The sequence below is a fragment of the Oncorhynchus mykiss genome, chromosome 15 (assembly GCF_013265735.2).
Source record: "Oncorhynchus mykiss isolate Arlee chromosome 15, USDA_OmykA_1.1, whole genome shotgun sequence".
Lineage (NCBI taxonomy): Eukaryota > Metazoa > Chordata > Actinopteri > Salmoniformes > Salmonidae > Oncorhynchus > Oncorhynchus mykiss.
In genome coordinates, this window is record NC_048579.1 from 20,130,379 (window position 1) to 20,202,467 (window position 72,089).

Below are 72,089 nucleotides of genomic sequence, written 5' to 3' on the forward strand. Positions count from 1 at the left end.
TTATAATAAAAAGGCAGACACTCCATCTCCAACCACTAGTCAAATAAAGGATGAAACTTCAATCAGTAGAGTGCTGCTGGTAGTCAGCTGGTGCTTCTTACTCAGAGAGCTCAGTCCATGCTAAAATCACTTAGAGGATGGGGATGTTAAAAAATCCATTTCCCTGTGCCTTTCCTCCTTGTCCCTTTTGACTGGTCTGTCTGAAGTGTTACTTTGGACACTGAGTGCCTCAGCCTGAGACAATTGGGTCTCTTGCTGCCACTGTCAGAGCCGTGTTACTCTGTTTTGCTATGATAGGTGAAATAAACAATGGAATAGTGGACAAACTGATAAATATAATGTGACTGAAAATGAATGCTTTTCTAGAGGTACGTTTTGAAAATAATTATAGGAGAGTCAATATTTTCTTTGTTAGATTAGCCATTTTAAATGATTTATATTGGGTCGGGAAACTGGCTCCTGTATTCCTTGTATTGGAAAACGTTACTGTGAATTTCAATTTGTGTATCACAAACCCTTGTGGATTGAGAAACAAACAACCGGTATACATTATCTCAGTACAGTTCCACTTCATGCCAAGGACGGTATAATTATTTGGATGACCAATGATGTGATTTTTACAAAATAGTGGTTTAAAGCTAGAGCCCTTAATTGAAACAAAAACAAAGTCGTCACCTCACCTTCGTTTCGGGTAAAAGCTGAGGAATGGGCCTGGAGAAATGTAACCACTTTCAAATTCATAGACAATCTATGATATCAAAATTAAGTGTTTGTTTACATTTGCATTGTTTAAAAACAAACGTAGGTTGGGTTTTGATGGGGTACGACATTTGAACTAAGCACATGAGGCATTTATAAGTTATATTCTTCAAGAATCCATGGGTAGGCCTACCTATCATTAATTTAGAAGCCAAAAAATTATGTAGCAACTAAAGATTCTAAGGACTCAGCTATTGCGATGAGCGAGGTGCAATACCTCGCTTTCACATAGTATCTGCGCATGTGCATGGATTCGCTTTAAGCTGTAGGGCGTGGTGGGTACTGCACCAAAACAGCTGAGAAGTTTTGCCTTGCGCGTCAACGTTCTTTAGTTGTTGGTGCATTGCCGCGTTGAAAACAACTGGGAACTCGGAAATCTCTGACTTCCGACTTCAGTGTGTTCAAGACACATGGAACTCAGAAAAAAACGAGCACCAACTGGGAAACATCGTTTTCAGCGTTTACTACAATTAGGAAGCTGTGTTTTAAAATTTAGAAAAGTAAATCATCATTGCTTTCAAAACGGTTTTCGAAAAACATATGAAAAATAAGGTGCATGTCTGCATATCAGAGAAATAATATTTCAAATAAAAAATATACACTTACTGTAGCAGTTTTGCACAGATCCACAAGCGGCATGCCTTCAGTTGATGCACTACACTTCCTCCCCAGTTACACTTACACACAGGTGTTCGGAGAATGTTAGATCGCTAATTAACACAGGTGGCCGCCACTGAGGAGGTCTACATGCCCACTAATAATTAGATATCGAACTGACTATGGCAGTAGACAGATGATGCAATAGTCATGTAAATGCCTTTCTCTTTCTGAGCAATCTTTAGAATCATTAAAACAGTAAACACCTTAATCGGTGTTCCAGAAGTGTATTTGATCTGCGCATGTGCTAGCTAGCACCAGCCGAGCTAGCCTCCCTCTTTAGCTGTGTTCGGAACAGCTGAATGTATGCGTTTTATAAGTCATTTTCACACACAAACTTTATATGTCCGAACTCCGAAACAAATATACTTCAAAAAAATAAAATTTTCGCTGTGGTAGAATGTTTATTTTGATTGGTGATTTTCTGCATTTATCAGGTTGCCTGATTTCAGAGGTGTCCGTGTAAACAGGATTATTGGGGAAATTGTTATTCTTGCAAAGCATTTAAACGTTTTAAATGGAACTATTATATTAATCTGACAATCATCACATTATTGTGTGGAGGAAACCGCACTCTGTCTTCCATCTGTATTCAGTAAACAAGCCATGTAACATGGAGATATGACCCTGTGGGAAGACTAACATTATAAAAGGTGTGTAGTAGTTTAACCTTTTGTTGAAAAAAAATATTTATTGCTGATCTGAAATATGTTCCTTATGTTTCCAAAAACGTACAGAAAATGATGTTAATGTTTAGAGCCAGTGTTAGGGCTTTTAACAAAACTCCCCAGGTCAGGAGATAATTTCATCAATATGCACTAAAGAAGTTAGCCTCTAATGCAGTAGCATCTTTCTAAAGCTCCAAAGATCACTGACGTCATGATTTGACCTCGTTTTTCCCTCGTTCCCAGTTGTCTTGAAAGCACCAATTGACCCTCCGGAAACTCGGAAGAAAAGGAGCTCCGAAGGGGAAAAAATAGTTTTGAGCTGTCATCCAACTCGGAATTCCAATTCGGATATTCGGGCATCTTTCTAAAGGTCTGACCTGAAGATCACTGGCGCCATGATTTTACCCCGTTTTTTTCTCCATAGTTCCAAGTTGTCTTGAAAATGCCAATATAAATTTTAAAATTATTATTAAAAATCATTCAAACGTCGGGAACGAACTACACTTTTGTGCGAAATGGCTGGCAAACACTTACCTGAGGGAACCGAAGGCGCAGAGATAAGCCTGAAAGGTTGCCTAGGTATGCTGCTCTGTGGGTGACAAAATATGTAAAGAATAATAGCGCCATCTGGTGGCAGCGGGGCTATGATGAGGACTATTTTACTGGTATTTGGTTGACTACTTGTGTACTGTGTGCCATGCTAACGCAAATATAGAAGCCTGTGGTTTCGTCGGCCCCTGGTTAGCCTTGGTGGTAGGCCTCGACTCTGAAGACACACTCAGGCACGCGACAATAAGTCCCACAAACCATTGCGTTTCCACCCGACATCGTTGGTCTGTGTACGTTGCCAAGGAGAAGCGCCACACACCTTATCGGAACACTAAGGACGCCACTTGCATTTTATCTCAAGAAACTTCAGCGCTATCTACAAGCTCAGAAAACAGTGGGAGGAACAACACCCTAAAATGGTGAGTTCCGATAAAATATTTTTTAAAGACAGGCAGCCAAGAAGAAACGTTTTGGCCAAGAAAGAGGGACAGTTGAGAGGACTGTTATTATGGGCATATGTCAACACATGTCCACACATGACAGAACATATAACGTAACTGTTGTGTAGGTTAATTCTAAGCCAAAAATAGGCCTGTATAATAGGCTATAATAATTAAGAGACAGAAGTTTGTCAAATATAATATTATTCAAGGCATGAATATTCTTTATTTTTTAGAAATGTGAAACACTTGGTATCAGCATAGCTTCAATTTAAGGTTAGGTTCTAATATAATTTGAGTTTTATTCATTTGAAATGCAAGGCATCTTGACATATTGTGCCTGTGTCCAATTTTATCATGTCAGTGACAGTAGTTTTTTACCCAGAAAATACTGTCTCTCAATTCAAATCTCTAATTCCCTTGTGGTTGTTAGGTTATCCTAGCACTTTTGGTATCATAAAACGTGTGCATATTTCAGCTTCATCATCGACCTTCAGGAGCTTCTTAATGTCATGTGCCTTTAATACATCTTTGTAATTCCTCCTAAACCCCTCTCTAACAGATTACAATACTGCGAAAGCTTAGTGGACTCCAGCAATCTGTTACAGAGGCCCTTCCTTGCTCACCATTCCCTGCCTATTTTAGAGGCATATGGAAAGGGAGTTTTGCTATAGACTGGAGCAAGCAATTAAAATCATAGAGAAGATAGAACATAATACTTTTATGCAGTTTTCTCTGTTTTCAGTTATTTTATAAAGTGATTTAGGGCAGACTTTTGTCTACTACAAGAAGAGTGCAAAGTATTTTCAAAATATTATTTTCATATTTGATGGAGAGCAGTCTCTTTCCTGTCTTGAAATTCAATTGAGTAGACCAGTCTTATTTAATCCTAGAGAATAATCTAATTCCGTGGCTTTGAATCGACTAGCCTAAATACAGACAGTATACACATATAGTGGTATTATTATTTACCCTAGATGTGCCCATTTTTTTGTTCAAATATGGCTGTTTAGAAAGCTGTTGGCGATATGACTATTCAAATTTCCACTCAACAATGATCACCTATAACTGCATCTGAAATCAGAATTAGCCAAAGAGACCAAATGGCTTTGTCAATCCTACAGTGTCTAATTCAGATAAGAAATCTGGTTTGAGATGTCCATTTTAGTCTCCTTTATTGAACAAACTCTAGATTGAGGTAGACTTATATAGCCTCTCTGTCATTTTAGTCTTTTGATAATGGTTTGCTATATTTAGACTATATTGTATCGTCCCCTCAGAATATAACACAAAGCAACTGGGGTCATAGCCTACATGGGCAATGCTGTGTCTCTGTCGTAAGCATGACATGACATGTTTACCTTAAACAAACCTCTGTACTATAGCAGCCAACACTCTGATTACTGTTGCTGTGCCCCTTGAAATCCAATTGCCAGTCATGCAGGGTTGGGAGTTGGGAGCTTGGGATAGAGTGAGTGCTGGTAAGTGAGCATGGTGGTGATGTAATGCCCTATTTATATCCCAGTGGACCTAATCACCGGCAGGCCACGCCTGGCCACGGATGTGTCATGTCCCTGGGTAGTGTGACGACGGCGTCAGCTCAGGCTCAAGCCCTGCTGTCACACACTTAATCCACCTCCTCAACCTCTTTCTCAATGAGGAGGAAGAGAGGACGTTCTCTACTTCTTTACTTTCATTTAACAGCCCTTTCATTGAGATATTTAGGACTATAATTTGGGAGCTTCCACTACTGAAAGTCCTGTTTTGTTGTTGTCTTATGATTTCCTGTAGGCGACTGGTTACCTTAAAGTTGACAGTATTGTATTTTTTCCTGTGTTGTTGAAGATATGCCAGCATCAGGAAGGAGTGTAACATTTGGCTGACCTCCAGTGTGGCGATCAGGAGAGAGCAATGGCACCGTTCCTGTGTGACCTGTTGTGAATCCCACCAATGAAGAACATCACATATTGACATAGTGAGCGAGAAAGAGAGGACTGGTAGAACTATCATTTAGGAGAGAGAAGCACCCTGCAACTCCCCCAAGCCGATGATTCTGAGACAATGAATCGCTACACGCAGCTGAAGCAGTTGGGAGATGGCACCTATGGCAGCGTGCTGATGGGGAAAAGCAACGAGTCGGGAGAACTGGTGGCCATCAAGAGGTACGTATAGTCCTACACTGGTGGCCATCAACAGGTACGTATAGTCCTACACTGGTGGCCATCAACAGGTACGTGCGTATAGTACTAATAAACTAGTCAAGGGTCTGGGTGGTTTGTTTACTCACATGGCTTTGTTCTGAGAGGCTAAAGGTGTCAGTATGCTTCAGTTTGGCTTCAGCTAGGCGAAACCGAACGAGTGTGCTCACATACTCCCTTAAAAGACTTTTGCTTGAAAAACAAGAAAAAAGCAGCAATAGTACTGTTTGTCAATTTTGAAACGCCATAGCCAGTATACACTTCCTCAAAATAGTCAGAATTCATCTAATATAACTCAAGAAATCTGTCATTAATTTTGACGTTTTTGCAGAGGAGATCTTAGTCATGTAATTTTACATTAAATGTATGGTGCAGTATTTCTCAATTAAAAAATGTGCATGAAAACGAGTTGTCTCTTGTTGAAAGACTTAATTGAAGAATCCTTACTGTTGACCTATCATTGACGAAGGGGTGTCGACTTTGGCTACCGACTTCGGCTTGCCTCGAGAAAAAATGTTGTGTGCCCAAACAGCTGAAAAAACCCTTACCGAAGTCTAAAACTAACAAAAACATCACAAAATGTCACAAACTCTTCCGTACTGTTTCGGGAGGGAGGCATGCAGACTCCTTAAGTGTTCTCACAAGCGGCCATTTTGAAGCACATAAGTGCACTACCATCCTAAAATACACCTTCATGAGTCATGATGACTTAAACACCATGCCTGGCACAACGTAGTAACAAGGAAGTATATATTCAGCTGACAGAAAGGGAAGGGTTAAGCATAGGGATCAATATTGGTTAAGTTCAGGATTAATGTTAGGCTTAAGGTTAGGTTTAAGGTAACCACACTCCGGAACCATACACATTCTCTGGTTGTATAATGCCTAACTACAAACAAATCCGGCTGAAGTCTCACTTTAGGTTTCCCCATGACTAAGGCAAGCCAGCTTACAACTCTGCCTTTCATCATGGAGGGTAGGTTGAATAATGGATACGGGGAGGGGGGGGGGGGTTGAACGCTTCGTTACCATGCAAAGTGATAGCCATGGTGACGGTGAAAGGAGTGAAAGTAGTCTGCAGTGTTGTGTTGCTGCGGAGAGAGGCATTGACGGATGCACGGGAGGAGGAGGAGTGTGATATCTGCAGGTCCCAGTGTCCAGTTACATAATATCAGGTGGGAGTGTCAGAATAAAGGTCCTCGACGGATTAGGTTGTACTAGAGTGTCAGTTATACCAGGTGGTGGACCTACTATCTACCAAGCATAGCAACATGTATTAGCTGACACGTAATGGACACCTCCAATGTTAATTGGGAATAAGGTTTAATTTCATGTACAGTACATCTGTAAATGACGCCCCGACGATGCACTAACGCCTTGTTTTACAGTCCTTTTTCAGTTAGTGTTTACCTAGCATTTATTGAAAAGATGTGGTCACTATATAGATAGATACATTTTTGGCACTTTAACTGAAATAATTAGGCCTAATAATAATTAATATCTTAGCATTACAAATTTAGTAGGTGTGCTTGTATAGATTACAGAGAAACTGAAATGTAACGATTAGGATATTCTTATGCTATATATTAGTGTGGGATTTCTATGTAAATACTGGGCTGCAGAGTAAATAATAAATATAGTATGTTCCTGTAGAGTGAGAAAATGGTATTGAAACTGTAAACACCATGTTGTTTGTCTCGTTTTACAGAATGAAGAGGAAGTTTTATTCGTGGGAAGAGTGCATGAATCTGAGAGAAGTAAAGGTAAAGATTGGTACACAACACATGATTAACAGAATGTTTTAGGTACATTTCATGTTTCATACAGGATGGTATCAGCACCAACTGGAAGTGCTTACAATTATCACTAACAACAATGACATCCGTGTCTTGCTTATGGAATTTAATGATTCAATTTCAGTTGATATTTTATGATGATTATATTCTAGAGAATGTTTGTCACTATATTTCATTTAAAGACATAATCATACTTCATCATCTTGGTCCATCCCATGATGTATTTCCACAGTCCCTGAAGAAGCTGAATCATGCCAACGTGGTGAAGTTAAAGGAAGTCATCAGAGAAAACGACCACCTGTACTTTGTCTTTGAATACATGAAAGAAAATCTCTATCAGCTCATGAAGGACAGGTAAGGGCGTTTCATTTCAAACGACGAAACCCTGAAAATGGTTTAATAGATAATGCTTGTTGGGGAAGTAATTTATTTAAGAGTGGGAATCAACAGGATTGTGTTCATTTGGCACCAAACTGAAGAAATGTGAAAAAAGCTGTATTTTCGTTTTCCGTTACAAAACGTTTAAAAATGTTTTTCGTTCTGTGCCCTTATGAACACAACCCAACATTTACTTGAAGTTTCATATAGAGTCTTATCAGTTGACAATTCTATCAATTCTTCATTTGCAGAAATAAATTGTTCCCTGAATCAGCGATCAGAAACATAAGCTTTCAGATATTACAAGGCCTATCATTTATCCATAAACATGGTAGGTCTCCCGCATAAGAACCACTTGACTCTGTCCTCTGACACACCAAGGACAACTGGGGCTACAGAGGTCTCTGCTGTCACGGGCACTCCCATCATTCATAGAGTTGGCTATTGTCTGTAAACACTGACAAATATTTAGCCTTTCACACGCTAGCTAGCTAGCACCTGGCTGGCTGTCACCCTTGGTTAGACCTCCGTTGTCTTGCTGTTTCGGTGAACGGACATGTGGATACCTCACTTGTGCAACCCAGCGTTGAAAAGCACTTTAAACTTTGAGGTAAACAGGTTTCTAGTCCATCTGGCCTGTTAGAGCGTGAGTGACTTAGCAAGAGTTGTTCTTTTCTCACACCACGCTAACTCAGTCTGTGTTTGTCCAACACGGCCACGGTTTCCACTAGTCCTATGGGCTGCATGCATCCTGGGGGCTGTTTCCCTATCTCATCTCTCTCTCTTCTTATTTTGTCTCTTTTCTCCTCCCTCCTTTCTTTTTTTCCTCTTGTGTGCCTTTCCTTTGCGCTGCCAGGGAAAATAAGATGTTCACTGAGAATGAAATTAGGAACATCATGTTCCAAGTGCTGTCTGGTATGGCATTTGTGCACAAGCATGGTAAGATGCTTTGTCCTCCTGCTGCTCTTTTGTCTATTGTTTGCGTGACATTGCTTTTTGTAAATTAGCATACTACTCCATGTCGCAAAACCCCATATGATGCATATTAAAGGGATGGTTCACTCCATTGTCTTGGGATTAAAGGGATGGTTGGTTCAAAGTTAGTCTGATATTTTCCTCAAAAGTGGTCTCAAGTCAAGCAAAATCCTTATTGTATGCTTGTTGTGTGTAGATCCCAGTATATTAGAATCCATCTATAGATGTCAATCCCAAATAAATGTACTGAACTATCAATTTAAAGCCATTTGAATCTATTTTGACTGAATGATTCATGTACAACTAAAATCCATTACAGTAATCAAGTATGAAATGTGGTCTTCACCTAAACACTCCATGGTCAATATAAATATTTAAAACGTCCTTCTGGATGACCTGTGAAGAGGTTGAGCTGAGTGTTCTCCATGACCCCTTGTGTAGGATTCTTCCACCGGGATATGAAACCTGAAAACCTGCTCTGCATGGGCCCAGAGCTAGTCAAGATAGCCGACTTTGGATTGGCCAGAGAGATCCGCTCCCGCCCCCCATACACGGACTACGTGTCCACAAGATGGTGAGGTACCCTCCATAGTCTAGTGGGGACTTTTGGTCCCCTCTTATTTTAACAATGCATAACGAAGTTGAAAAAAACGCTGCGCTGTCGTCGTGTCCAGGTATCGCGCCCCAGAGGTGCTGCTCAGGTCGTCCATCTACAGCTCTCCCATAGACATGTGGGCAGTGGGCTGCATCATGGCTGAGCTCTACACACTTAGGCCTCTATTCCCCGGGAACAGCGAGGTGGACGAGATCTTCAAGATCTGCCAGGTTCTGGGGACAGTCAAGAAGGTAAGAGAGGGAAGAGCAACCAATCCTCTGTCTACAGAGAGATATAGTACTAGTGTGTTATAGTTTAAATGATGGCCTGGTGAAAATGTGTGTGTTGGAAGTAATCCAGTAAACCAGCTATTCATGCTCATTTAAACTGATTAGAATAATACTGTTTTCTATTGACATTTGTGTAATGGGATCTGTTTATATTCCAAATCTATTACAATTAGCTCTAATGGGTTTGAATAGTTGACATACTGTATTGCTTCCAATATACACAGATATTGTGAAGCATTGAGAGAGTTAATGAAACGTCATGCAGTATTATTTCTCTAAAATAACTTTCCTCTCCTGTTCTACCAGTCTGACTGGCCGGAGGGATACCAGCTGGCCTCGGCCATGAACTTCCGCTTCCCTCAGTGTGTGCCCACCCACCTGAAGACCCTCATCCCCAACGCCAGCACAGAGGCCATCACCCTGATGAAGGACCTGCTCATGTGGGACCCTAAGAAAAGACCCACGGCCGTGCAGGTATTCAGTCATCACAGTGCTGTAGCCTGCTCCCAGATCTGTTTCAACTCCTATATGTAACTGATGGGGTATGATAAAAACTCATTCCTCAGCTTGAAATGTCTCTCCACGCCACCAAATTTCTAGCTATTTGGTGGCATAGCTGGCTAAGATGTTGTCAAAAGACTGAGGTTCTGAGTTCCAGTGTCTGTGTTAGCTGGTGAGGGAGGAAGAGGTACGGTTAAGCAGCACTGTAATGCCTGTTACATAGTCGTTGGCTAGGTGTGCAGTGAGTCATGCCCACTAAGACTGATTACCCCAAGAGCCTCATGGGGCTCTTCTGTGTGCTGCTTACGCAATGCCTGTTTATGGCTGGTCAACATATGTCCTTTATGTTCTGGAGTCATTAATGATAAGTAATTCATCCTATTCATATCCCCATTCTGTGTTCTAGGCTCTGCGGTACCCTTACTTCCAGGTGGGTCAGGTGTTGGGGCCTCGGCCCGGGAGTGAGATACGCAAGGCCACGGTGAGGACTCAATCCCGAGGCTCATCAGAGCCCAAAGGTGAGCTGCAGTCCTCTTCAGGAGACTCCTCTGCCCGGACGTCTCAGGGCAACCACCCCAAAGCTTCAAGCAGACACCACCAGGCCCCCCAACAGCCCCTCCAGCAGACAGACCATCAGATTGACCAGACATCTCCACATGGCCAAGTCATTAACTCCAATACGGTGGGTGGCAGGACTGTGTCCATGCAAAGAGATGTGAGGAAACATGGAATAGCTGCTAAACATGTTAAAAACAGTAGCAGTTATATAACAATTGTAACATTATTACACAGTCCCCCCTTGAAATCAAACTCAGAGACATCTGGGTATCTATTTGGACTTGGACATGTACAGTTGAAGTCGGAAGTTTGCATACACTTAGGTTGGAGTCATTAAAACTCGTTTTTCAACCACTCCACAAATGTATTGTTAACAAACTATAGTTTTGGCAAGTCGGTTAGGACATCTACTTTGTGCATGACACAAGTCATTTTTCCAACAATTGTTTACAGACAGATTATTTAATTTACAATTCACTGTATCACAATTCCAGTTTAAATACACTAAATTGACTGTGCCTTTAAACAGCTTGGAAAATTCCCGAAATGATGTCATGGCTTTAGAAGCTTCTGATAGGCTAATTGACATAATTTGAGTCAATTGGAGGTGTACCTGTGGATATATTTCATGGTCTACCTTCAAACTCAGTGCCTTTTTGCTTGACATCATAGGAAAATCGAAAGAAATCAGCCAAGACCTCAGAAAAACAAATGTAGACCTCCACAAGTCTGGTTCATCCTTGGGAGCAATTTCCAAATGCTGGAGGAAACAGGTACAAAAGTATCACTTCACAAAATAGATGGCTTCATGGGGGAGGAAAATTATGTGGATATATTGAAGCAACATCTCAAGACATCAGTCAGGATGTTAAAGCTTGATTGCAAATGAGTCTTCCAAATGGACAATGACCCCAAGCATACTTCCAAAGTTGTGGCAAAATGGCTGAAGGACAACAAAGTCAAGGTATTGGAGTGGCCATCACAAAGCCCTGACCTCAATCCCATAGAAAATGTGTGGGCAGAACTGAAAAAGCAGGTGCGAGCAAGGAGGCCTAGAAACCTGACTCAGTTACACCAGCTCTGTCAGGAGGAATGGGCCAAAATTCACCCAACTTATCATGGGAGGCTTGTGGAAGGCTTCCCAAAATGTTTGACCCAAGTTAAACAATTTAAAGGCAATGCTATCAAATACTAATTGAGTGCATGTAAACTTCTGACCCACTGGGAATGTGATGAAAGAAATAAAAGCTGAAATAAATCATTCTCTCTACTCTTATTCTGACATTTCACATTCTTAAAATAAAGTGGTGTTTCTAACTGACCTAAGACAGGGAATTTTTACTATGATTAAATGTCAGTAATTGTGAAAAACTGAGTTTAAATATATTTGGCTAAGGTGTATGTAAACTTCTGACTTCAACTGTAACTGAATTACTTATGTCCTATGAAATGTATTGCGTTTGGCAGAAGCCATCTGTCGTGGTGGGGACTGGGAGTGAGAACAGTGCAGCGGTGGGTGTGAAGAGCGGGCGGAGGCGCTGGGGCCAGACAGTGGTAAAGACAACAGAGAGCTGGGATGAGTCAGAACCTTCTGAGACCTCTGTGTCCCACTCCAAGAAACCCAGCCTTGGATCAGAGGAGGAGAAGGGCCCTAAGGACCATAGTAATGCGCAGTAAGATCAATGATTATATTACAGCAGGGGACCATTCTCCCCTTCCTCCCTGCATAGATGTCTCCTTGTATTGATTTACCTGTAACCTTATGTTTACATTTCATGTATTATGGCACAAACCAATTCCATTTCTGTGACAACCGTTATACTATTTGTGCAAACGATGAGAAAGAAAAGTGGCCTTTACAGTTAGCTACCCTGTTATAGGTTGATTTACCTGTAGGAGGTTCATATTCAATCTAACTGAAATATTTCATTGGCTGAGATTAATCGTCTTGAGTTGTTCCTACTGTTTGATTTTCTGCCTTTCTTATCTATCAGATCCAAAGAGCAAAAACCGATATACTCCTTCAGCACTGTTACTAAGTTACCAAGCAATATTAAGAAGGGCCAAATGGACTCCAGTCTCCCGGGCTCCTCAGCAAGACAACATTACCTTAGTCAATCAAGATATCTGCCTGGTAAGACCAATTGAAAATTAGCTTATTTGTTTGTTTGTTTTAAACAAGAAGAATGTGAGATAAGCAAGTCATTTGTAGGAAGTATATTTTCTCATGTATCAACTGGTCCTCTTATGTCCGTTTCAGCCATCCACATTTTCAGACCCAGATCTTCTTTCCTTTCAGGGTTGATCGGCAAGAACTCTGTAGACAAGGAGCCCAGTGGGCCGACACTCCGAGATCTGTGGGACAACTCCACCAATGTCAACAGTAAACCCCTCGGCCCCATTGGAGCTGGTTTGTCCGTCACCAGAGTCAACGCAGGTAACCCTTTGTCGCTTTATATTACACGCTTGCCCTCCTACTCTTATGCCCCGATATCACAAAGGGCCTACACGTCATATGCTTTAGTTCTACAATGCTCATTTTCTGATTCGCCCTGATCTTTTAGTGTTGGCTCGGCACAAAAAAGGCAACTGTTTGGAGTATGCTACTGTGCTTAAGCGTCTGGGCCACTTTGGAGACGGGAGCCTCCATTATTCATTTGTCATGTAGACAGACACACAATATGTGCCTCTGTGCTCTCTCTCTGCCCCCCACTTTCCTTATTCATGAGATTAGAGGACTATTAAGACAGTTGCTTAGGATCAAGTGTCTCCAAGCCCACCCTCCCACCCTGCATCTTGAGTTTATGGACTAGATGGCCCAATTTCTCGCAGAAATCTACAGTAGCCTTCCTCATCTTCATCTCTATTTCTGACTTATATTTCACTGTGCTTCTCTAATGGCTCGATAAATTGTTGCATCATTTCACCAATTTCTCTCCTTTCCGCTCTCTCTTTTCCCTCTGCTTTCATGTGTGTATTGTCTTATCCCCCTGTCATTAACTGTGGGAGCAGAAGACACTGATAACCCTTCTGATAAATCTACAGATAAATCTGTTCTAAAAGAAAGAATACCTGATTCAGCTAAAGGTACTTTAATTGTAAAGGCTTTTAGAATTGAATGTTCATGTCTTTGTATGTTCATGGATTCCTGCTGTTGACCTCTAAGATCTATAGTAAAAATGAATTGAAGTGGTTTATTATTAAGTATAATCATTAGCAATAATGCCCAATTTTCATAAACATTTAGTAACATGTTATTATGTATTTGTTTTATGCTGGATATACTAAAGTGAAATAAGTGTTTCTGCTTATGCAACCATTTTCCTAATACTGTGGGTGTGGGTTAACATGTTGATGAGCCCAGCCAATTATGACACAGCAGGAGAGGGAGCCCAAACACACAGTGCTACACGAGAACCACGCTCCAGATTACTAAATAGATTAAGGTTGCTGGAACCATGGTCATTTTTATGACCAAACTCTAAATAACAAATGAACTGCTGCTAAAGATGTACAAGTGAAGCGTTATTTGTTATGAATAAAGTTTGTCTGTATTAAATCATTCTTATGAATAACATTTGTCAACATTTAAATCAATTCGTTTTTTTGTCTTTCAGGAAACTTTGTCAGTACAAAGTACAATCTGTCTGGAGGTTATGTTCCCTCCTTTCAGAAGAAAGAGGTTGGCTCTGTGGGTCAAAGGATCCAGCTTGCTCCTCTTGCCGGCCAGCACACAAGTAAGATCCTATAGTTACCATTTTAATTGGCATAAAAATGCTCTGGTCTTTGGACTAGATGGCACAGCAGACACAGATAAGGCCACTTGGAAGGGATTTATACCATTACATGCTCTCTTTTTCTGACATTTCGTCATTTTTTACTCATTTTCTATTATTTATTTTTTTGCATTAAACTCATCTCTTGCTGTCCCTCTCAGTTGATCTTGCTACTCCTGATAACAAAAATGTCAAACCAAAACCTTCAAAGACAAAGTCCACTTCCACCACGCCCATGAGTGAAAACACTGAAGGTAATGCAGATGGTCTCCCAGGGATATCTGTCTCAAGCAGACAAGGGAGACAGTTACATTGAGGCTGGGCTAGACACGCTATATCCCTGTCCAGAAACAACCCCGTCATACCAGTAGACACTATATCCCTGTCCAGAAACAACCCCTTCATACCAGTAGACACACTATATCCCTGTCCAGAAACAACTCCCTCATACCAGTAGACACTATATCCCTGTCCAGAAACAACTCCCTCATACCAGTAGACACTATATCTCTGTTCAGAAACAACCTCCTCATGCCAGGGCACTTGCCTAGATCTGAAAGGATTGGACAGGTATAAAAATATCTGTTGCTCCACCCTGCCAACTGATAAATTGCGTAGAATATTGCATATACCTGCACAACACTCTGATCTACACACGTGCCTATATGGGTGGTAGGGGTGTTGTTTCAGGATTGTACCTGGGTGTCTGTTAATAGAGGGAGTCCTGTAAATATGGAATAGTAAATTCAGCACATGGAGGTGTCACTCACATAGATCTTTTTTCTTTTCAGATTACGACGGCTGGAAAAGGAGGGCGGACAAGCCTCAAATGAAAGGCCAGGACTATTCTGCCCTGGGGAAAACCTCTGGCAACCTTCTGACTAGAGGTCCACCTGTACAGCCAGTCCATGGGAGGGTAGACTGGGCATCCAAGTATGGAGGCAATCGGTAGTGCATCAAGAGATGCTATTAAACCAACTCACAGGTTTAGCCAGTCTTTGCGCTAAGGAAAACCTTTTGTTGCTCTGCTCTGAATTTAACTACCCTCAGTGTATGTACTTCTGAAAGACCTCCAATACATTATTACAACTAAGTAGCACATGTACTGGGATGTTCAAGGAGATATATACATGTTTGTTTTATACTGGCATCATTGGGTGATGTATGAAGGAAAGACATACGCCAGGAGGCCTGATCCCTGTAACTTCAACAGAAGACCCGGAGTCATCTATCGCAGTGTTTTCCAACTCCAGTCCTTCAGTAACCTCAACAGTACATACTGTTGTTGTAGCCCCGGACAAAAATACCTGATTCAACTTGAATCAGGTGTGCTAGTCTTGGGCCACAACAAATATGTACTTGAGGACCAGAGTTGGGAAACACTGATCTACTGTATGGTAATTGATGATAGACTGGCTGATAGGGCTGCTCTAAAGTATCCCTCAAAGATAACCATGTCCTGAAGCCCATTGGGTGTTGTCTGGATTGAGTCTGATGCCGAAAAATGACATTAGTCTTACAATCGGTTTTATGATACGATTAGAACCAATAATGGTGGATTTTGTATTTTAGATTTTTATAATGTTATATTCTGTTTCTATTTTTTAACTTTTGTTTACATTACTCAACTCCAATGAAATTATAAGGAAATGTTTCCTATCACTCATTGTAATCTCTTGAATAGGCACTTACTGTATCAGTGGCTAAAGAAGTGTTGACTTCAGTTATGTATTATGACAATCCACGCTTAAGATGCAGCTATTAAACACTGGCCATTTTTTTAAACCTTTTACACAACTTAACGGTTCATTCATGTAATGACAATCTGTGTAACAATATGAACAAAAACACATGCCATCCTTGTCATTTTATAAAGAAGATAAAATCCGTGTTCAATTATACATTTTTACAAAATAACATCCACATATGACTGATGACCGGTTGTGCCTGAATAATATAAGACAATGGAAAAGAAAGAGGATAATGATTTTTACATCAGTGTATTATGACTCCTGGGGCTTCTGCAGCAGCATTCCAACACTGAGCTTTCCCACCATAAGGATACTACAGAAAGTAGAGAAAATAAACACGTTAAGTACTGTAAGATCATGTACTGTATCATCTACATGCATACCTATGACCTATTCCTGAAATGCAGGAGTTGGTCATCTCAGCTACCTTGCTGCTGCCATCATTCCAGCAGGCATAATCTTCCTGGAGCCGTAGAATCTCTTTCCCATCACACCTGCCAGGGCTCCTGATGTGACTGATACAGGGGGAAATGACTCTCAGTACAGTATAGTAGGCCTATTGTAGACCTAATCAATAGGGGACCATCATGCTTGGCTGGTGCGTAAAACCCACAAATTCTGACAAACCTAATGGGTCCACACTCAAAGATGTTGCACGTCTGTGTATGCTATCCCCGACGCAGTGAAAATTACAATTGAAAAGGGAAGTAAGCTTTATGTAACATCTTTGAGTGCGGACCCATTACATCTTTTGTCTATTGTAAACCTAATCATCATGAGTATCTAGTTAGCGGTGATCAAAAGAGGTCTGGGCGATGGGAGGCCTGTTGCAAGTGTAACCGATGTGAAATGGCTAGCTAGTTAGCGGTGGTGCGCGCTAATAGTGTTTCAGTCGGTGACGTCACTCGCTCTGAGACCTGAAGTAGTTGTTCCTTGCTCTGCAAGGGCCGCAGCTTTTGTGGCGCGATGGGTAACGATGCTTCATGGGTGTCAGTTGTCGATGTGTGCAGAGGGTCCCTGGTTCGAACCCAGGTAGGGGAGAGGGAAGGAAGCTCAAAATACTGTTACATTGGTGCCGTGACTCTGATCACTGGTTGCTGCGGAAAAGGAGGTCAAAGGGTGGTGAGCGCTAATAGCATTTCAATTGGGTGACATCACTCGTTCTGGGACCTGAAGTAGTGTTCCCTTTGCTCTGCAAGGGTCGTGGCTTTTGTGGCGCGATGGGTAACGATGCTTCGTGAGTGACTGTTGTCGGTGTGTGCAGAGGGTCCCTGGTTCGGGGCGAGGAGAGGGAAGGAAGCTATACTATTACACAAGCATGCTTTCACATTCATAAAACAGTAAGGGCCAACACCTAAGTTCACCAACCTAGTGACACCCAAATATTTTTGGGATCTTGTGATATCTGGTAGGCACCAACCCCAGCTAGGCCTCCAAATAGAAGACCTGCTGCCAAAGAGGGGACACTGCCTGGGGACATAAAAATAAGTACAGGGTGAGTGGTAACTTGGTTACCAGTTCATTATCAAGTATGGGCAAGCACAAGAGTAGAAATATGATAGAATAAATTAAACTCACCTGTAAATGGCTGCATAACTATATAATTGAGTAAACCTGGATGGCACAATAATAAACTTACCTGCTTTGACATAGCCCATCGCTCCCCCGGATGCAATTAGGGCTGCATACCCATATCCAGCCCAATCAGTCATCTAGATTAGAACACATAACGAAGTAAATTAGGGAGAACGTTACTATCGCCATTCCCCACACACCCACTGCAGAACAATTGGCAGTGGGCACGTGCAGACGATACAAATGTAGCAAATTAGTAATAGAAGATTAAACGATCATTTTGTTGCGCTGTGCCTGTCATTTTTTTACATAGTTGCAAAACACATAAATGACTGTACATACAGTATGAATGTGGTAAAAAACAAAACGTGGGCAAATAAATGGTATCTGCAGCTAAACTGTTCTTCCATACAATAGCCTATCCTAGTTCAGCTGAATTCCTCAGGGGAACACGGTGGTTCATTTCCCCAACGTTGATCACATATTTGACTTTCTTCGGTACATTTTGTGTGTCGGTTGGGTAACTAGTAGGCTAAGCCAGTCCCACAAGAGTAAGTCAGAGCAACATAGCCTAGCATCAATGTTACGAGAGCAGTACACCACAGTAGCCTACATGCATACTAGAATCTCGACTAGCATGTATGTTTGCTACCGATATTAATTTATATGCAGATACGTTATCAAACTCTGAAAACATTTGGATACTAAAACACTCGTTTGTGTACAACCTTGCTGCTTTCGATACGTCCTTTACCGCTGCTTCGTAGTGACAACCGAGCCACCAATGATGGCGCACACAACGTAAATCGTAGCAATGACTCATTGCCAAATAACTGATGGGAAGTGGAGTTTTTCTCAACATGGCAGCCAGTATACCATCAGCTGTCTGGCACACAACTAGAACTCGTATCCCATTTAACCAAACCCAAAACGTTTTAAAAGTGACAACATAGAGAATTATAGAGGCCTCTGGTTGCCAAAAGGCCGATTTAGCATGGGCAGCGCCATTGAGGGCATCCACCATGCTTCCGCCATTTTAAAGTAGTCAAAGTAGTCAACTGGGTGAAGATTCTTGTGGGTTGTAGCCTCAATGGAGCTGCCCATGCTGTCACAGCCGCTATAATGGCACAGATATAAAGATGATGCTGCGTTCACGTGCTAGTCTGAACTAGGAAACTCTGAAAATTCACTGAAAATAAGGTTCCACATATATCTTCACTATCAGTTGTTTTTCAGCAATTAATTACAGTCCTTTCATTGTAGGGTTTCACAATTCATTGTAGACTTTTAACAGTCTCGTGTGACTTTAATGCTATTGGGCGCATTCCGGCAGATCACTTTTGTCAAGTCGGTGACATGGTCGGACTACTGCATTTGCGCCCACCCATAGTGAAGAGAGAGAAATGTGCAGTTTTATGATGCTATTCTACACATTTTGTCATAAGGCTAAGAGAAAATGTTGCAGTTTAAAATAAAATTTCCGCAATTCTACACTTTTTGCCATGGGGCAGGTATTTTTTGTTGTTGTGGTTTTATAGTTCATCTCTTGCTTTTGTTCATATTTTGCCATTAGGCTGATAAAACATTTTGCAGTTTCAAAGCAAATTTCCTGCTATTCTAAATATTTGCCCATGAGGTTGAGAGACAATTTTGCAGTTTTAAAGCAAATTTCCTGCAATTCCACACATTTTGCTGTCATGTGCTATCTGGGAACACTGCGTGCCCCTTCGGTAATCCGGCCCTGGTCAGTCACCACCTTTCAAAGTGTGTTGCTTTATGGGGATAAAAATTGTCCGATTTGCATCTACTGCAAGTTTCTGCAGTTGCTCTTCAATGACATCCTGCATCCATTGCCTGCATTGTGGGTGGCTTTATTGTCAACAAACATCATTTTTATTGTATTTTTAACTCACACGAACATGACCAAAGACATGATTGAAACATGAACCAACTTTGCTGTGAATCATGAAGTGGATACATAAGGCCTAATACTGACAAGAATATCCTCTGTCAGAGATACGGCCAATATGAGTTGAATTTGAGTGTTTGTAAGGTGTTTTAGATTGACATATTTTCAGAATGGAGCACTATAGCCAACTAGATCTTCTGCCAAAACAGAATAGGTCTATCAAGTACCTAAGTAAGTGAAATATGTAATAACTGTCCAGGTGAATTGACTACATTTTAGTTTGGGAGAGATATGGTCCTTTTAAATTGTATAATTTCAGCCACAAGATGGCGCAAGAGGATCAATTAAGATTTATGCCTGATTTATTGCTTGTTGATGTCTGTGTCCAGATTGGGCCAAATCTGAGATGATTATCATTATGAAGGATTTTAGGTTGAGATCAAAGGGTTAATTTGAAAGAAGAATATGTGTTCGATTCCAGTATAACGCATAAATCACTCTTATAGATTATTGATATAACATAAAGTTAATTTTGGCATATAGATAATTTTTTAAAATTGTATTATCCTTGCAGTGATATGAAAACTCATGTTGCGAACTGTACTGCACAGACCTGGTAGGCTTTTGGCTTACTATTTATTCCTGTATTTCCATTTGAGTACATTTGGTTTCAATTACAGTTGAATTTGAAACTTTTTTGCCTTTCTGCAGCGCTTTTCTTTCTTTTAGAACTTGATGGCGCCAGACCACAGTTTATTCTTCTGGGGATCATAATTTGAAAACCAACGATTGTTTCATCACTTGAAACGCATAGGGTAGGCCTACACAACCAGAAATCCAGAATGCATAACATTATGTGAGAGGCCTCTCTATAGATTTGCGGAGGAATATAATATAGGCAAATTCTGTGTAAATGATGTTTTACTCCTGGATAATGGTAAATACCTTGCAGCGGAGTGATTTTATAGTGCTTCAAACCATTATATATTTCTTTACTTAGCTATACGGATTAGCGTTTCATCACTCCTAACTTGTTAAATAATGAATAAAGTAATGCGCCAAAGTTTGGACAAATAAGAATTACGCACGAGGATGCGTTTCTCTAGCCATTGTAATATTTTATGACATGTCGTGTTTTGAAGTAGACCATTTATTTAGCGTAGCACTAATAATTCAGTAAACATCTGAAATACTACTACTATTACTAATAATAATAATAATAATAAATGTTAGATGTTATTGGAAAAATGCATTGCGCATTATCCTTGCTAAATTGTGAGATATATCAATGCCCAAAAGGTGCAACCAGTCGTTTCAGTATCGTTGCCTATTAAACATCTTGTACGGTTTTATGATGCTTAACTGAAATTGTGCCTGGGGCTCCTGGCAGGGGTGGAAGTGGTTGAAACCAAGCCTTAGACAAACAGGTTGGATATTCACATGGAAACGGATCCTGTCCAGAACTCTTTAACACACTTGCTCGCGTTCCCTGTGCACAGTACTGCAGTAAGCTACACCTTGTTGCTCTGAATATATGTTTTAGATTGTTCTATTTTATCTGTATTCCTGCCTGTACTTTTATTATTTTCAAATCGATTATCTTTGAAGACAAACATTGAGGGAATATTAAAGTTTCCCAAATATAGTACAAATATGTATAGAATACAAGTTTATAGACCGCACAGTTGCCAAACACAACAGTCAAATGCAAGACAAAAACAAATATGTAGTCTAAAATATTTCAATATTTGCCCAATTGTGTGACTGTAACTCAACTGAGCTGTGTTTTCTCAGGAAAGGGCCTGTTGCTTAAAATAGGCTATATATCTAGACTATATAGCTTACATAGTACAGTTGAATTTGAAAGGGAATACTTATCGTTATGGTTTGTTTGTCATATTTATATCAACTAAATAATACATCATAATTCAAGCCAGATATATCTTTCCATTCTGAAATTGACAGTGCTGTGCAGCCATATTGTGGAGCGCCCCATAGGTAGAGTCGACATGTGTCCCGTTAGAATTAGAAAGAAAATACTTTCCGACCATCATTACCATTAACACCTCGGTGAGCGCACGTGTTGCTCTTTTTATTTTTTGGTGTGCCTGGTGAAGAGCTGAGCTCATTCATTTCTGGCCTGAGGCGTCTTCATAAGTATGTATTAGAAATAAACAGATGATAAATAAACCATGACCCCAATACACGTAAGGGAACCTGGTAGATTGTGTTTAAGTAATGATGTTACAGTTAACCTTCAGATTTTATCTTGACACGGTTTAATTTTTAATGTGAATAAATATTTTATAATCAACTGATATTGACATGATGTTGATATTCAATAATAAATAGATTTTTCATTTACTTTTGTATTTTACATATATAAATGGTATGCAAATCATATTGTTATATTGTTGTATTCACAACAGTTAGCCCATGTGCGAAAGTTTCGTCCACACACTTTCCAGCCATATGTTCATTCACAGTTGAACGCAGTAAGCCCCAAAAGCATATTCACAAAAGAGCATTACCTCAACTTCAGGTAGGTTAACACATCCGGTCTATTGCGCATGTGCCACCAGGTGGCCCAGAGGGTTTTTATGGCCAGGTGAGCTGATCTCGTTCACCACAAGTAAAAGCAAAAATTGGCTTATGGACGGAAGCCTCAATGAGATAACACGACGTGTGATCTACCATATCCAGGCAAATTGAAGAAACAATGATGTCAATAATGGGCAAAATGGGGGATTGGCAGGTATGTGCTGTTTATTTCAAGACAAAGAACGTGTAGGCTACTAACTAGCCTACAGGAGTGTAATATATGTCGAATAATATGGCCACAATTGGTAAATGCATTGCCATCAACTTTTCATTGTAGAATTAGTAGGCAAGCACTATATTTAGCCTAAATATTATACAGTTATTCAATAGTTTTAATTATTTTTACTTTGACAGTGTTATTTTTTCTCGCAAAAGTCGATAATGTTCCTATTTACGCCTGATTAACAATAGCGCATTGGCTCTCGTAATAACTTGGGGAAAGCAGGTTTAACTTGCATAGAAGGCTACATCACTTTATATATCATGCAATTTAAGACTATAGAAAACCGTTCCTTATATAGAAGCAAATAATAGCCTATAGAGTATCCTTTAGGATATAAAATGTATTGTTTTGCTATAGGCTAGTGTTTATTGAAATGTGAATAAAATCAATAAAACATCACAAATCATACATAGTATGCTCCAACTTATCATTATAGATGTTAATTCGTCTATGATATGATAAATGGCATCTCATACTAAAGTTATAGCTCGCCCGGAAGTTGTGGTTCTTGTCATCTAAAATGTCAAAACAAATCTCTCCGATGTAGGCCTATTACTTTGGAGGGGTATGTTGGCCTAATGCAATTGATTTTTAAAGAATCATTTCATGTCGATTGTAAAACAGAACTTTCTAACGCGGTGAAACTGGAGTCGGTGAAACAATCCAAGCCATGGTGAGATTGAGCCTTTTCGTTTCACTCTCCAAAAGCACACAACCTCTAATATCCACACAGCAGCATATAGAAACACATACAGACCCACACACCCCACGATTTATTTTTTAAGGCACCTTTACCCCGCTGATAGTTGTCATTGTGATCTAGATTCATGGGCCCTCTCATTAATAACAACCGGTTGTAAAGGTACCCCACCAAAAATGTAAATCTGAACTAGGAGAGGCCAACGCCTAGGAGTTGGCGACCTGGTTCTTGACCCGCCCAAATACTTCAGACCCTCATTCACATTAAACAAGCTATGTTGTTGTGTTAATTATTTACATTACAAAAACGGCGCTCTTACATGTCGTCAATGGAGCTGTATACCTACTTTAGATTGTTTCTTCTTTTGCATGACAGTGACAGAATAGCTTTTCATGGTCTCAACTCTCAATACGTCTAAAACAACAGTTTACGAAAATCAGTTTGGCAACAAAGTATGAAGAGAGCACTAGATAGAGTATTTGCGTGTGGCACGCTCTTCAGAGCAAGTTAACCATCCTAAAATGTAAGAACAGACAGATTGTACCATAGGCCAATATATGGTGTGAGATGATGGAACTTGTTTTTATGAAACTGTTACATAAACAGTTATTTTTATGAAACCACATTTCCTAAAACGAATATGCACGACAAAGGAAGCAAATGAATACATAACATGTATTATCCAATTATTTGTTTTATCATAGCCATCAAATGAACGTTCACACCCCCAGGTGCAGGGTGTGTTGTTGCCTTTTTGTCATAGAGAATGCTTATAAAATGTACGCTCAATTCCTGCTGTATATTCTCATTGAATGTGGGAGAAGTAAATACATGTGAAATCTCGCTCCAGTGTTACCTGTGTTGTCCATTGGTGTTGGGCAGATGGGAATCAAGCGGCTGTTGATATGCTAATGAGGGAATGCGAATGTTATTACAGTGGTGCGCGAGCCTTTTACTTTCACCATTAGAGGGAGATCTCAGAGCGCAGACAGCCAAGCTCAACTAAAATAGTTTCCGCTAGAGCACAATTCACTGTGTAAAACAAGGAAAGGCGCTCTCAATATCCACCACAACTCATGAAAATGCTTTGGAAATTAACTGATAATATAAAATATGAAGATTGCGAGGTAAGAGGCTCATATTTGATTTATTGCTGTTTTCATGTAATTAATGGGGTATACTGCTTTATTTTCATTTTGTCAATCTCTAATTGTTTTGACAGTTGTCTGGGAACATATTTAATTCATTGAAGGATATACAGATGCATATTGGTTTATTTCATATGTTAGATATTTTGCTATTTTGCTATGGAATAATGCAATTTTTAATTGTGTAGAAAAATACATTTTACACAGTTTCAATATTAACAGTGAAAATAAAGTAATAGCAATAATAATAATACATTTTCACATCAATAAATTAAAGTAATACATGGCAAACCCATAGGAAAACATGTATTTATTTATACCATTTTAAACGTAATTGTATAAAATAGGATTTCAAAACTCACTGCTGAAACATGCTAAATGTACATAGAAAGTAAGAGAGTGTACATAGGGAGACATACCCAAAATGCATGTGTTGACTGTATCATCGAAAAAGAAGTATGTTTAAAATAATGTGTTTAAATAATAGGATGCCTATCCCTTACATTCTTATAAAATAAATCGGTGCATTTCGATCCCTTAGTGGTGTGTGTGCACTGCACACGCTGTGTGATTGTTATTATAGAATAGAAAGTTTGGCAGTCATATCAGGGAGTTGTTTAGGAGTGGTGCAGCCAGTTGAACGTGTTTTAACCGCGTCTGGAGAATACGCATGCAAAGAGCAGGGAAGAAACGCTGGGCTGGATTTCGCCGCCCGTGCTTGAATTTGTGATTCTCTCATTCAAGTTTAGTTTACGGTTAGGCTAATAGACCTGTTTCTGTTTTTATCGAAATCAGTGTTAACTACCGTGTTTTCATAATGGTTACTCTTTTGCTGTTTTGTCAAAATGGTCGCGTGCAAATAGGTTAGAAGTGGAAAGTGGATGTCTTAAGCTTGCGTATCCGTATAATAACTTTTGAATATATTTGCTCGGAGTGAAAGTTAGCTCGGCTGGCGTAGTTTGAATTCAAATAACCGTGGATTAATTCATTCGAGAGACTGGGGAAGGGCCATGGAAAGCGAGGCGTCGGAAACTGAAGTGAAAAACAAAGGGACATGGCGAGCAGACAACCGCCCTCTGAACAGTAAAAATGTGCCAGCCGAGATGCCCTCAGCGTTTGCTGGATTTTCACACGAATCAGAGGTGCACATTGTTTCCGTCCATGGCTCTTCCTCTATCTCTGGTCCCCCCTTCATTCTGCCTTTCTTTCACTTGTGCTTGCCTTCGAACCTTTTAAAATGTTCCCCCCTCTCTCTGATTCGTCAGACGCAAGAGAATGTCCCTCTTTTTGTCTCCCTCTCTCTCTCCCCTCCTCACTCACTCCCTCTTTCTCTCCCCATCTCTGATTAGATAGATATACTGATTCCTCATTCAATGGACGTCATTTAGTGCAGACTCTGCCTTGAGTTGCTTCCTCGCTTCACGCTCGATTTCCGACCATTCTTCCCTTATTAAGAATTCGTGTAATATTAATAGTCATGAATATCTGCTATTAGGAGTCCAAGGAAAGAAGCAGCTCTTTGCTAATATGAGCTCAGTCGAGGGAACAGCACAGTGATAGAGACAGAAGACGGAACAGGGATACAGGAAACTTTAAACATAAATCCGCAAGACCAAACATTGCATTTTAGAATCGAATGAAGGGCAGTGGGAATTTAACCAAATTCTGATGGATTATCGTTCTTCGGTGGTGCTTATCTGAACATTGGGCTCCGTGATCTTTCAATAGTGTTGTTGCTGGCATTATTTTGTTTGCTCGTACATTTTCGTTGTGTTATATCAACGTTTTTCTTCTGAAAATTCTCTTTTGAATCGCTCGAAAATCTTCGCAGATGTTAGTGCACAGCTTTTCCGCGATGGTAAGTTGGACTCGGTGGCAAAGACAGTTATAGCCTACTTCGTGCAGCAATCAGACTCCGATTATTGCCTTTTTTAGTCAAATAGTTTTGCTGAACTATCATACAAAAAAAGAAAAAGAATGCAAGATTGCTCTCACATTTAATTTCAGTAGGCCTATCTAAATATTTCAACTGTAATCATTTTCCCCCTGAAAATGATCAAATAGGCCTACGAGTGTGTTATTAGCCTACAGTAATTATCACTGTTATTATTGTTAGCATTATTATTATTATTAGGCTATTATTGCTGCGTTCAACAGATAAATGCTGTTGATTTTATTTCAACCAACGACTTTGAATAGACATTCAATTATGGTAGGTGACAGTCCATAAAAGCCCCGGTGAAAACGGGTAAAATGGAGGGTTGGTGTATAGGTTTAATTTCTCCGATTCTTTTTTCCTGCAGGATCGTCACGACGGTACCAGCAATGGGACAGCCAGGCTACCTCAGCTGGGAGGCGTGGGCCAGTCTCCATATAGCGCCCCTCCACTCTCCCATACCCCAAACTCCGACTTCCAGCCACCGTACTTTCCTCCGCCCTACCAGCCAATCTACCCCCAGTCTCAGGACCCATACTCGCACGTCAACGACCCCTACTCCCTCAACTCCCTGCACGCTCAGCCGCAGCCACAACACCCTGGCTGGCCGGGCCAGAGGCAAAGTCAGGAGAGCAGTTTGCTGCACCAGCATCGTGGCTTGCCCCATCAGCTCTGTAGGGAGTACCGTAGAGAAGTGCTCCTGCCGTCGGGCCACGGAATCGATACGGGACTCTCAGATTCTATCCCAATCCATGGAATACCTCACTCTTTAGAAGATGTTCAGGTAATTCAGCATTATTTGGTAATTATATTATTATTACTATTACATTTTTACTATTACATTGTTGTCGTTATTATAATAATAATTGTTGTTGTTTTTATTTTTCTTATTATTATTTTGAAATTATTATTAGGCCTACACACGTAGCCTTCTATAGCCTAAGTGTTTGTTGCTGTAAATTGTCAGCTCTGTATGAAATGTCACGGCCTACATGTAATGACTCAGTGCATGGCATGCAATTTTATAAATGCAGAAATGTTCCAAGATTATGGCCATAACCATTGCATTGAATTGACAGAGACCTTTTTATGTAAATGTTCCAACAGACATTACATTTTACAAACGGCTCTCGAGTGAAACACTGTATAAAAGCCTATTTGCATGGATTATTCAGTCTATATTCTCGAGCTGTGTTTGCACTTTATTAGCCGTATTATTTTGTTGACCCCCTCCCTCCACTGAAAAGATGCATAGTGTTATAAACACTTGCCTTAAGCAAATAGATCAAAGCTGAAGCTCTGAGAACTATAATATGATCTGCAACCCCTCTCACAAAATGGATGGTATACCGCGCTTGTTGATTAATATTCCCTGTCATTTTTGGACATGATTCTGGATATCCTCCCTTCATCTTTAATTTAATTGTGCTCATTGAAAATACTCAAGTCCCGATATGAGCGGGAGGCTGAGAGCAATAATAAAATGTCCACTCGGGAGTTTTGCACATGCAGGCACACTATGAGCACCATGTTTTAGATTAAGTTCCATCGCTCTGCAGGTAATACGAATACATCAAATAAGTAAAGGCCTGTACAATGACGCGTTTTTTTCTAAAACAAATGCCTAGTCCCCAATTAGCGTGCACGACGTGTATTACCACCTTTATTCCGAATACAATTTGGATTCATAGTTATTCATAAGTATCCACTCTGCGGATGGAATGAGGTCACGATTATTGGGCGACAGAGCTTCATTATTTAAGTCTGATACGCACTGCCCAACAGCTATAGCCAATATCACCCTCATTGAAAATAATAACAGGCCCATCATATATTTGGATTGTGGGCTACATGCCAGTCTTTTGCAAACAGCATGACATGTAAAATTAATTTCATTGTATTCCATATTAAAGAGTGTATTTTGCATCTGTGTGTTGCAGCATGTTGAGGATCAAGGAATTCACATCCCAGATCAGACTGTAATTAAAAAAGGTAAGCAATTTCCTTCGAGATGCCATGTATGTTTCCACAAGCTGCACACCACACCTCTGCTCCGGAGCTTGTGCGGTAGTCACAGCGCCTCACTGAACCAAGTGGATTAATGCGCAGTGTTTCTTATTACGTGAGCTCGAGTGCATCAAACTAACTGCATGCACCTTTTCATCAATTAATGCCAATGTCAGCATTTCAGAGTAGGCATAGTCAGATGCGAATATGCCCTATATAGGCTATGCTGTTTAGGCTATTGGTTTTAATGTGTTGACGCATCTTTTCGCTATATATCGTAAATATAGGCCCGTTCGGGAGCAAATCTAAAATGGCAGTTGGTAATGCTCTATGTATTAAGTATCAGGATGATACCAGATCCTGCATCAAAGGTGGAAAAAAATATACGCTGCAAAAATAGGCAAGGTCTTTAAACCATTTATAGTCTCATTCCATCAGTGTTTGGCTTCGGTTGATTATGGAATAATGCGTTCAGTGTTGCATTATCATATATGGGCCTAGCATAATTGCGTGTGAATTCGATTGTTTACTCCTACAAGACCATTTCTGGCGTGCTAGGCCTACTTCATGGTCAGGTTGAACGTTACCCCTCTCGCCATGTGGAGTCTTTTGTCAGTTCAAATTAGATGCGCAGGGGATAAATCTTGAGAGATGCTCTTTCCGCATCAACATGATAATTGGCTCTTATATTAGTAATCTCAAGAGTTCGTTTAACTCCTATCGTCTCTATTAGCCTCCCCTGGGCTATTAATGTCACAAGTGATCTATCCAAAAGCGCTAGTCCCTTTGTCTCCGGTTACAGCACACAAAACGGTAACCCCTGCAAAGTGAAATCACACGCGCGACTGTATTTTTGGGGAGACCATGGATATTTGAAAAAAGGCTTCTCTTCGCGTGCTGTGTGTGTGTGTGTGTTTTAAGTATTGCAACATGTGTGCGCGCGCGTCTGCAAAAGCGTGCGATGTTTCAGAGCTCAAATTGCATAGATAGCCTACCCTAAACAAATATTGGGCCTATACGAGGCCTACAATATGGTACAACATTTTGCAATGGTTAGGCCTTTGTGCGTAGGCCTAATAACCAAAATAAGAAAACAATAAATAGGCCTATATTATCATTATTAATGTTTATTATTCGTGTTAATATTATTATTATTATTTGATTATTATTATCATACCCTATGCCAATTGTTTTAATTGTGTGTAGGCCTCTACACCCACACCGCGTTTAAAATGAATGTCATCTGATTAATGGTCTACATTGAATAAGATTCACAGAAATTGTTCTCCTTCTTCCTTAGGTCCAGTTTCTTTATCCAAGAACAACAACGTCTCCGCCATTCCGATAAATAAGGATGGTCTTTTTGGCGGTGTGGTAAACCCCAACGAGGTGTTCTGCTCTGTTCCGGGTCGCCTGTCTCTGCTCAGCTCCACATCAAAATACAAGGTCACGGTGGCGGAAGTGCAGAGACGCCTTTCGCCGCCTGAGTGCCTCAACGCGTCACTGCTGGGCGGGGTGCTGAGAAGGTGAGCCGGACTTTAATGTCGCTCCTCATTCTTTATCCCAGGTATAATTAAAATCGACCAAGCGTGATACCTCCTGCATTTAAAACAGCCTAAAAGGCAGACTGTTAAATTCCATATTAACTTTACACTCACAATGTAGCCCACAAATTAATGTAGGCCTTTTGGCCTTACCCTCAACCCTGTAGGACTAGGTTACGCACATCATATTTCGGCCTACACCAACAACAGTAAACTTCTTCAGTGTTTAGTCTATAGATTCCAACCTCGACACAAAGGCAGTATTTTGGGTACACACTGTGCATTCAAATAAAGTAGTTTCAGTGATTTGAAAATACATAGCCTATATTGACACACACATAGGCCTGTAGACACCGATAGTGTTATAGAAGTGTATGGAAGGAAGACGATGCTATTATGGCATTGTTGTTTTTTAAATCAAGATAGCTACCTAATCTTTGATTCAATAATATGATTAATAACATACTTATTCATTCAGACCTTTTTGGATCAGATAGTGTGTAACAATGATGGTACAAATGTTTTTTTTTTTAAACATGCCATTTTACAAATTAGCCTATTCATACAACCTATTTTTCTGTTCTTGTCACAGGGCCAAGTCTAAGAATGGCGGAAGGTCCCTCAGAGAGAAATTGGATAAAATCGGATTAAATCTACCTGCAGGTAGACGCAAAGCCGCAAACGTTACCCTGCTGACGTCACTAGTCGAAGGTAAGTTGCATTGTAAATGATCTGAGTTCCGGTTCCCGGGATAGCAGGTGCTTTGAACGGTTTTAGGGGGGACATTCGAAATCAGTATATGCGCTCATCCATGTAATTTGGACTGACTTTGCCTTGCAAACCAGTCATGCATGAAGGATATATGTGTGTTTTTGAGAGAGAGGATGATGGTAATAATTTTAAAAGGCTTTTCGCAACATTGGCCTGTGTATTTAGCCTTCGTGTGTGCAATCGTGAAAGTGGTCCTAGAATAGACTACTACAGTGTGAGGTGGGTTCGGTAAGCCTGACTGGCCTAGTTTGTACCAGATGAACTAGGCTCCTTGTTGAAGCAGGGTTATGGGCATTTGCTTATTTATTGTCTAGCGTGAGTTTGGAGCTGTTTCACCTCTGGCAGAGGTGGATCGATTGATTTATTAACCCTATAGTGGCTTGTTATCATGATCATTATTATAAGGCCTATATTAGGCTAGTAGTAGTAGTAGTAGTAGTAGTAGTCGTAGTAATAATCATAGTTATAGTAATAGTAGTAGTAATAGGAGTAATAGTAGTCGTAGTAATAATCATAGTTATAGTAATAGTAGTAGTAATAGTAGTCGTATTAATAATCATAGTTGTAGTAGTAGTAATCATTGTTATAGTAATAGTAGTAGTAGTTGCAGTAATAATCATAGTTATAGTTGTATTAGTAGTAGTAATAATCATAGTTATAGTAATAGTAGTAATAATCATAGTTATAGTAGTATTAGTAGTAATAATCATAGTTATAGTAACAGTAGCAATAGTAGTAATTAATCATAGTTATAGTAGTATTAGTAGTAGTAGTAATAATCATAGTTATAGTAATAGTAGTAATAGTAGTAATACTCATAGTTATAGTAATAGTAGTAAATGTAGTAATAATCATAGTAATAGTAGTAATAGTAGTAATAATCATAGTTATAGTAATAGTAGTAATAATCATAGTTATAGTAATAGTAGTAATAATCATAGTTATAGTAATAGTAGTAAAAGTAGTAATAATCATAGTTATAGTAATACTAGTAGTAGTAGTAATAATCATAGTTATAGTAATAGTAGTAATAATCATAGTAATAGTAGTAATAGTAGTAATAATCATAGTTATAGTAATAGTAGTAATAATCATAGTTATAGTAATACTAGTAGTAGTAGGACCACTAGCCAACAGCTACAGCTACTGTTATTAGACTTCTATTATTCACACATGCAGGGACACTTTCTGTTTCTCTGTGATTGAAGTGGAAGTGACCTATGGAAGATCTATATGTTGTGAGACTATTAAATAATAAATTAGGTAATTGTGGCACACTATGAGGATGCCATTGCTATTGAATAAATCCATTTTGCTTGCAAAGTTGAACCTTATTATTCAGTGCGGTGGTATTTGGTGAGCTGTGGATTTTAAAGGTGAAAGCCTGGGACGGTTCATTGGTTCCTGTTAATCATTACAGCCGTGGAGCGAATGCAATATTCATTGTACTTCATTGAAATTGGGTGCTGTATGGTAATGAGGTGGAAGAAATATATGATTCTTTGCGATAAAGTGTGTGTGTGTGTGGGGGGGGGGGGGGGGGGGGGGGGTATGAAGACACTCGGTTATTTAGTGAAGAGACACTGCGTTTTTCTGAAGTGCTGTTATTGTTTATGATCCGCTCCATTTTATGGAAACGAGTTTACTGGACTTGAGCTTTGATGCTAATTGGCGCATGCGTTCTTCCGGAGTTGAGGCTTATGGCAGGAAGCCCCGCAGTAAAAACCCAACTGTTTCAGGAAATTAAAACCAAAGACTTGAAAAAATCTACAAAAAAAGGCAGACCTCAATGGAGTGAACCTATAATTCTCATGGCTAAAGTTTGTAGGAGCGAGATTTGCATATAGCCTTTTAAAATTGCTTTCGTTGTATGATCTGCTGGTCGTTCAATAATGTTTAGGAATGGCTAAGCAATGACATGGTGATATGCATGACGCTACTTATGGCATTTTATATTGCTTCCCTGATATTTAACTCTTCTCACGGAATGGGGGCCTGACTCTTATTGATAACAGGTAGCCTAGCGGTTATGGGCGTTGGGCCAGTAACCGAAAGGTTGCTGGTTCGAATTCCCGGGCAGACAAGGTGAAAAATATGTAGATGTTCTCTTGAGCAAGGCACTTAACCCAAATGTCTCTCTGCGTAACAGCGTCTGCTAAATGACAACAACAAAAATAAAATAATCCATCATGTGATGGAAGGTACAAGTGCTAGCCTATAGCCTACTGATTTAGAATTTGATGCAAAGACAAGGCCTTCTCTTTGGCAGAGGACGTTCATTAGATGAATCATGTGTTAAATGGAAGTGTTAATTGGTCTATATTTAATGTCCAATTTAGAGCAATATAGTATACTCAATCCATTCTTTCCTTCTCAGGCGAAGCCGTGCATCTTGCCAGAGATTTTGGTTACGTATGCGAGACTGAGTTTCCAGCCAAGGCAGTAGCTGAATATACAAACCGTCAGCATTCCGACCCAAACGAACAAGTCCAGAGGAAAAACATGTTATTGGCAACGAAGTAAGTGTTATATTATCACATTTCATATGTAAAAAAAAAATGTGATTCTCGTGTTTACATTGACAGTGTTTGAAACACAAATGGATGGTCGTGGTCAATTCTATAAATTCGTTTTTTATATTTTTTTGTAGGCTTTTTGATGCATTTTTAAAGTGTTGATTTATGGACTCGTTATTTGTGTTACATTGCAGTAGGCTATTGAATGGATGTGGCATTAAAACTGACAAAAAAATTATTGGATACAAATTAATCGACAAATGTCCAATTATTTGTCCTTCTAATAAGCCAAATAGGTCATCAAGTGATGTTATGCACACGACAAAATGCCACAATGAACAAACACTTCTTGAATTCGACACTTTCAACTAATATTAGATGTACTGAATTTGATATCCATGCTCTGTATTCGATTCATGCCAAGCATTTTGGCGTTGCGTAAGCATTGAATAAAACACGTGCACGAATAGCCTATCGGAGACTATCCAATATGGAGTTTACTGTAATTGGTTGATTGAACAGGCCTCAGATTCATCCATATGCAACCATTTTGTTTGCTGTGATTGGGATTACATTGAAACATAGTTGGTTTTACTCCAACGTCAACCTTTCCCCACTGCATTTTAACATTTAGACATAGTACGACACTATACTTATACGTCCCTTTGAGCAAATATGCGATAGGCCACATTCTAATGTTGTGGTACTAACTACATAAAATTAATAGGATCTTTGAACATGTCTTGTATAGGCCTACACGTCATATTAGGGGCAGACTGTTTATGATTGTAATTAACATATATATTGTCTCCCCATTTTAGGCAAATCTGCAAAGAATTCACAGACCTGCTTTCCCAGGACCGTACGCCCTTGGGGAATTCTCGACCACAACCTATTCTTGAGCCAGGGATTCAGAGTTGCTTGACCCATTTCAGTCTCATTTCTCACGGATTCGGGACCCCGGCCATGTGCGCGGCCCTCACCGCTCTCCAGAACTATCTGACCGAGGCGATTAAAGCCATGGACAAAATGTACCTGAACAACAACAGTCACTCAGACAGCGGCACTAAAGGCGGAGACAAAGACGAGAAGCACAGAAAGTGATTCCCACCTGAAAGCCCAATATAAATATTATAAATACATATAAATACTATTGATCAAGTTAACGTGCCACTTCCTGATCTCGCGATGATTTTACATGTTTGTTTTTAATACCATTCAACTTTGGATTCACGGGAAGTGATGCGCAAGATCCCCACAATAATTAAAAAGAAAAAAATGCTGAAAGGCGCAAAGAACAGATCCAGAGAGGGAAAGATCTCTGCCACATCTATGACTTTTTATGTACTCCCTCTTTTTATGAGCTGCAACGGACTGAAATCGAGCGACCCTTATATCTCTCAATTTACGATTGTAGCCATGTGACAAAAAGAAGCGAAAAGAGGATGAATTATTATCAGTATTGTGAATAATAAACTTGAAAAAAATCCACAGAGTTCCATGTCATGACTTCAGTTGTAGACTCTCACTCCAAGCGACCAACTTGAACTTTGAATTTCAACACGATTCACGGTTATATAAGGGAATCTGTGTTCATGTATGTATATATTTATTTATGTGTAATTTAATGGGAATTGTAAATATGGTGCGTCTGTTGAAACTTCTTTTTTATTTATCTGGTGCCTCCTGTTTTAGTGGGTTTAAATATTCGGTTAGTTCTTCATGTGGTTTTATGGTTATTAGAAAACAGAAGTTTGGGGTATTTTTTCTCTGGGATATTTCAATTCAGCCCTCTTGTAGCATGTTGAGGCGACATTGAAGCAAGTAAACAAATTTATTAGAAATAAACCTCCATTTCTCTCTAGCTATATCATCCTTATTCCATTCAGTTTTTTAATTGAAAAGTGCATAATCGAGACCCCGAAGAGAACTGTTTTGTGTTTCTACTTTCTTGTTTTTATACAAGCTTTTATGTGTTGTGCCAATCAGAATACGTTTCACTTGTTCTTCCCTTGAAGCACCATAAAAGCAATAAATGGATATTGTCTTTTGATTATTTTTTTTATGTTCGAAGTAATTCTAAGCATTTGGGACCATCTGATATCTTGTATGTCCAATGTCCAAATTGGAGGCGGTTTTAGCTGTATTGTATAGACTTGTGCTGGCAATAGTTCCCATGCCTGTCAATGTATTATAGTCCTTTGTTGCCCAGAAAAAAATAAACATTTGATACGCTTCATGTTGATTTTTATTCATATATTTTCATTTTTTATTCAGTGGTTGAGACGCCCGGGTGTATTTTCGTTCTTGGCCATTTTTTCTATTCAGCACGGTTACAGTAATTGAGTTTAACTCTCCCCTGACGAGTGTTCCTTGCAATAAGCAGCTGAACCCATTGTTTCCCTCAAGTATAATAAAACAACTTATACTTTCAACTCATAGTTCAGAGCACAGGATCATTCAAAACCGGAGCCGAGCTTTTTTACCATGCCAAATGACACAGAAAACAATGAATTCTTTGGTGTTTGAAGTGTGTGTGTGAAGCGCCAGCCCTCAAGCAAAACCGTTCTTTAAAATCAGTGAGATCTATATGGCTGTGTTGAAGGTTATTACATTTGCCTTTCCCTACCACTCTATTGTTTTCTTTATTTCGTTTTTGTTAAAGCTTTTTTAAGACATGCATCAAATATTTGTTATTACTAGCCTGTCTGTAATTATTGGTGTTGTTTGACAGTATTCAGTTGGAATAAAATGTGGGAAACCTATTTCAACTGCATTCAGTTAAATGATATGACAAATACGTTTACCTGTGGATATCTCTTATATTTGCTCACATCTCTACCCATATTCTTCGTTGTAGTCATGTCGATGCAAATGATCATGTATGCTTCTAACACACCTGCTGTAGCCTTGTTTTGCGTGCCTAAAGCCACGGGGACGATGCATTACATAAGCGAATTCAAATGGAGTTTTGATTGTGTATTGATGGCATGCACCTCGAAATCAATCTCTACTGAAGCATGGTGGAGTGGAGTCGGTGGATGTATATGCATATCCTGTGTCTGTGCTCTGTTCTATTTTCCACTCTCTGGTTCTAGTCGAGAGCGTTGTGGCATGGGGATGTTGTGACATCGAGATAGATTTAGGCCTACTGAGCAACTTTTCTTCACCCCCCCTTTTCTTTTACATTTTTCCAAAATAGCGGTTATTTATTATCTGCATACTTTAAGCCCAGACGGTCTGTTTTATTCCGAAGCAGTTGTTTTCAAATAAGGTGAATGAAGCCTAACTGTACATGTCCTTGGCATAATTGCGGTGCAGTGCTGTAGCAGGTGAAGCGAGCCATTGTCTGTCAGGGCTGTTTTTGTTGGCTGCATCTCAGATTGTGTGTGGGATCCTAACCCCAGGCACAATAGCTCACTCATAAAGAGGAATACCCGGCTGCTCCTTCCATTAAAAAAAAGCATAAATAGTCACTTTAAAGGAAACAATCGTATTAAATAGCATTCAGTGGTATTAGGAAGCCCCTCACGTGTGTCATTAATGCTAATGTTATTTAATAAATGTATCGGGGGTAAATGAAAGCGTTTTTTGAGAGCGAGACGAAAGCATTATACATGTCTATCACAATGGCAGCTATCGAAAGCACGTGAAGGCTATAGGCCTATCAAGGAACGAACATGCAATGCCATTGCCCCATTTCTGAAGAGAAAAAAACAAATTTTCTTTGGTTTGTTTACTTTGATACAAACCTGTAATTTACATAGGCTACTGTTTTATACGACATTTTTAATTTGGCGATAATTTGATCTTAAACAGGTAGAACTAGTTTTACATAATGCCTTACAGCTAAAGTAATTTGCAATAACGAAGAGGCCTGAAATTTGAAGAGCCAGTCAGCAATACCCAACTGAATTTGGCTAATTCAATCCGTAACCCCTGGTTTCAGCTACATCAATTACACTTGATTCCACTATAATAATTAATACGTGCGTCTGTTGTGTACTGTTCCCCGAGTTGTTATTAAATAGCCTATTCTTAAATGTTAGGCTACAATTTACTTTTTTGAAAATCTGATCTTCCCATGCATCAGCATACCCTTGATTGCATACACACGAATATGCAGAGATGCATGCGCTCAGGCACGCATAGCCTACACTCCACACGCATCATTCATTATCTGATCGTAGTCCGAAACTATTTTGATGAGATGTTGTTGGGAGCTTTGGTTGGTGAGCTGATTTCACTACACCACGATCCGTTCTTCAAAATAGACCAGACCAAACTCACAACATCCAACATTTTTAATGGCAATACAATACTTTGAACCGGCAGATTTGGCAATAGACTAAATACTGTTACTAGTGGCTATATATAGCGTTGGTTTGATGTGCAGTGCTGGGTCAATTCCATTTCGATACCAGTCAATGCATGAAATAACAGAAATGTAATTAATTGAGTGTGAATGGCCCCAAATACAACGTCAAGGGTTAACAAAAATGAAAATGATGAAATAGACTAACACAGACCTAAAATAATAGAAATTGCATTTAATGCCATTGCATCAGAATGGCTAGCTAACTAAAAAAATGTTTTTTAAATTAGTCACGTGCAACTATAGCTTTGATCCATGCAGTTTCCATAAAGATGGAATACTAGATACGTTTTTGTCATGTGCTGTGTACACAAGTAACCTTATAATATTGACCTCGGGACTGAAAACCGGTTGTGTCAAGCATGCATACAGTGTAACCTTTCATCTGCAACATGCAAACGATGTATAGGCTATTTGGAGAGTATACCATGTAAATCTTTATTTTATTTTGTATTCAAGCTACTTTTAGTTCCTGCATGGACACATCTGTTTACCAAATTGCTAATTTCTTTATATCTTATTATTGACGAATTGAAAACTGCAGGACATTCTACAAGTAGAGAAATATGTGTTCTATGCATATAGGGTTCACTCAAATGACAATTGAAACGCGGACTGGTGAAATCGAATTATGTGACTCTATAAGTTTGCAATGAAGCGCAAAATAGCTAATTGTCGTCAAGTCTGACATCAACCCTCATTTCGGTCTCGACACCCTTCCACTGACCTCCCCCCACTGTGCGAGCCGGGGCTCAAAAGCCACGAAAGGTCAACGACTCCACCAAATCGTTCTTGATTACTTGGGACATCAGGTAATCGATTAGAAAACATTAACTGAATAAACAAAAGGACTCACAAGTAAGCTGAGAAGTCGATAATTCCAACGCGATATGGGTCATTCCAAAATAATGCTAGGTGTTGGATGAGTCTTGGGGTGACAACTTTGGAACCACATACACCCACATAACATCTGAAGTATATATATATATATAGGCCTAGGCTATATGTGCACAGGCTACCACTGATTTCTTCTTTAATGTGAAGGGAAAAAATCTCACCCAGAATTAGATTATCCAATTAATTTATGTACACAAAATTGTCAGAGATTACATCAATTTAACATCAAAAGACAATATTTCGACTAGATGGCCTTATCTTGGCTTATAAACATTCATGTTGTTTTCAGACCAATAATGGCCTAATAAGCCTACATGATATTGATTACGTTTTGTTAAGTTTAAAATAATATCATGTTTATATGGTGTCATCTGGGCATGTATTTACTTTGTATCTTAAAAAATGTTAGTGGTGTGATGACTGCTCATGCTCATCACAATTCATAGGCTGCAAGGTTCCATCACCTGTCAAAAGCGGAGGTCGACTCATTTCATGGGTTTGTGTCTCCCAAATATACAAAAAGAGGGGATTAAAAATGTTGTTAATGTTTCCCCTGTCGGTTTATATAGTTTATATTCTAGTTTTCAGTCTCTCTGTCTCTCTCTCTCCCCGCATTCTCTGAAGGCAGCCGGGGGGAGTGTCGCCCCGGGCCAAACATATGCTTCTTTCCATTGCACTAATCCAAATTCAGCGTGGAGGAATAATTGCTCGAGTGGCCATGGCTTCGCGGGGCTTTGTCCCTCGCTGGCTCCCGTCAGCCCGGCACACGCCATTTCAATCAAACGCCTTTTGAGGGCTGTCTCTTTTCTATCAAACCTTAGACCTCGAAAATGATGCGAACATTTAACCAAACGGCTTCACGCTCCATAAACAACACCCCCAAAAGACTATTCATTTGTTGATTAATTTATTAATCTATCAATTTATTTATTTATTGGTCTCATGCAGTCTGTTCCCCTTTAGTTATTGTGTCATTATGTTGGTCATTCGATCACATGACGTTCGTCACAGATTTTTGGGGACCCGTAGAACGACTTGTCTGTGTAGGTCACCTAGTTGGTGAACTTGGTCAAAGTGAGGAGTGGTAGGCCTATCTATTTTATTGCGCATCTTAATTATGCATTATACATATAGAAACCTAGCCCACAATGTATATTTATTTGGTCAATGAAAATTTTGAATTTTATCACACTCAATGAAATTAGATAACACACACGAAATTCCATCAATTTGCCTCATAAAGTTCTGGCTTCAGGAGCATCAGCTATTGGGTTATAAGTAAATATTAACATAACATTAGAAAAAGCTACGAATGATTTGTATTGAGAAACAGTTTTTTACCCAAACGAACAGTTGCACCAAGACTTGGTGTGTGCAATCTGAAGATATACAACTTTTTAAAAGGACCAAAGCCTTAAGCGATGCTGACCCCATAACATGCTTTGGGGTTCTCGTTGGCTTATACCATGGTAACACGTCCTATATGTCCAAAACAAGTGGAAATCTTTCTCATGCTCAAAACTGCTTGCTAAAATGATACCATATGATCGAAGTTGGTGTTATTGGTGTAATAATATTAATAACAATAATATCAGGCAAAATTACCTAATAATAATAGAATAATGTTTACATGTGTTATATTCTTTTCATACCAAAAAACGTATATGCCTATATCTAAATCAAAGTAATAGCCTATTGGTGTATTTTTTATGGAGTGAAAAAATTATCAAATTTCATTGCGAAGCAAACTTATTTTAGACTATAATATTACCATAGTGACATTACTACGAAAGTATATAAATACACAAATAACTATTAATGCTTTATAACTATTACACCTGGTTTGTTGATCATATTGACAATTTACAGCAGCAACCTCCGCCTACATCTATTAATTGAGATACATGAATTCACAAGATAACGAGGTTATTCGATAAGCACTCTCTATTGCCTATTTTTCTGTGATGAATTTATGACATAGCCTTCAATGTGAACGAGTCCAGCAAATTCGAAAAGATAATGACAAAATGCATCATATGTTTTGTTACAGTTTAAAGGCTCCCTGTACTGGGTCTTCAACGAAGCTGCCCTTTTTTGAAGCTCACAGCCCCCAGCCTTATTTTCTGTGAATCAACGATGAAAAATTACTTGAGTAAAATGGACCATTTGCTAGAAAATCGCATATTTTCACGGATAAGGAATGGAATAAGAGAGAGAGTGGAAGAGAGGGGAGAGACGCTGATGTCTGACTGAATTAATAGACATGATTATTTCACACCAAAGAAGAACACTATTTCATCTAAGCTGCTATCGGTTCCATCACAAAGGGTCACCGCGCAGCTGTGGCGAACCCAGCGTTATTATGAAGTTTGATGATAGGATCCCGTTTGCTATCCTAGTACCTTGCTCGAGGCAAGCAATAGCTCGAGGCAACGCCAGTGCCGCCCGGTGATAAAGGACTTACTCTGTGCGCAAAGAAAGAGAGCAGCTTTCACTTGAGACTAATCAACTCGCAGGCTTGGCCTATACTGCTTTTCGGTTTTTCCCCCCTCTATCCTTTTTTCATAATACAGCTAACTTTTAGCTTATTGCACATTTCCTGGATATTTCCTTATTTATCCTGCTAAAGAAAGGAGTGGATTTGAGGGATATAGAAATGATGTAAGGGTGCATTTGCTCACAAACCGTTAGAATCCACAACAATTGTTTTAAAATACATTTATTTAGAAATACAATAATGAAATAGTGCAGTTGTTAAGCAAGTTACAAGACACACGAAGACTTGATGGAAGGAACGGAACCATTCTGTCTACAGCTCATTTGAGCATCTGCCTTTAAGGTTGATAGTTTAAACTTTATCCAGTAAGGTAGGCCTATATCACGTTTACAAAGTAATTTCCACTCTAAATGCCAATAAGAAGTGTATATTGATGCATTGCACTGATGTTTTCCCCAATTGTCTTTTTCCACTTTTCCAATGTCTTTTATTTCCTGCTGTTTGGAACATTTTTATAAATGTTTGTGTGTCTGTGTTGAGCCAAAGATGAATTCCCACTTTAATCTGAATGGACACTAAAGCTGTGAATTGCAATGCACTGACACTCCAAATGTCTCTCTACCTGAGCTGTCTGAAGCAGTGGACTCTAAGCCCCAGGTGTTGCAGTGTGTGTGTGTGTGTGTGTGTGTGTGTGTGTGTGTGTGTGTGTGTGTGTGTGTGTGTGTGTGTGTGTGTGTGTCTAGCCCTCCCATGTGTATGTTGTGAAGACTGAACTATGCTGTCTAAATAGAACCTGTTCACAATAACACCTTCACATTAACACCATATTCATCATCATCATCATCATCATCATCATCATCATCATCATCATCATCACTATCCTCATCAACATCATCATCATGCTGATCATCATTCTCATGGTCATCATTATGAATCCTGTCTGTACAGATAAAGATGCTATGGCCGTCTAGTTCCCTATAGGCGGAGGATGTGGTCCTGTGTGGCTCAGTTGGTAGAGCATGGCAACGCCAGTGTTGTGGATTCAATTCCTATGTGGGATCAGTACCAAATATGCATGCACTCACTACTGTAAGTCGTTCTGGATAAGAGCTTCTGCTAAATGACAAAAAATGTAAATATAAAAAAATTGATGCCCAGAAGAAGTGAGTTTAGCTCTAGGACAGAATAGCTTATGTCTGACTAAAAGTTGAAAGGAGGCCTGACTGAGTCACTTGGATAGTAACGTTTGGTGACCTACTCCTAAAAATCCCTTACGATAATAAGAAATGTACTTATAACAAATTTCAATTGTTTATGACTTGATATAAATATTGCCTGAAATGTCATTTTCAGTACACGGGAAAGGGGTAGATCATGTGTAATAACTTTTCATGATGAATTGCTACATTATTAACTTATTAGAGGAAACCTATTGGGGAGGGGAGATTGCTTCGACCTCTCGAGTGTGAGAAGAAACAGTTAGATCTAACCACAGGCTAAACACTTCCAACAGGACTTGACATTGCAGAACAATTTCCCAATTACCTTTTGACATGCATATTGACACAAACGTGCAAAACTGTAATTTTCTCTCTGAATTTGTTAGCTTGAGGGGATCGCTTTCATGCCAGTGAATTGTCAGATGTATTTCTTTCTTGCTCCTGCTAGTCTGACTGACTGTGACAGTCAGAGTTCACTGACAACCATTGCTAAAGGGAGAGGCCATTTTCAAAATGGCGGAGATTTATTTTTGCAAAAAACAGACAACTTTGATTTTCCCATTCTTTAGATGGAGGAACACCATGTCAATACTATTTGGAGTGAAACAATGAATATGACTGTAGGGTAATCAAGGTAATGAAAAAAATAGCATTTACCATGTAAACAGAAAGGGTAATCACAATGAATCATCAAATTGGATGTGTGTATTGTGTTTCGTTATTAAGAAATGTTGTTGTGTGCTAATAGTGTGCTGTATTCTCTGTCCTGAAAAAGGAAGTAAGCTTATGCGACATCTTTTTGAGTGCGGACCATTTTGTTTGTCTGTTTCACCCCTACCCAATAAACTTCCCAAACTTCTTAAACAATTGTTGTCACAAACACGTGCTGTTGTCTCAGCCAATCATGCACTATCCAACCTAGTCTGCCAGTTGACATTGAAATGCCATGGCCATCGAGACATCATCCTGTCTTTGACATAGCCAGGCAGTGAGAGGAGAGGGAGCTCTCTAGCCATGTCATCACAAACTTGTCATCCCATCCGGGTTGATTGGCACGTGCTAACCCAGTTCACGGCAGCTAGCATTGACGGAAGAGGGTTTCCCTGATTCCCTAACAGACCCAGGAGCCTCATGACAGGATCCTCAGCAAAGTGGGTCAGTTGGGCCTCGTCTGGCTCTTGGGGCCCCCTGCTTTGGCTCCAGCCCCATACCCAGCTTCAGCCCCATTCCCAGCCCATGCAGCCTCATACTCAGCCCTTGCCCGCACATGCTCCAGTCACAGCCCACACCTCCAGCATTATGCCCTGAGTGAGAGGCTGGAGGTAGCCTAGTGGTTAGAGCGCGTGACCTGACCTGACAAGGTAGAAATCTGTCGTTCTTCCCCAGAACAAGGCAGTTAACCCACTGTTCCCTGGTAGGCCACCATTGTAAACAATAATTTGTTATTAACTGACTTGCCTAGTCAAATAAAGGTTAAAAAAATATATACTAATTGCCAAGCCTGCATCGCCACGCTCCTCAAAGTGTGAGGTGGGCTGTTGGTGTGCACAATCTGTCACCAAAACCTGTTTTCTACTGGTTGGTGGAAGGTATTGAGTGGAGAAAGGAGCTGAGTGGGTATGGTCTGATGCTAGCTAGCTAAACCAGGAAGTACTCATGTTGTGAGTGGGACTGGTGGACTAGTGTCAATCATTCAGTCAATTCAATCCTTCAGTTAGTTAGAAAGGGTTCAAACTGTTCATGGTACGTGAAACTAGATAGAGGTGAAAATGCATGTTTGGAACTGGTCACAGAAGGTTAAATGCTGGTCTCCACAGCATACTATACATTCAAAACCACGTAGACAGTATCTGACGACAGTCTGACTACTCCTGCAGCCTTGAGTTTGACCGTGACAGAACGGTGACACCATCCGTGGTTGTCCTCATTCACATACTGTCACTCCTTTCGTCACACGGTGGCCACATATCTCATACCACACCACAGCCTCCAACCACATTCACCACAGCCTGCATTATTAACATTCACCACAGCCTCCAACCACATTCACCACAGCCCCCAACCACATTCACCACAGCCTCCAACCACATTCACCACAGCCCCCAACCACATTCACCACAGCCTCCAACCACATTCACCACAGCCTCCAACCACATTCACCACAGCCTCCAACCACATTCACCACAGTCTGCATTAACATTCACCACAGCCTCCAATCACATTCACAGCAGCCCCCAACCACATTCACAGCAGCCCCCAACCACATTCACTACAGCCTCCAACCACATTCACCACTGTCTCCAACCACATTCACCACTGTCTCCAACCACATTCACCACAGCCTCGAACCACATTCACCACAGCCTCTAACCACATTCACCACAGCCCCCAACCACATTCAAAAGTCTTTGCGGTGAAATGAGCAAAATGAGCCTCCGCTCCTTCTAATCACCCAAATTAGCATGGCAGCCTCAACTGGTGGGGACGAAACGCCAGCATCTAGCGAGCAGCAGCACTGTGTTTAACACAAGTTCCATTAAAAGAGCCCATTACTATTACTGAGGGGAAACAGTGCCCCGGGGTTCTCAAAGTGTTGCAAAAAACCTCATTGATAATTAAGTGTTGGTTACCCCGGTATGCATCACTTCCAAACGTTGCTTACCAATCACAGGTCTCTCTCTCTCTCTCTTTCTCTCTGTCTCTCTCACTCTCTCTCATTTATCATAGAATCACGTGGGCCCTCTAATAAGCGTCAATTAGAGCGACGGGAGGCCGGGGTTAATTATGCCTCAACACATTTTGATTGAACGTCATTAGAATGTACAGTGTTTGGGAGGAACGATGACAAGGGGTAACGGTAGATAACACGTTCGTCTTCATGTGTGTACACCACTCACTTCCTCCCCCCCTTCCTGTCGCATTGGTAAATACTGACACGTAAAAGCCCCCATGACAAAACCACTGCTATTTATTTGATCAAGCCCTGTGGTTTTGCACGTGTTATTCAAAATGAGTGCTTTGCATGCACACAATGGCTGGTACCTTTGTGTTGAGTGTTTATGCAGACTAGATAGCAGGAAAAACCCTGTTGGAAGATGAAAGACAAGCAGTTGCTATTAATCATTTGTGTTGTTGATAGAATTACTCACAAGTTACCAACCCAAATGCCCCCTAATGTGGAGGCTTTTCTGTAGCCAAACAAACAGAAAAATCATTGTCTTTGCAGAGATGTGCTTTCAAGTGAAACAGATTCCACCATCAACAACATAACACAATATGTGCCTCGATACCAAAATACAGAGTCAAGGAGGGAATCATCATTCCACTGTAAACACTTGCAGTGAAAGAAACTTGAAGACAAAAAGGCACAATGAATGCTAGGTATCTTGATTGAGGCCCAGCAAATGGATAGCAATCATTATCCCAAATAATAACGCTTCGTTTGCGAGACAGCGAAGCAAAGACATAAAAGTAACTTCAAAATTAAGCTCTTGACAGCCCGTTAATGGATCGCTGTAGGCCCATCTGGTTCATTGCAAATAGAAATGGGGTTTGATTTCGTGAACTGTTACCACTGTCACTGTAAACAATAATTGTCAAACATATTTACCCGCAATCGCTTTAGCAGATGTTCCGGTTTTTGTTTTGCTCGGCTTTTGTGTATCTCCCCTCTGCAGACGCGCCACATGCCCTCCCCTACCCTCCTCCCTATCCCCTCTGTACTAGAATATTGAGCAGGTATTTGCTGAAGGTGCTTCAGGGCACAGGGGGAGAGGGGTGAGGGGAGGAGAAGGAGAGATTATCTGGCCCCCTCATCAGCGGTGCTGGGCCCACTCCCCTCTACCCTCTGCCCGGGGCCTGTGGGGGGGGGGGGGGGGGGGGGGGGGGGGGCTTGCCTCGCAGCCATGCAACCTCTTTATCACCCTAATCTGTTAATTGTAGGCGCTCAATTGGCACATGGTGGATTTTTATTAGAGCTTCCCCACATTAACTAGACAGAGAATGCAGACAAGCTGGTGTGGCCCTCTGTTTTTTCTCTGTCTTTTTTTGTTAACCCCTTGATGTTTGGCCTCATAATGGAGACTGGGCCCTTTCAGTAGCTACAGAGACGCCCCTCACTGTAGCCAACTGATCTGATCTCAGGTGCTCTCCATACCTTCTCCTCCTCCTCCCATTTATTCTCCTCCCTCTGTCTTTGTCGAGCTTCTTACCGTCAACCAAGCCCTTCATCTAAAGGGCTACAGCGGCCACCTTCCCGGTTCAGGCTAGTTTGTGGACTGCTCTTTTTTCTCTCTTTGTCAGGCCAGCCTGCGTCCTATAACATTATTACACACACACACACACACACACACACACACACACACACACACACACACACACACACACACACACACACACACACACACACACACACACACACACACACACAAAAATCCGTTGCTGGGCCTTCCTGGCCAAAACAGACTGTGTTTGTTGTCAAAAGAGTGATTAAGAAAAATGACCCCTCCCTGCTTGGAGTAGCAATTAGAAAGGTCAACAGAAGTTAAACTCAGATTTTTTTTAAAGCTGGTGGTTTTGTTTAGCATAACTGAATCACACACTATCAAACTCCAGCAAAAAGGGGTCTGTTGAAAGGGTGCAGTTAAAAAGGAGTCAACCTGTAAGCACCATAGAGTGCAGACAGGGTCCACGTTTGTAATTCAAAGCGGAGAAATATTGGAATGCACTCTTAACCGAGAACCAAATTAGAGAAGTCGTGCAAGAGGGCAAATTCAAAGGAGATTGAGCTGGGGTTAATCAGCTCTCCAATTATTTCAATGCACTCAAAGATGAGTGAGATGTGACTGCACGGTGATCATGACGAATGCAAAACGTAGCATCTTCGGTAAAAACAGAAGCAAAGTTTTTAACTGAAAAAAAATGTGGACCTGTAACTTGGTGGCAGGACAATAGAATGAGTGAGTTATGCCAAGCTATTAAAGGCTCCTGCTTTCAGCCATGGCAAACATGTTTTTTTTTCTCAAATCAGTTCAAAATAAAAATCCTAGTATTTTTCGACAGAAGATATCAAGATAACAACTCTTGGTAGTCAGGAGCTCTTGGTACATAGCCTGCTCTGCAAGCACCCAAATCCTGGGACAGTAACAGTCCCTCTGACCCTGTTCCGCCATTAAACAATGCACTTCACGACATGCAGCGGCCGGTTTACAAAGATCTCATTGACCACTCATTGGGTGTGAATCACTCCATCTAATTCTTTTGATAAATTACACAAACTCAATCTCGAGCCAAATCTAATTTGTTATCATGCCGCTTTTTTCACACCTTCATCAAGATCAGTACATACACTTGAAATAGTCAGTAGTCAGAAAAAGAGGTCTATATTCTCTTATTAAGGTCAAATCATTCCAACATCGACCCACTTTTCATTCTCTTTCTAAGGAGAAACCCACACTCAGTCAGGGTCACACTTAAGTCGCACACAATCAAAGGCCACCTTGTGTCCAGACTCCAGCTTTCGTAATGTCCCTGCGTCAACATTCGTGTCACATTTACAGTACCGATCTTGATGAAGGTGTGAAAAAAGCGGCATGATAACAAATTAGATTTGGCTCGAGATTGAGTTTGTGTAATTTATCAAAAGAATTAGATGGAGTGATTCACACCCAATGAGTGGTCAATGAGATCTTTGTAAACCGGCCGCTGCATGTCGTGAAGTGCATTGTTTAATGGCGGAACAGGGTCAGAGGGACTGTTACTGTCCCAGGATTTGGGTGCTTGCAGAGCAGGCTATGTACCAAGAGCTCCTGACTACCAAGAGTTGTTATCTTGATATCTTCAGGCCTTAGTCACAAGGACTCATGTGGTGCCTACAGCAGTCCAGACAACAAAACAGATGCATGATAATGAAGCATGGATATATCTGTAACAAGCATGCCACAATCACATTGGTTAGCTCTAAGTCTCAACTCAAACATATAAACAGTTTCAAAAAGGCTGAGGATGACCCATTTGTTTGGACTTTAGAAGTCGGTAAAACAGCTGTTTTAGGCTCACTCTAAAGATTTTCAGTTATAATCACATGCAAATACATATGCAAAGTTGAACTAAGTCAAGATACCATTTTCTTTGCAAATGTGAGGGCAGTATATGCTGAGTTTGGTAGCAGAGTTGATGCAAACACAGGCATCATCCAGAATAGTTGTAGATATCTAGCTAACATGCAGACAAGATCCACTTCCCCAGTGTTGCCCCTGTTCATCAAAGCAGTGACAGACACAACTGAGCATCGCTGCTAACGCTAACGTAGCACGTTGAAGTAGCTTGTGTCACTTGTGTCATGTTGAAGTAGCTTGTTCTTGTGTCACTCAGGACCCACAATCTCTGCTTGTTTAACTTGCTTGGTGGGGAGATAAACATGTCTTCACTCTGTGGGCTTAGCCTCTGTTAGCCTCTGCTAGCCTAGCGCATGGCTTTTATAGTGACTTTTCATCAGGGTAAATGGGGATACATTTTATCATAATGTTTAGGGGAGCCCTCAGCCCGGGTGTTGAATAGGCCAACACAAGGCAGTACAGGGGCTTTACAACTTAAATAAGTATTTTACCCGGGGCTCTGTTTTATTACGACTACTGTTTACATCTGACAATACATCCTAAGTATTCTATTATTAAGTTTGGACAAATCATTTGCCCCGGGTTGAAGGTAGTATGCCATTGAAATGTAATCCTTCTGTTGATCTTATTACTGCCAAACCTAACAAGAAGAAATCAATTTCAGGGGGAAAGGAAAAGGGGGAGAAAAAAAACAGGAAAGGAAATTAGATAAAAAAGACAAGGTGGTGGCAGGAAGTAAATGTATATGCTCCACTGTGAGTCTGGTTGACGCCCCAACAAGTCGACAAATAGTGCGTCGTAATTTTTCGAGACGTTAAAATATGGTGCCTCTCGACACTTTTTTCCCTTGCCCCCAAGGTGAAAGCAGACACCTCGGATTAGTTCATTGTGGAGCCCACATTGTCTTAGCACTTACTCCTCACCGTGAGAAAGTGTGCAGGAGCAGCTTGGAACGTAACACTACCTGCAGCCCTATACCGACTTCTCTGACAGACAGGCCATGAAAAACCATTTCAAGGTTTTTATACCAATTCGTCAATTGAGTTGAACTGAAATGTACTAGTCTACCATTGTTGTCGTGAATGTGCCCTTGTTATTTTAAAGCAAAGTTGAGATACTCTTTCCAGACATCTCAAGTATTAGCACCACTATACCTTGCTATGGACAGTTTGTTAGTATGAACCCAGACAAACTAATCCCAGATGAATTAGAGATATTTCATACAGACCAATGATATAGAAATGGATTAGACAGCGTAGACCTGCAACTGAAGCAAACCTTTACAGCGTGAAGTAGGCCTATCTCTAACTCAGTCCGATTAGCAAAAGCACTTAGTTGTGGTGTAAAGTATACTAATGTAGCTTAGTCAGCATGCTACTAGGTCCACAAACACTAAGGGGTCACCAAGCATACTATCACTGATCTCTACCACACTACCACTGAACTCTACCCCACTACCATGGAACTCTACCCCACTACCACTGAACTCCACCACACTACCACTAAACTCAACCACACTACCACTGATCTCTACCACACCACCACTGAACTCAACCACATTACCACTGAACTCCACCACACAACCACTGAACTCTACCACACTACCACTGAACTCAACCACACAACCACTGAACTCTACCCCACTACCACTGAACTCCACCACACTACCACTAAACTCAACCACACTATCACTGATCTCTACCACACTACCACTGAACTCTACCCCACTACCACTGAACTCAACCACACTACCACTGAACGCAACCACACCACCACTGCACTCTACCCCACTAGCATACTACCACTGTACTCTGCCACACTAGCATACTACCACTGTACTCTGCCACACTAGCATACTACCACTGTACTCTGCCACACTAGCATACTACCACTGTACTCTGCCACACTAGCATACTACCACTGTACTCTGCCACACTAGCATACTACCACTGCACTCTACCCCACTACCATACTAACACTGTACTCTGCCACACTAGCACTGAACTTCACCCAACCACCACTACACACTAACACACTACCACTGTACTATACAATACTACCACTGTACTCTATCACACTACCACTGTACTATACAACACTACCACTGAACTCTACCCCACCACCACTGAACTCTACCCCACCACCACTGCACACTACCACACTACCACTGCACACTACCACACTACAACTGAACTCTACCACACTACAACTGAACACTACCACACTACAACTGAACACTACCACACTACCACTGCACTCTACCCCACTAACACACTGCCACTGTACTCTATTACACTAGCACTGAACTCTACCCAACCACCACTACACATTAACACACTACCACTGAATTCTACCCAACCACCACTACACACTAACACACTACCACTGAACTCTACCCAACCACCACTACACACTAACAGACTACCACTGAACTCTACCCAACCACCACTACACACTAACAGACTACCACTGAACTCTACCCAACCACCACTACACACTAACACACTACCACTGTACTCTACCACACTACCACTGTACTATACAACACTACCACTGCACACTACCACACTACCACTGCACTCTACCGCGCAACAAATGTACTCTACCACACTACAAATGTACTCTACCACACTACAACTGTACTCTACCACACTACAACTGAACTCTACCACACTACAACTGAACTCTACCACACTACAACTGAACTATACAACACTACCACTGAACTATACAACACTACCACTGAACTATACAACACTACCACTGTACTATACAACACTACAACTGTACTATACAACACTACCACTGTACTATACAACACTACAACTGAACTATACAACACTACCACTGAACTATACAACACTACCACGGAACTATACAACACTACCACTGTACTATACAACACTGACACTGCACGCTACCACACTACAAATGTACTCTACCACACTACAAATGTACTCTACCACACTACAAATGTACTCTACCACACTACAACTGAACTCTACCACACTACAAATGTACTCTACCACACTACAACTGAACTCTACCACACTACAAATGTACTCTACCACACTACAAATGTACTCTACCACACTACAACTGAACTGTACCACACTACCACTGTACTATACAACACTACCACTGTACTATACAACACTACCACTGTACTATACAACACTACCACTGTACTATACAACACTACCACTGTACTATACAACACTACCGCTGAACTGTACCACACTACCACTGTACTATACAACACTACCACTGTACTATACAACACTACCACTGTACTATACAACACTACCACTGTACTATACAACACTACCACTGCACACTACCATACTACCACTGTACTATACAACACTACCACTGTACTATACAACACTACCACTGTACTATACAACACTACCACTGTACTATACAACACTACCACTGTACTATACAACACTACCACTGTACTATACAACACTACCACTGTACTGTACAACACTACCACTGTACTATACAACACTACCACTGCACACTACCATACTACCACTGAACTGTACCACACTACCACTGTACTATACAACACTACCACTGAACTGTACCACACTACCACTGTACTATACAACACTACCACTGTACTATACAACACTACCACTGTACTATACAACACTACCACTGTACTATACAACACTACCACTGTACTATACAACACTACCACTGTACTATACAACACTACCACTGAACTGTACCACACTACCACTGTACTATACAACACTACCACTGTACTATACAACACTACCACTGTACTATACAACACTACCACTGTACTATACAACACTACCACTGTACTATACAACACTACCACTGTACTATACAACACTACCACTGTACTATACAACACTACCACTGTACTATACAACACTACCACTGTACTATACAACACTACCACTGTACCACTGCACTCTACCCCACTACCATACTAACACTGTACTCTGCCACACTAGCACTGAACTTCACCCAACCACCACTACACACTAACACACTACCACTGTACTATACAATACTACCACTGTACTCTATCACACTACCACTGTACTATACAACACTACCACTGAACTCTACCCCACCACCACTGAACTCTACCCCACCACCACTGCACACTACCACACTACCACTGCACACTACCACACTACAACTGAACTCTACCACACTACAACTGAACACTACCACACTACAACTGAACACTACCACACTACCACTGCACTCTACCCCACTAACACACTGCCACTGTACTCTATTACACTAGCACTGAACTCTACCCAACCACCACTACACATTAACACACTACCACTGAATTCTACCCAACCACCACTACACACTAACACACTACCACTGAACTCTACCCAACCACCACTACACACTAACAGACTACCACTGAACTCTACCCAACCACCACTACACACTAACACACTACCACTGTACTCTACCACACTACCACTGTACTATACAACACTACCACTGCACACTACCACACTACCACTGCACTCTACCGCGCAACAAATGTACTCTACCACACTACAACTGAACTCTACCACACTACAACTGAACTATACAACACTACCACTGAACTATACAACACTACCACTGAACTATACAACACTACCACTGTACTATACAACACTGACACTGCACGCTACCACACTACAAATGTACTCTACCACACTACAAATGTACTCTACCACACTACAAATGTACTCTACCACACTACAACTGAACTCTACCACACTACAAATGTACTCTACCACACTACAACTGAACTCTACCACACTACAAATGTACTCTACCACACTACAAATGTACTCTACCACACTACAACTGAACTGTACCACACTACCACTGTACTATACAACACTACCACTGTACTATACAACACTACCACTGTACTATACAACACTACCACTGTACTATACAACACTACCACTGTACTATACAACACTACCGCTGAACTGTACCACACTACCACTGTACTATACAACACTACCACTGTACTATACAACACTACCACTGTACTATACAACACTACCACTGTACTATACAACACTACCACTGTACTATACAACACTACCACTGTACTATACAACACTACCACTGTACTATACAACACTACCACTGTACTATACAACACTACCACTGTACTATACAACACTACCACTGTACTGTACAACACTACCACTGTACTATACAACACTACCACTGCACACTACCATACTACCACTGAACTGTACCACACTACCACTGTACTATACAACACTACCACTGAACTGTACCACACTACCACTGTACTATACAACACTACCACTGTACTATACAACACTACCACTGTACTATACAACACTACCACTGTACTATACAACACTACCACTGTACTATACAACACTACCACTGTACTATACAACACTACCACTGAACTGTACCACACTACCACTGTACTATACAACACTACCACTGTACTATACAACACTACCACTGTACTATACAACACTACCACTGTACTATACAACACTACCACTGTACTATACAACACTACCACTGTACTATACAACACTACCACTGTACTATACAACACTACCACTGTACTATACAACACTACCACTGTACTATACAACACTACCACTGTACTATACAACACTACCACTGCACACTACCATACTACCACTGAACTGTACCACACTACCACTGAACTCTACCACTGTACTCTGCCACACTAGCACTGAACTCCACCCAACCACCACTACACACTAACACACTACCACTGAAATCAACCACACTACCACTGTTCGATACAACACTACCTCTGAACTCTACCCCACTACCACACTACCACTGAACTCTACCCAACCACCAATGTACTCTACCACACTACAACTGAACTCTACCATATTACCACTCAACTATACAACACCATCATTTAACTCTACCACACTACCACTGATCTCTACCCCACTACCACTCAACTATACCATACTACCACTGAACTCTACCACACTATCACTGTACTCCACCACACTACCACTGAACTCAACCCCACTACCAATGAACTCAACTACACAACCACTGAACTCTACCACACTACCACTGTACTATACAACACTACCGCTGAACTCTACCCCACCACCACTGAACTCTACCACACTACCACTGCACTCTACTGCACAACAAACAAACTCTACCACACTACCACTGACCTCTACCCCACTACCACTGCACTCTACTACACTACAACTGAACTCTACCACACTACAACTGAACTCTAACCCACTACCAATAAACTCTACCACACTACCACTGAACTCTACCCCACTACCACATTACCACTGAACTCCACCCCACTATGACTGATCTCTACCACACAACCACTGCACTCCACCACACAACCACTGAACTCTACCCCACTACCACTGAACTATATCATACTACCACTGAACTCTACCACACTACCACTGAATTGTACAACACTATCACTGAACTATATCCCAGTACCACTAAACTCTACCACACAACCACTGCACTCCACCACACAACCACTGAACTCTACCCCACTACCACTGAACTCTACCACACTACTACTGAACTCTACCACACTACCACTGAACTCTACCCGACTACCACTGAACTCTACCACACTACCACTCAACTCTACGGCACCACCACCGCACTCTACCACACTACACACTGAACTCTACCCGACAAGCACCAAACTCTGCCCGACTAGCACAGAACTCTACCACACTACCACTAAACTCTACCACTTTACCACTGTACTCTACCCACTACCACACTACCACTGAAATATACTACACTATCACTGATCTCTACCACACTACCACTGAACTCTAGCACATTACCACTCAACAATACAACACCACCATTGAACTCTACCACACTACCACTGAACTCTACCACACTATCACTGAACTCTACCACACTACCACTGAACTCTACCACACTACCACTGACCTCTACCACACCACCACTGAACTCTACCACACCACCACTGAACTCTACCACACCACCACTGCACTCTAGCCCACTACCACTGAACTCCACCACACTACTACTGAACTCTACCACACTACCACTGAACTCTACCCGACTACCACTGAACTCTACCACACTACCACTGAACTCTACCACATTACCACTGAACTAAACACAAATACTACTCAACTCTACGGCACCACCACTGCACTCTACCACACTACAACTGAACTCTACCACACTAGCACTAAACTCTACCACACTACCACTGACCTCTACCACACTACCACTGAACTCTACCCGACCAGCACAGAACTCTACCCCAAAACCACTAAACTCTACCACATTACCACTGTACTCTACCCACTACCAAACTACCCCTGAACTCTACTACACTACCACTGATCTCTACCACACTACCACTGAACTCTACCCGACCAGCACAGAACTCTACCCCACTACCACTAAACTCTACCACATTACCACTGTACTCTACCCACTACCACACTACCACTGAACTCTACCCTCTATCACTGTACTCTACCACACTACCACTGAACTCAACCAAACTACCAAAGAACTCAACCCCACTACCACTAAACTCTACCATACTACCACTGATCTCTAACACACGACCACTGCACTCTAGCCCACTACCACTGATCTCTACCACGCTACCACTAAATTCTACCCCACTACCACTGAAATGTACCCCACTACCACTGAACTCAACCACACTACCAAAGAACTCAACCCCACTACCACTGATCTCTACCACGCTACCACTAAATTCTACCCCACTACCACTGAAATGTACCCCACTACCACTGAACTCAACCACACTACCAAAGAACTCAACCCCACTACCACTGAACTCAACCCCACTACCATTGAACTCAACTCCACTACCACTAAATTCTACCCCACTACCACTGAAATGTACCCCACTACCACTGAACTCAACCACACTACCAAAGAACTCAACCCCACTACCACTGAACTCAACCCCACTACCACTGAACTCAACCCCACTACCACTGAACTCAACCACATTACCACTGAACTCTACCCCACTACCACACAACCACTGAACTCTACCACAATACCATTGAAATCTACCACTGTACTCTACCACACAACCACTGAACTCAATCACACTACCACTGAACTCAACCGCATTACCACTGCACTCTACCCAACTACCATACTACCACTGAACTGTACCACACTACCACTGAACTCTACCACCGTACTCTGCCACACTAGCACTGAACTCCACCCAACCACCACTACACACTAACACACAACCACTGTACTCTAACACACTACCACTGTACTCTAACACACTACCACTGGACTCTACCACACTACCACTGTTCGATACAACACTACCACTGAACTCTACCCCACTATCACACTACCACTGAACTCTACCCAGCCACCACTGCACTCTACCACACTACCACTGAACTCTACCACACTACAAATGTACTCTACCACACTACAAATGAACTCTACCCCACTACCACTGCACTCTACTACACACCCACTCAACTCAACCACACTACAACTGAACTCTAACCCACTACCAATAAACTCTACCACACTACCACTGAACTCTACTCAACTACCATATTACCACTGAACTACACCCCACTACGACTGATCTCTACCAAACAACCACTGCACTCCATCACACAACCACTGAAATCTACCCCACTACCACTGAACTCTACCGCACCAGCTCTGCACTCGAGCCCACTACCACTGAACTCTACTCAACTACTACTGAACTACCACTTAACTCTACCACTTAGCTCTACCACACTACCACTGAACTGTACCCCAATACCACTAAACTCAACGGCACCACCACTGCACTCTACCACTGAACTAACACACTACAACTGTACTCTACCACACTACCACTGAACTCTACCACACCACTACTGAACTCTACCACACTACTACTGAACTCGACCCCACTACCACTGAACTCTACCACACCACTACTGAACTCTACCACACTACTACTGAACTCTACCCCACTACCACTGAACTCTACCACACCACTACTGAACTCTACCACACTACTACTGATCTCTACCCCACTACCACTGAACTCTACCACACCACTACTGAACTCTACCACACTACTACTGATCTCTACCCCACTACCACTGAACTCTACCCCACTACCACTGAACTCTACCCCACTACCACTGAACTCTACCCCACTACCACTGAACTCTACCCCACTACCACTGAACTCTACCACACCACTACTGAACTCTACCACACTACCACTGTACGGTAACAGTACGATTTCAATACCATGTACGATTTCAATACCATTGAAATCTACCACTGTACTCTACCACACTGCCACTGAACTCTACCACACCACTAATGAACTCTACCACACTACCACTGAACTCTACCACACCACTACTGAACTCTACCCCACTACCACTGAACTCTACCACACTACCACTGTACTCTACCACACTACCACTGAACTCAATCACACTACCACTGAATTCAACCGCATTACCACTGCACTCTACCCCACTACCATACTACCACTGAACTGTACCACACTACCACTGAACTCTACCACCGTACTCTGCCACACTAGCACTGAACTCTACCCAACCACCACTGCACTCTACCACACTACCACTGCACAACAAATGTACTCTACCACACTACAAATGTACTCTACCACACTACAAATGTACTCTACCACACTACAAATGAACTCTACCACACTACCACTGCACTCCACTACACCCCACTCAACTCAACCACTGATCTCTACCCTGCTACCACTAAACTCTACCCCACTACCACTGAACTCTACCCCACTACGACTAAACTCTACCACACTACCACTAAACTCTACAACACTACCACTGCCCTCTACCCCACTACCACATCACTACTGAACTCCACCCCACTACCCCTGATCTCTACCACACTACCACTAAACTCTACCACACAACCACTGATCTCTTCCACACTACCACTGAACTCTACCACACTACCACTGATCTCTACCACACTACTACTGAACTCTACCACACTACCACTCAACTATACCACACTACCACTGATCTCTACCCCACTACCATTAAACTCTACCCCACTACCACTGAACTCTACCCCACTACCACTGAACTCTACCACACTACCACTGATCTTTACCACACTACCACTGAACTCTACCCCACTACCACTGATCTCTACCACACTACCACTGAACTCTACCACACTACCACTGAACTCTACCACACTACCACTGATCTCTACCACACTACTACTGAACTCTACCACACTACCACTGAACTCTACCACACTACCACTGAACTCTACCACATTACCACTGATCTCTACCCCACTACCACTCAACTATACCACACTACCACTGATCTCTACCCCACTACCATTAAACTCTACCCCACTACCACTGAACTCTACCCCACTACCACTGAACTCTACCACACTACCACTGATCTTTACCACACTACCACTGAACTCTACCCCACTACCACTGATCTCTACCACACTACCACTGAACTCTACCACACTACCACTGAACTCTATCACACTACCACTGAACTCTACCACACTACCACTGAACTCTATCACACTACCACTGACCTCTACCACACTACCACTGATCTTTACCACACTACCACTGATCTCTACCCACTAGCACTAAATTCTACCCCACTAGCACTAAACTCCTGCACATTTAGGAGTGGTGGATGCTCACACCCTGGAAAAAAGTGGGACAAGTGAACAACTAACCAAAGAAGTGATAAATTAGCCCTGGGAAGAAATATGAAGCAGAGTGTCTGGCAAGACGCCACATGGAACCCCAATAAAACCTGCAACGCGTTCTCTCTCTCCCACATCGCCTTGCTTTGAGTGACAACAGGGGAGAGGAGGAAAAGAGAGAACAGACACGTTAATGGGGTTAATGCCTGACGAGTGATGTCATGGAAAAGTTGCTGATCACCAACACCCGCCCCTCTCTACCACCTCGTTGGGCCACGTGGGGGGGATGAATGGCCGTTCCCAAGTCTTCCATTTCCACTGACTACACACACACACACACACACACACACTAAGGATTTCCATGTGTTTCACTCCTGATATAAGTTAATCAGGCTCACATTTTAAACAGAGTAGTCATATAGTCCTCAGTTTGCTCATAACACAACACTTGTGTGTGTGTGTGTGTTTGTGTGTGTGTTTGAGATGGAGGGCATCAGCGATGCGTATGAACACTTCAGAGTGCACACTACCCTACGTCCAATAGGACCAGACAAGTACACGTGAAAATTCTACTTTTCTAACCTATAAAAAAAGAACTATTAAATATTAAAACAAACTAGGTCATTTATTCTCATCCACATGAATGAACTTGGGGAGCAACGTTCGATTAAAACACATCTGGCATATGCCTTAAAGATCATACATATTTCAAATATGTTAATAGGCCCGGGAATATTTGCAACATGAAGTTACAAAATGCACATTAGAAAGCCGTGCTTTGGAGCTTATGAAAAAACATACTGCTCCCTAATTATTCTGGAAAATAATCAATTGCAAAACAGCTTCTCGCATTCAAAATATAGCTGTGAAACTCTCTGTTGGGAGGCTTCAGTGTGTCGTGTTTTGAGCTGCGGTCGGCCATGCATCTCAACCAACCAGAATTTCCTGCGACTTTCGTCTTCTTTCATCATGTTGCCGCGGCGATAATGAGCACAGAACTCTCCCTCTCTATAAGCAGATCTGTGGAATGTTGATACCAAAGACAGACACAAACACACACAAACACACATCAATTGCACACAAATGCACACACAGGCACACACAGGCACACACATTTTTATTCAGGTGTGGAGTGAGGCGTAGGAGCAGGAAAGACAGCTAGGGCAGATCAGAGAACACCAGAGGGATGGCTGATTTACAGTGAAAACAAGTAATTTTTTCTGTGAACAACTACAGCTATTTACGGGTCTAAACTGCAATTACAGGATAAGTATTTGTAAATTTAGCTAATCCATTATTGAAATAGTGTGATATCTAATGGAGATAATTGCGATTGCATGCTTTGTTCATTTACTTTAATAGCTGTCAATATAAAATTTGCCCTGTCAATCAAATACACTGTATGCAATGACTTGAATCTGTTTAGCAGGATCGCCAAGTCTTAGTGGTGGTTTGGGGTTTAGATCTTCCTCTGCAATGGCACGCCTTTGATATGCTTAGAGATAGGTGGAGGACAGTAGTGACCTATTGTCAGGCCAGTCAGACAGTCAACTAAAATCTGAATGGCACTATAAACGGTCAATAACAATGATGACAGAGAATCCCTTGGGCCAGCTATGACACTTCTCAATTGTAAAAGGAGCATTATACACGTTTACACTGAATAACTAACACTTTAATGCCTCTAATACTTTAAGAGAGAACTAAATGGATTAAACAATATTTCCTGTCAAGAATGAAGTACTACGAGCTATAGTAAACAAATATTGATCTTAACGTCTTCAAAAAGAGACAGGGATCCTGGCATTAAAAACAGAAGCATAGCTCTAGCAGACTACTCTGTTAACAATGATCAAGCCAGAAGAGACAACTTTCATGATGAGAGACAGACAAGACATTAAAAACACTATAAAGAGGGTGAATGTTTAGAGTAATTTTTTTCATGCATCAGGCCCTGCTGTTTCTGGTACGTTGTTCTAAAGCAGTGAATAGATTCAACACACACACACACACACACACACACACACACACACACACACACACACACACACACACACACACACACACACACACACACACACACACACACACACACACACACACACACACACACACACACACACACACACACACACACACACACACACACACACTTAAAGATGTAGGATGACAAGACAAAGAGCTGGGGGAGAGAGAGAAATGGCCCTGGGCGCCAGTGCTTCCAGTCATGCCATTTCCCTTGGTGGCAGCCCAGGCAGTCAGCCCCTAAATAAGTGACTTATAAGTATTTATTGATGCACAAGTGTGGCATCTGTTCCCGAGGTCTGTGGCTCTGGATGTAATTAGCTCTGAACCTTACACTTCAATCAGGCGACACACTTAAAGAGAAAGACTAAAGCCCCCCTCTTCCTCCTTCGCTCCCTCCTTCGTTCCCTCCTTTGCTCCCTCCTTTGTTCCCTCCTTTGCTCCCTCCCTCTCTATCCGCCTGTTTGTTCCAAATCCACACTGTATGGCTCCTCGATGAGTGGTAATTATGAATTATTCCATCATTACCTTCATCATCATTATCGTTACCCCCGCCACATTTCCCACAACGTCGGGGCCAATGGTTCATAGTAAAAGGCAAAGGGAAAACACTAAAGCAATGGCATTGACGTTAACAAACAAACAAGCAAACAAACTATCCAGCGGTTGATTGTTGTTGCCCATTTCATGGCCTAGCTTAAAACGCTTCCTGAAATGCTCTGAGTAGTGTGTGTGTGTGTTTGTGCAAATTGGGTGTATGTGCATCCATGAGTTTTCACATATGCGTGTGTGCATTCGTGCAGTGTGACTGAAATTAAATTTGATTAATTTCAGCCGGATTTGAAAATATAAACTATTCATTTTGTTTGGGGAGAACACAAGAGGAGGTTTAAACCTAGCCCAGGGGTTGGAGGCTTTGTTCAGCCTCTCCTTTGATATTACGGAGGGCTTTTTTATTGAGCGCTTGACAAGACAGATAAACCATACAGTGGATTGAATAGCCTCCTCTTGCAGCACACAGTAAATGTCATTTGCCATTAACAATGCTGCAGTGAGGTACATAAAACCATTAATACACCCCTTTACGACCGCACGGCCTAACTGAGCATGTCTCCCATGCAACCCTCAATCTGATGGACGTGCTAGCCACGGCCTTGCTGCAATACCCCCACAACAGCATTTAATTGCCACCAAGCAGATGAGAAGACAGACATTATCTTTTTAAGGCCCGTCGTAAAAAGGAAGATGGAATGAAACACACAAGGCTGAGCACACCTATCTTGAGAGAAGTTGCCACCAATAAAAATACACATTGTGAATAATGAGGTGTAGTTTCTGCATACTCGGACAATCCCAGAAACAACAAGAACAATACGAGCATGGATGGACTCGGGGGGGGGGGACAGACAACGGCCACTTTTAGGACACTTGGCCAGGAGAAGGGGCGAGGGGTAGGGGTGGAGGGGTGACAGGCTATCAGTCAAAAATGAGTGGTCCACCCACAGAGCCCTGTGGTGCCCCCGTAAAGCCAGGCCCAGACCAACAGGGGCTTTGGCCATAGATCATCACTAGGGGCCCATCGGGGCCCGGGATGTGACTAAAGCGGGGCATGCGTGGAAACAATGGCCCATAGTCTGGAGAACGAGCTTAAGCAGCTGGGCGTCACTGGCTTTAATGGGGGGGCAGACTCCCCACTCCCCTCCAGACGACCCACAATGCATTGTCTGTTCCCCCAGCACAGAAAAGGTGGTTTCTCCAGGGCCCTGCTACTATCATGTGGTGGCTTTTTCACCCTGTGAGAAGCCGCTGCCAGCTGAATAGGGCTGGGACGAGTGGTGGGCTAGGGCCCTACATGTTTCTGTGCGTGTGTATGTGTGTGTGGAGAGAAAGGGGAGGCTTTGAAAGAAAGCGGCCCATTGAGGGCCATTTTGAGGCGGGGAACACACACGGCATATCACAAGGGAGCATCTGGGCCCTGTGGAATGTGTACATGATGTCAAATGATGTCCTAAAGATAGGCTCCATGAAAACACTTGGAGAGGGTGATGATAGGATACCACCCACCCCAGCTCCCCACTTGCCATATAAGTCAGCTGAAGAGAGGGTGTTTGTGTTGCCTGGATGGAGTTTTGCTAGTGGGACCCACTGACGATGCGTTACCAGATAGGGAGGTCTGCTGCCGTCGTCTCGTGACACATGAGTAGGAATGTTCTGACTCAAATCCTGTTTTGGCTGTGTTGCTGGGGTACTACACGACACAACCCCCCCCCCCCCTCAAGTGTGTATTTCTGGAGTTAAACTTTGAGAGCACACACAAATCCTCTCTGAGCCGTCCCACAGAATACACACTTTCCCATCAGCCTGGGCGAAGCGTGCCCAGACTCGTGCATGTCATTACAGTCCTGCAGACGCCTGCTAGTTTGGAGCCATCTGATTATTGTCATTTCCATTAAATCTCTACCTGCACGCACATAGGCAGTTAAAGGAGGAGTAGTTGTTACAATTACAGGTTAGGTTAGTTAGCTGTCATAGGGCCCAGGACCTTCACAGGCTTTACTACTGGGTTTCCAATTGATTAATTTAATGGCAGGTATACCGCAATAGACACACCCCCATCGAGGTGTGCTTTGAAATGGGTTGGTGCAATCAGACCTCAATTATTTCCATAAGATGATATTTAGTTTGACTATACGTATCTTGTCAGATTGGCCTCCTCAAAAGTTTCTCCACACTAAAACCATTTCTGACTGAGGTCCAAGTAGGTCAAAAGTCAGCCACTGCCACACACACACACACACACACACACACACACACACACACACACACACACACACACACACACACACACACACACACACACACACACACACACACACACACACACACACACACACACACACACGTATGAGTTGACCAGAGGAAGCGAGGGGATCAAGAAGTCATTTATCATGCACTTGTCACATCCTGACCTCATTACAATTAGCAGCCAGATGTCTGTGCACCGCAAACCTGCGCTCATACTCCGAGGGGCACTTTTCAGTTTGTCTCACAAGCACAGACACACACACGGCCGCATGCAAGGACACACACAAACACACACATTTACACCCTCAAAAATCCCAGCCTCTCATTTCGCCTCAATGGCTCTGTCAGTGAGGATGGGACTTAGGGGACAAGAACTAAGTGGTGGTAGTGAGAGTGTGTGTGTGTGTATGTGCGTGTGTTGGGGGGTTCAACCCAGGGGGGACCAGGCATTCAACTCTCCTACACTACTGGACCCCCTGGTTGACTGACCCATCCACCCCTCTCTCTTTCTTTCCTCCCCTGGGGGGACTGGTAGGGGTGATGGTGTTGGACTGCTCTGGCCCTCAGGGAACCCTTACTATGGCAGCCTTGGTATTACCTGTGGAGTGAGCTGTCACACTCAGCCACCTGCACTGGGGAGGTACACCCGGGCCAGGACACCCTGGGGGTGGGGGGGGTGTCAAGGGACTGACGGTATGAGAGGAGTGCATACAATCACTCAGGGCCAACACCGGCTATGGCTACCTCTTTGGAATCCCGACCTGGAAGGAGGGTGGAGGTCACCAAATCGTCGCAGGGGGCTCTTGTGGATTTAGGTGAGAGAGAGGGGGACCCTGGGAAGGATCTGTGAGGAGGAAGTGGTGGAGGAAGAGATGAACTGCTGGTGGTCAACATGGTCTTCTAATTACCTCCCATGATGGGCTTCTCTCTCTCTCTATAGCATATCTCCTGTGAGCCCCCACACCCCTACTGTGAGCCCCCGCACCCCTTCGTCTGTGCCCCCACACCCCTCCGTCTGTGCCCCCCTGCCACACATGCAATATGTTGACCCACCACCACAGACCTCCTACCCCCCTACCCTAACAGCTAACACTCCAGCCTATCCGTCACAGCCTGGTGCCACTGTACCCTACACGGTCGCGCCACGTTGAGGGGAACAATGAGGAAGTTGAGGAAGCCGCCAGGCGGCTAATTCAATGAGATGGGCCCTGTCGGTGATCTAGGGATCAGGGATCAATGTTCTTTTGGGCTCTTCAACCTCCTACAGTTAGCTAGCCGTATAGGCTACCACTACCCAGGGGACCGCCGCTACAGCTGCTGTAACTTCATTAAATGTCATTAAATGCAAACGCTGTGCATACGGGGCCCAAGGCAGACAGGGCTGAGGTGAGACTGGCACAAAGGCAGCCATTGTGGCTCAGGATGTGGGACAGGGAAGTGGAAACACACTGACACATGCCCCTTTCCCACACTTATCAATGAAACTGTGGTCCGCAAATGATGTCACAGGTTAGAAATAGTGGTGATGAGTTGACAGCAATGACAATGGGAGTGAGGGAGCATTGTTTGACCAGGGAGAATAGCGTACTCAATATACTGTACTTGCTTAAATGTTTGCCTATTGTGACTCATACATACGTGATAGGTAGAAGTTATTCTTAACATTGCTGGTTAATAATGTAAGAAATGATCCCCTATGTCCGCAGACGTCAAGCCAGCAGTTGTATTCTGAGCAGACAGATGAAGCAAGAGCACAAACTGACAGGCAAACCCAATGCTGTTTTGAATAAAGCTGCTGCCTGTGTAGCGATTTGGCACCCTGGTAGAGTGGATTGACCACTGCCCCTCCAGTGGAAGGGAAAAATAGGAAGAAAACAATCTTCTGCTTGTTTCTGCTTTACCTCTCCTGACACGGGCTGACCTCCTCATCGATCTTCACTCCGCAAAATAGGTTTCGTCCTCGGGAAGAATAGACTGTGTGTGTGTGTGTGTGTGTGTCTTTGTGTCCTCGTTTATAACAACATATTTTAGGCCCACAAAGACTCTACTCTCCAAGGTCTCTTCTTGAGGGTCTGATATTAATGCTAATAAAAAACATGTTTTATTGCTGTTTATTCTGTGTTGTTTTAGTCAGAGGTTAGGCTATATACTGCATCATATTTCCTAATGATTATAGAAATATACGGGTATTGCTTATTCCTTCCATTTGTAATCACCTATTAAAACCTATTAAAACCACTACCTTGTGATTATTTAATTATTTTTTTTAACCTTTATTTAACAAGGCAAGTCAGTTAAGAACAAATTCTTATTTTCAATGACGGCCTAGGAACAGAGGGTTAACTGCCTGTTCAGGGGCAAAACGACTGGCTTTTACCTTGTCAGCTCAGGAATTTGATCTCGCAACTTTTCAGTTACAAGTCCAATGCTCTAACCACTAGGCTACCTGCCGCCTATTAAAGTAACTGTCCTGTATTTTCCAGATTTCTATGAAATACAACCTATAATTACATGACTGAAATAGCTTTCCTTCCAAATTGTTTTTTAATTAAGTATGTTAAAAAGCATATTTTCTGTGTTGGAATGGTGTGGGCGTACACCAAGAACAGAATGGTGTGGGAGTATACTAGTCATTAAAAATATGAACACAAGTAGACCGCTGACTGGCCAGCTCATCCTCCTCAGAAGTATGACATCATACACTATGAGGAAATAGCAAGGATTTTTTTTAAACGGTCTGTTTGAGATGTTTGATGTGGGATTTTTGAAGTGTCCCCCCCCACCCCCAATTTATGCTTTGGCCACAAATACGAATATAGGACGAGTCAACAACATTATTTGGGTATGACTTAACAGAATAGGAACTTTTAAAAGTGAGATTTTCACTGGACAAAAAGTACTTGAATTTATTCAGTTAATTTCAGAAGATATGAGTAGGTCCTTGCTTAATGTATATCTACATAAATGGCAAAGCTGCAAGCTGAATCAACAGTTCTAATGTCATGTGGAGACCGGCCTGTTTTCTGTGTATTTATTACTTTATTCTTGAAAACATATCTTTATTAGCATCCATTATTTTGCCTTTGCATATCCTTTGGTTTTCTGTACCAATATTCTATGTGTCTCCTAATTATAGTCTCCTCCCTTTTGGCTGGTCTCCACGGTGGTCGGCACTCCTCTAATTGACAGACCTGAGGCTAATACCCTCACTTCTGCAGCTGGTGAGAACAACTACAGATACCACGCCACGATACAATGCTGCCGTCTTCGTCGTCAGATGACCTCCACCAGAACCTAGCCATGCTGCCGCCTGGAGGTGGGATGGAGGGCAGAGCCAAACCAACAAGTGCTATGATGCACAATGCCTGGACGGTCTTTCCTGAACTGAGTGAGTGAAGAAAGTGTCCTGCAGAGAGAATGCTCCCCCCTGATCCCTGCTCTGTTCTTTCCCCCTGCGCCAGTGGTAATTCAGCACATGCCAATGAGCAGGTCCCGTTTCTAGCTTTTTGGGGGCCACGCGGGCAAAACATTTTAGTGGCCCCCCTCTTGGCAGCAGAGAGAAACATTTGCAGTTTCAAAGTTAATGACCTGCAATTCTACACATTTTGCCATGATTTATGCCATGTTCATTTGAGTGCAAGTACCTGCAATGACCGTTTTTGCACTAACTCTCTTGCACTGACTCTGCACACACACTGCACTCTACCCACACACTCAAACATACTGACACCCCAACAAACACATACACACTACATATGCCCACACATGTATAGGCTGCTACTGTCTATCTATCCTGTTGCCTTACCCCTAATTTCTTATTGACAGATTCTCGTGGACAGATAAAATGGTGAGAATCTGTCAAGGCTCACAAATAATTATTTGATTACGAGCAGCAGTAGTACCTGGTTTGGGGTTTCCGTCATTGATATTTGGACGAATCAGGATTGGGCGAAGGTGGTGCTTAAACTGGTGCAGTGATTTTCAAGCCCGTGTGAGGATGATAAACGGTTTACACTAGATTCCACAGCAACAAGTAAAGCATTCATGAAAACAAAAATGTGCTTTTTGGCCATGATAAACCAGGGAAATTAACGGAAGGGAGGGGTTTGGCCAAGAGTTTCCGTTTGCGAGGGAGGAGACTTTGCTTCCTTCCTTTGCACAAAGGTAATCAAGAATAATAATATAAAATCAAATCAAATGTATTTGTCACATACACATGGTTAGCAGATGTTAATGCGAGTGTAGCGAAATGCTTGTGCTTCTAGTTCCGACAATGAAGTAATAACCAACGAGTAATCTAACCTAACAATTCCAAAACTACTACCTTATTTATCGCTTTCTCACAAGTGTAAAGGGATAAAGAATATGTTCATAAAGATATATGAATGAGTGATGGTACAGAACGGCATAGGCAAGATGCAGTAGATGGTATCGAGTACAGTATATATATATGATAGTTGTAACTGTTCATGGCATTCCCCCCCAGAAGTAAAACAGGAAATTACAAACTGTTGAGAGATAATTGTATTTCTTGGTAACCAAGATTACTTTACCCCTACCTATATGTACATACTCAATTACCTCGTACATCGACTCGGTACTGGTACTCCCTGTATATGTCATGTTGTTTTCTACTCCCTGTATATAGCCATGTTGTTTTCTACTTCCTGTATATAGCCATGTTGTTTTATTTGTTTATTTTTTTTATTTTTTGTTTTGAATTTTACCCCTTTTTCTCCCCAATTTCGTGGTATCCAATTGTTGTAGTAGCTACTATCTTGTCTCATTGCTACAACTCCCGTACGGGCTCGGGAGAGACGAAGGCTGAATGTCATGCGTCCTCCGATACACAACCCAACCAGCCGTACTGCTTCTTAACACAGCGCGCATCCAACCCGGAAGCCAGCGTGTCGGAGGCTACACCGTGCACCTGGCAACCTTGGCTAGCGCGCACTGCGCCCGGCCCGCCACAGGAGTCACTGGTGAGACAAGGAGATCCCTACCGACCAATCCCTCCCTAACCCTGACGACGCTAGGCCAATTGTGCGTCGCCCCACGGACCTCCCGGTCGCGGTCGGTTACGACAGAGCCTGGGCGCGAACCCAGGGACTCTGATGGCACAGCTGGCGCTGCAGTACAGCACCCTTAACCACTGCGCCACCAGGGAGGCCCCCATGGTGTTTTCTACTCCCTGTATATAGCCATGTTGTTTTCTACTTCCTGTATATAGCCATGTTGTTTTCTACTCCCTGTATATAGCCATGTTGTTTTCTACTTCCTGTATACAGCCATGTTGTTTTCTACTTCCTGTATACAGCCATGTTGTTTTCTACTTCCTGTATACAGCCATGTTGTTTTCTATTCCCTGTATACAACCATGTTGTTTTCTACTTCCTGTATACAGCCATGTTGTTTTCTACTCCCTGTATACAGCCATGTTGTTTTCTACTTCCTGTATACAGCCATGTTGTTTTCTACTTCCTGTATACAGCCATGTTGTTTTCTACTCCCTGTATACAGCCATGTTGTTTTCTACTCCCTGTATACAGCCATGTTGTTTTCTACTCCCTGTATATAGCCATGTTGTTTTCTACTTCCTGTATACAGCCATGTTGTTTTCTACTTCCTGTATACAGCCATGTTGTTTTCTACTTCCTGTATACAGCCATGTTGTTTTCTATTCCCTGTATACAACCATGTTGTTTTCTACTTCCTGTATACAGCCATGTTGTTTTCTACTCCCTGTATACAGCCATGTTGTTTTCTACTTCCTGTATACAGCCATGTTGTTTTCTACTTCCTGTATACAGCCATGTTGTTTTCTACTCCCTGTATACAGCCATGTTGTTTTCTACTCCCTGTATACAGCCATGTTGTTTTCTACTTCCTGTATACAGCCATGTTGTTTTCTACTCCCTGTATACAGCCATGTTGTTTTCTACTCCCTGTATACAGCCATGTTGTTTTCTACTCCCTGTATACAGCCATGTTGTTTTCTACTCCCTGTATACAGCCATGTTGTTTTCTATTCCCTGTATACAACCATGTTGTTTTCTACTTCCTGTATACAGCCATGTTGTTTTCTACTCCCTGTATACAGCCATGTTGTTTTCTACTTCCTGTATACAGCCATGTTGTTTTCTACTTCCTGTATACAGCCATGTTGTTTTCTACTCCCTGTATACAGCCATGTTGTTTTCTACTCCCTGTATACAGCCATGTTGTTTTCTACTTCCTGTATACAGCCATGTTGTTTTCTACTCCCTGTATACAGCCATGTTGTTTTCTACTCCCTGTATACAGCCATGTTGTTTTCTACTCCCTGTATACAGCCATGTTGTTTTCTACTCCCTGTATACAGCCATGTTGTTTTCTACTCCCTGTATACAGCCATGTTGTTTTCTACTCCCTGTATACAGCCATGTTGTTTTCTACTCCCTGTATACAGCCATGTTGTTTTCTACTTCCTGTATACAGCCATGTTGTTTTATACTCCCTGTATACAGCCATGTTGTTTTCTACTTCCTGTATACAGCCATGTTGTTGTATACTTCCTGTATACAGCCATGTTGTTTTCTACTTCCTGTATACAGCCATGTTGTTTTCTACTTCCTGTATACAGCCATGTTGTTTTCTACTTCCTGTATACAGCCATGTTGTTTTCTACTCCCTGTATACAGCCATGTTGTTTTCTACTTCCTGTATATAGCCATGTTGTTTTCTACTCCCTGTATACAGCCATGTTGTTTTCTACTTCCTGTATACAGCCATGTTGTTTTCTACTCCCTGTATACAGCCATGTTGTTTTCTACTTCCTGTATACAGCCATGTTGTTTTATACTCCCTGTATACAGCCATGTTGTTTTCTACTTCCTGTATACAGCCATGTTGTTGTATACTTCCTGTATACAGCCATGTTGTTTTCTACTTCCTGTATACAGCCATGTTGTTTTCTACTCCCTGTATACAGCCATGTTGTTTTCTACTCCCTGTATACAGCCATGTTGTTTTCTACTTCCTGTATACAGCCATGTTGTTTTATACTCCCTGTATACAGCCATGTTGTTTTCTACTTCCTGTATACAGCCATGTTGTTGTATACTTCCTGTATACAGCCATTTTGTTTTCTACTTCCTGTATACAGCCATGTTGTTTTCTACTTCCTGTATACAGCCATGTTGTTTTCTACTTCCTGTATACAGCCATGTTGTTTTCTACTTCTATTCCTCATGTCACTATTTCTATTTGTGTCTTTAACTCTGCATTGTTGGAAATGGACCCTTCAGTAATACTTCACTGTTAGTCTACACCTGTTGTTTACCAAGAATGTGATAAATACAATTTTATTTGAGTGACTAACAAAATCAATGGTGGCCCCCTGGAGGTAAGGGCCCCTGGGCATGTGCCTTGCGTGCCCGGTCAGTAATTCGGCCATGGTTACTACAAGGTTAAGATAGCTGGCTAGATTAATTTACCTAGCAATCTATAAAATGTCAGCTGGGCTAATTGAGTGACTGTCAGTGACAGAAATAACAAGAGAAACTGAAGATGCACTACCAAATCTAAAAAATTGCATGTTGTGACCCCGAATTACTTCCTGGTTGGGGGCCTCCTAGCGGCCACGGGGCCCTAAGCGACCACTTATGTCACTTATGCCTAGATATGGCACTGGCAACAAGTGACCAGATGGGCAACTATGGACCAACAAACAACGGACAGACATGGACAGTGGCGTCGGGCATTTTGTTCTACCTAACCAGCAGCTGGAACTTAGTCTTGGAACTGAGTGTCTGTGTGCCGTTGTGTTCAATTTTTGTAAACCCCTGAGACCTCAAGGAGAGATAATCTAAACTCTTATCAAAAAGTTGTCTATGTGTTGGCCTGGGATTGTACTTACCTGTTTCTGACACTAACAACACACAAGCACCACAGGCACTGATGTTAAAGGTAAATACAACATGCAACGTATTGCACTAGGAGTAAAACCCAGAACCTTACAAAAGAAGATAAAATAAACACAAAAAGGAAGGATTTGATTTTTTTTAAGCTCCAGGAGATGGTCTGGGGGAGTGGCTTCAGATAAGAATAACAAGTCACACGGCAGAGGACAGATCTGGGCGCTTCTCCTCTGCCCCGAGGCCTGGGCCTGCACAGCGCCACTGAGGCGAGGGAGGGGAGAGGGGGACGTTTCTTAGCAGAAGATAGAGAGGGGTAGGGAGAGAGAGAAAAAGGCCTTGTGTTTGATGTATGAGCTCTGGCTTGCCATTGTGAGTCACCACCCCCTCAAATCAGCTGCAGGCAAAACAAAAATATTTTGTGATTAATTAGAAAAAAAAATGACAATTATGAATTGACTGCACAAAAGCCAGTGTATATGGTAATATAAATAGTAAATGAATCCCACACAATGCCATGCAAGTGTGTGAAATCACAAGGAGAGAGACTTTTTTAGACTTGGTCCTACAACTGGTGTTGTATTGAATAAACCAGCATCTCTGTGCTGTCATTGTTTTGGGGTATA

General features: G+C 41.8%; 3 protein-coding genes across 14 annotated transcripts; 2 read left to right on the top strand and 1 right to left on the bottom strand.

Moving 5' to 3' along the window:
* Window positions 1-2,378: 2,378 nt before the first annotated feature.
* mak (male germ cell-associated kinase) lies at window positions 2,379-15,930 on the top strand. Of its 7 annotated transcripts, none has more exons than XM_021562633.2 (16): window positions 2,379-3,052; window positions 4,919-5,235; window positions 6,980-7,034; window positions 7,300-7,421; window positions 8,302-8,384; window positions 8,862-8,994; window positions 9,095-9,266; window positions 9,612-9,779; window positions 10,213-10,488; window positions 11,832-12,037; window positions 12,359-12,498; window positions 12,664-12,801; window positions 13,377-13,451; window positions 13,982-14,101; window positions 14,302-14,394; window positions 14,932-15,930. In XM_021562633.2, the coding sequence occupies exons 2-16, from the start codon at window positions 5,135-5,137 to the stop codon at window positions 15,090-15,092; spliced, it is 2,043 nt and encodes a 680-aa protein (XP_021418308.1). In that variant the 5' UTR covers window positions 2,379-3,052; window positions 4,919-5,134; the 3' UTR covers window positions 15,093-15,930. The 7 variants fall into 7 exon arrangements, with proteins under 7 accessions (XP_021418308.1, XP_021418312.1, XP_021418314.1 ...); XM_021562634.2 differs by lacking the exon at window positions 8,302-8,384 and adding an exon at window positions 7,697-7,776 and having other exon boundaries at window positions 2,382-3,052; XM_021562637.2 differs by lacking the exon at window positions 14,302-14,394 and having other exon boundaries at window positions 2,381-3,052.
* On the bottom strand, window positions 15,905-18,345 carry tmem14ca (transmembrane protein 14Ca). Its single transcript, XM_021562641.2, has 5 exons — window positions 18,195-18,345; window positions 17,531-17,603; window positions 17,260-17,361; window positions 16,319-16,406; window positions 15,905-16,204 (listed from the first exon to the last, which is right to left on the bottom strand). The coding sequence occupies exons 2-5, from the start codon at window positions 17,601-17,603 to the stop codon at window positions 16,144-16,146; spliced, it is 324 nt and encodes a 107-aa protein (XP_021418316.1). The 5' UTR covers window positions 18,195-18,345; the 3' UTR covers window positions 15,905-16,143.
* Window positions 18,346-21,978: 3,633 nt separating this feature from the next.
* tfap2a (transcription factor AP-2 alpha) lies at window positions 21,979-35,066 on the top strand. 6 transcript variants are annotated; one of them, XM_021562643.2, is made up of 7 exons: window positions 21,979-22,130; window positions 26,351-26,785; window positions 27,924-27,975; window positions 29,291-29,516; window positions 30,127-30,245; window positions 32,683-32,824; window positions 33,643-35,066. In XM_021562643.2, the coding sequence occupies exons 1-7, from the start codon at window positions 22,095-22,097 to the stop codon at window positions 33,923-33,925; spliced, it is 1,293 nt and encodes a 430-aa protein (XP_021418318.1). In that variant the 5' UTR covers window positions 21,979-22,094; the 3' UTR covers window positions 33,926-35,066. The 6 variants fall into 6 exon arrangements, with proteins under 6 accessions (XP_021418318.1, XP_021418322.1, XP_021418317.1 ...); XM_021562647.2 differs by having other exon boundaries at window positions 21,980-22,130; window positions 26,351-26,767; XM_021562642.2 differs by lacking the exon at window positions 21,979-22,130 and adding an exon at window positions 23,834-24,026.
* The last annotated feature ends 37,023 nt before the right edge of the window (window positions 35,067-72,089 follow it).

What these genes read in the sequence shown, in the direction of transcription:
- tmem14ca (XM_021562641.2), bottom strand. Translation starts at nt 17,603, where the DNA reads ATGACTGATTGGGCTGGATATGGGTATGCAGCCCTAATTGCATCCGGG. An exon ending in GATGGGCTATGTCAAAGCAG is followed by an intron (nt 17,362 to 17,530) that starts GTAAGTTTATTA and finishes TTATGTCCCCAG; the next exon opens with GCAGTGTCCCCTCTTTGGCA. An exon ending in GGAATGATGGCAGCAGCAAG is followed by an intron (nt 16,205 to 16,318) that starts GTAGCTGAGATG and finishes TACTTTCTGTAG; the next exon opens with TATCCTTATGGTGGGAAAGC.
- mak (XM_021562633.2), top strand. Translation starts at nt 5,135, where the DNA reads ATGAATCGCTACACGCAGCTGAAGCAGTTGGGAGATGGCACCTATGGC. An exon ending in CGTCACCAGAGTCAACGCAG is followed by an intron (nt 12,802 to 13,376) that starts GTAACCCTTTGT and finishes CTGTGGGAGCAG; the next exon opens with AAGACACTGATAACCCTTCT. An exon ending in CATGAGTGAAAACACTGAAG is followed by an intron (nt 14,395 to 14,931) that starts GTAATGCAGATG and finishes TTTTCTTTTCAG; the next exon opens with ATTACGACGGCTGGAAAAGG.
- tfap2a (XM_021562642.2), top strand. Translation starts at nt 23,976, where the DNA reads ATGAAAATGCTTTGGAAATTAACTGATAATATAAAATATGAAGATTGC. An exon ending in TCAGACTGTAATTAAAAAAG is followed by an intron (nt 27,976 to 29,290) that starts GTAAGCAATTTC and finishes CTTCTTCCTTAG; the next exon opens with GTCCAGTTTCTTTATCCAAG. An exon ending in GCTGACGTCACTAGTCGAAG is followed by an intron (nt 30,246 to 32,682) that starts GTAAGTTGCATT and finishes TTTCCTTCTCAG; the next exon opens with GCGAAGCCGTGCATCTTGCC.